At 41.7% G+C, this 61,328-nt stretch overlaps 3 protein-coding genes across 3 annotated transcripts in view; 2 read left to right on the top strand and 1 right to left on the bottom strand.

The window, feature by feature from the left end:
- Nucleotides 1–3,980: 3,980 nt before the first annotated feature.
- LOC124121125 lies at nucleotides 3,981–18,283 on the bottom strand. Its single transcript, XM_048389813.1, has 13 exons — nucleotides 18,260–18,283; nucleotides 17,661–17,750; nucleotides 17,205–17,340; nucleotides 16,863–16,986; nucleotides 15,314–15,407; nucleotides 13,216–13,281; nucleotides 12,633–12,781; nucleotides 11,816–11,862; nucleotides 10,054–10,168; nucleotides 9,009–9,146; nucleotides 8,221–8,359; nucleotides 6,839–6,955; nucleotides 3,981–4,004 (listed from the first exon to the last, which is right to left on the bottom strand). The coding sequence occupies exons 1-13, from the start codon at nucleotides 18,281–18,283 to the stop codon at nucleotides 3,981–3,983; spliced, it is 1,263 nt and encodes a 420-aa protein (XP_048245770.1).
- Nucleotides 18,284–28,302: 10,019 nt separating this feature from the next.
- Nucleotides 28,303–51,358, top strand: LOC124121124 (mucin-2-like). Its single transcript, XM_048389812.1, has 14 exons — nucleotides 28,303–28,379; nucleotides 31,581–31,703; nucleotides 33,664–33,786; nucleotides 37,098–37,226; nucleotides 38,577–38,699; nucleotides 41,083–41,208; nucleotides 41,791–42,982; nucleotides 43,807–43,971; nucleotides 46,147–46,163; nucleotides 46,843–46,965; nucleotides 48,533–48,655; nucleotides 50,261–50,383; nucleotides 50,576–50,918; nucleotides 51,168–51,358. Exons 1-14 carry the CDS (start codon nucleotides 28,316–28,318, stop codon nucleotides 51,349–51,351), a joined length of 2,958 nt encoding a protein of 985 aa, XP_048245769.1. The 5' UTR covers nucleotides 28,303–28,315; the 3' UTR covers nucleotides 51,352–51,358.
- An 8,749-nt stretch (nucleotides 51,359–60,107) lies between these two features.
- The window catches only part of LOC124138450 (integumentary mucin A.1-like), a 6,376-nt gene continuing 5,155 nt past the window's right edge, over nucleotides 60,108–61,328 (top strand). The window contains exons 1-2 of the mRNA XM_046505089.2: nucleotides 60,108–60,189; nucleotides 60,923–61,045. Of these exons, the coding sequence (XP_046361045.2) occupies nucleotides 60,126–60,189; nucleotides 60,923–61,045 (187 nt within the window). The 5' untranslated portion in view covers nucleotides 60,108–60,125. The remainder of the gene's footprint in view (nucleotides 60,190–60,922; nucleotides 61,046–61,328) is intronic.

The following is a 61,328-nucleotide window of genomic DNA, read 5'->3' as shown; positions in this document are numbered from 1 at the left end:
CATCCCCCCCTCCACCCCCACATCAATCTGACACGCCGTGATGTAACTGGAATATTGTTCAGAGCGACGTTAAAGGTAACTCGAACTCCACGCTGCCGAGTTGTGTTAAACAACAAATACACAAATTCCTTTCTGCCAACATGGCGAGCAATACTCACACGACATGTCCACCTGGGCCTGCCCACGCTCCCCTATATTGTCCACGGATAACACGTCAGCAGGTGAATCGTTCAGAAAACGTGTAGATGTCGATTTTGGAGGTTCGTTCGTTGTCACTGACGTTGCAGATGAAGCCGTGGTAGCTGCCGGAAGGAAAGGTGTTGACGACTCTTCAGCTGCGCTTTCTGTGATAGAAGTTTTTGATGGTTCGGTTGTCAAAGCGTGCTCCGATGTTTTTACTCTCGCTTCAATCAATGATTCATATGTTCGCTTGGTGACCATTGACGTTGTTTCAACAACATTCGACTTTGAAAGAATCGTTTTAATACCTGAAATATTGAACTTTGGTTCTGTAGACGAACCTTCTGCAGTTGTAGAATACACTGCAGACGAAGAAGCCGTTGCTGAAGCGTCGTACATGCCGGTGATAAATGATGACGTCTCTTGGGCCGAGCCTTCAGTGACATTCACTGGTGACGCAGGTCGTACCGATGGTGTATTCTCGTCGACTGTAGTCTTATTTGAAGAAGTCGATTGAGTTCCACCGGTACCCTTGACAAACGGAGTATATGTTGTCGATGATGATGTTTGTAGGTCCGGTGTTGCTGGAGCAGTTTGACACGTGTCACAACACAGTCGGGAGTACTGACTTCCGGGTTCGCCGCATCGTTCTGGACTACAAGATGAAATATTCCAGTAGTTGTTGCCGTATTCGCAACCTGAATTTAGAAAAGGGGGTAATATGTGGTATCGGAGTGACTGATTTTTTGTTATTACGTGCATCTTCAGATCAGATAAAAACTCGTAGTTTAGTCATAAAATACAACAGTCATATTCCTCGAGTGACAAAGCTGATTTTCTTAGACTAACACACCCATCCCACCCGGCTACGAACGTTGGTTGGTTTGTTTGTCGTTTAACGCCGCACTCAGCAATATTCCAGCTATATAACGGCGGTCTGTAAATAATCGAGTCTGGACCAGACAATCCAGTGATTAATATCATGAGCATCGATCCACGCAATTGGGACCGATAACATGTATAAAACAAGTCAGCGAGGGCTTCGAACGACCTGTAGGGGTACGGGTGGGCCAGTCGTCTAAGGCACCGCACATCGCTGTGCAGAGTTGCACGACACGCCGTTAAACTCACTCACTCACTCAAACGACCTGGGCCACAGTCGACCCTCGACTATCCGCGCCATTACTCTCCATTCTATTCTGATAAATACCCTCGACCCCTTGGTTACCGAGCTTCGTTTCGGAAGTGACGTCACTACCTCCATAGCCCCTATGTCTAACTTAGCAAAGAATTTCTCTTGCTCGTGAGAATAATTTGAAAAGTCGTTTTGCTAATCGAATCGGGCTCACAACGACGCTATGGTACTAAATGGATCCAGGGTCTGTATCATGATAGAATGGAGATATATTACCCCGGATCATCGAAGATGCGTCACGTTGGGCTTTTCCAGGTCGTGATATAACCGAAATATTGTTCAGACTGCGTTCAACCAAACTTGCTTATGCTCATTCTTTGACGTATGGATGGCCCAGTTGTGCAATGCCCCATAATTCACTCTGAAGATTTACCTTCCTTTGGTGAGCCAAAAACACGGGTTCGAATCTCAGATTCGCCTTTATCATGTTGTCAGCACCATACTCGTGCTCGTGGGTTTCAACAAAGTAGTACATCTGCAGGATCTGCATCACTTCGGGCTTTTCTCCTCAAGAAGTTGCCACGCCGTGTTATAACATAACTAAAATGTTGTTCGACCCAACTCACATATTCCTTCACACGCGACGCACGTGCACTCACCAGGTGGCCCTGTGGCCATCTTGAGACAGGTATCGCAGCACACCTGCCTGTTGCGCTGACTGTAGCACAGGTATCTCTTACTCCCTAACGTCTGGCCACAGTCTTGTCCCTGGTACACAGGCCCGGGGCGGTTCCCAAACACACAGTCGGCTGGCAAGGGGAGAAGAACTGAAGTCATTCAGGACTCGTGCATTGTGAGTCAATTGTTTAATGCCGTGGTTAACTAATACTTTATGGATATTTCTTATATGCGTTAGTTGTCTGGTAACGTACCTGCTGTTTACTACGCACAATTTGATCTTACGTACCTGGCGTTGCACTACGTGCCATTTGATCTTGCATATCTGACGTTGCACTACGCACCATTTGATCTTACGTATCTGACGTTGCACTACGGACCATTTGATCTTGCGAATCTGACGTTGCACTACGCATCATTTGATCTTGCGTATCTGACGTTGCACTACGGACCGTTTGATCTTACGTATCTGACGTTGCACTACGGACCATTTGATCTTACGTATCTGACGTTGCACTACGGACCATTTGATCTTGCGTATCTGACGTTGCACTACGCACCATTTGATCTTACGTATCTGACGTTGCACAACGCGCCATTTAATCTGGCGTACCTCATTTTGCACTACGCGCCATTTGATCTTACGTACCTGGCGTTGCACTACGCGCGATTTGATCTTGCGTATCTGACGATGCACTACGCGCCATTTGATCTTACGTATCTGTCGTTGCACTACGCACCATTTGATCTTGTGTATCTGACGTTGCACTACGCACGATGCTATCGTCTTATCTGCCCCTCAACTTATCAATTTAATTTATTACTATCTAACATATCTGCATTGGGGTGAAATGGGGTTTAATGTCGCGTTAAAGATTATTGCACTTATACAGCGACGTGCATGAACGTGTATGTGTGGCTGCTGGTATTAGTCCGGACAAATGCCGATTTTATAGTGCCAGCCTATATATTATTGTGACTCCGAGCCGACCAGTCCTAGGTTCATATCGAGCGCAAGGCAGGGTAACAACAAGTACCATCTTTCAACGTCTTTTGGTATGACGGCTCGAATCCCCGACCTTCCGCTCTCAGGGCAGATGCTCTACCACTAGACCACGGAGGCGCTCTCGTTGAACGTTTAATTGACAGTAGCACCGTACCGCTGCATCTAAAGTACCACTGCGTCTTAAGTACCACTGTGTCTAAAGTACCACTGTGTCTAACGTACCACTGTGTCTAACGTACCAACGTGTCTAACGCACCACCGTGTCTAACGTACCACTGCGTCTAACGTATCACTGTATCTAACGTACCACTGTGTCTAACGTACCACTGTATCTAACGTACCACTGTGTCTAACGCACCACTGTGTCTAACGTACCGCTGCATCTAACGTACCACTGCATCTAAAATACCACTGCATCTAACGAACCGCTGCATCTAACGTACCACTGCATCTAAAATACCACTGCGTCTAACGAACCGCTGCATCTAACGTACCACTGCATCTATCGTACCACTGCGTCTAACGTATCACTGTATCTAACGTACCACTGTGTCTAACGTACCACTGTATCTAACGTACCACTGTGTCTAACGCACCACTGTGTCTAACGTACCGCTGCATCTAACGTACCACTGCATCTAAAATACCACTGCATCTAACGAACCGCTGCATCTAACGTACCACTGCATCTAAAATACCACTGCGTCTAACGAACCGCTGCATCTAACGTACCACTGCATCTAAAATACCACTGCATCTATCGTACCACTGTCTCACGTACCACTGTGTCTAACGTACCACTCCATCTATCGTACCACTGCATCCTACGTATCGGCCGCTGAGTTACGTATTACTTTATCTATCTGCTGTTAAACTACGTACCTTGTTTTGCTGGGGCGTCGGTAGAAAGTACACACGACCCGGCGACGCACCACTGTAAACAACACCAAAACCATCAGGGGTAAATGTAAGCTCAGTTCTTCATCGGAACTGTATGTTTTGATCCTGTTGTGATAATTTTATGATGAGGCTCAAATGGACATACTTTAAATTTTTTTAAATGGCCATGGATAAAAATCCTCCCTGCCAAGTTTGAAAACAAAACCTTGAACAGTAGCTGAAGTAACCGTACTCCCTTTAAACAGTTTTGATACTGACTTGTAGCTAGACAGAGCTACGGATTGTTCCATGGCGTTTTCCGCTGTTTTCCAGTTATGTCACGACGTGTCAACTTAATGTGGGAGGAAAGCCCGAAGTGATGCAGATCTCAGACGCTTACCGCGTGAAAAACCCACGAGCACGGGCATGGAGCTGACAAACCTTTAAACATAATCGGGGAGATGTGGGTTTCAAACCCACGATCATGGCAAACCTAAGGGACATAACTCTGCAAAGCGACTTGCGGCGACGCAGACGACTGGACCACACGTGACCCCAACTCACGGCTTCTAGCTTATGGCGCATACTAAGGAGAACAACCAGTCTCGATCCGCCGAAAAAAGATTCCATGGGTCGTAAAGTTGCGATGAAACTTAATAAATGGATCATACATAGACACAAAAGTAAAGACAATGAAGTGATGGACCAGAAGCCAGCCAGTCTACCTTGAAACCAGACAATGAAGTGATGGACTGAAGCCAGCCCGCCTACCTTTAAACCAGACAATGAAATTATAGACCAGAAGCCAGTCAGCTTACCTTGAAACCAGACAATGAAGTATTAGACTAGAAGCCAGTCAGCCTACCTTGAAACTAGACACTGAAGTGATAGACCAGAAGCCAGCCCGCCTACCTTGAAGCTAGACAATGAAGTGATAGACTAGAAGCCAGCCCGCCTACCTTGAAACTAGACAATGAATTGATAGATCAGAAGCCAGCCCGCCTACCTTGAAACTAGACAATGAAGTGATAGACCAGAAGCCAGTCTGCCTACCTTGAAACCAGACAATGAAGTGATTGACCAGAAGCCAGCCCGCCTACCTTGAAACAAGACAATGAAGTGATAGACCAGAAGCCAGTCAGCTTACCTTGAAACCAGACAATGAAGTATTAGACTAGAAGCCAGTCAGCCTACCTTGAAACTAGACACTGAAGTGATAGACCAGAAGCCAGTCAGCCTACCTTGAAACTAGACAATGAAGTGATAGACCAGAAGCCAGCCCGCCTACCTTGAAACTAGACAATGAAGTGATAGACTAGAAGCCAGCCCGCCTACCTTGAAACTAGACAATGAATTGATAGATCAGAAGCCAGCCCGCCTACCTTGAAACTAGACAATGAAGTGATAGACCAGAAGCCAGTCTGCCTACCTTGAAACCAGACAATGAAGTGATTGACCAGAAGCCAGCCCGCCTACCTTGAAACAAGACAATGAAGTGATAGACCAGAAGCTAGCCAGCCTACCTTGAAACCAGACAATGAAGTGATGGACCAGAAGCCATCCCGCCTACCTTGAAACTAGACAATGAAGTGATAGACCAGAAGCTAGCCAGCCTACCTTGAAACCAGACAATGAAGTGATGGACCAGAAGCCAGCCCGCCTACCTTGAAACAAGACAATGAAGTGATAGACCGTAAGCCAGCCAGTCTACCTTGAAACAAGACAATGAAGTGATGGACCAGAGGCCCGCCTTCCTTGAAACCAGACAATGAAGTGATGGACCAGAAGCCAGCCCGCCTACCTTGAAACTAGACAATGAATTGATAGATCAGAAGCCAGCCCGCCTACCTTGAAACTAGACAACGAAGTGATAGACCAGAAGCCAGTCTGCCTACCTTGAAACCAGACAATGAAGTGATTGACCAGAAGCCAGCCCGCCTACCTTGAAACAAGACAATGAAGTGATAGACCAGAAGCCAGTCTGCCTACCTTGAAACTAGACAATGAAGTGATGGACCAGAAGCCAGCCCGCCTACCTTGAAACAAGACAATGAAGTGATGGACCAGAAGCTAGCCAGCCTACCTTGAAACCAGACAATGAAGTGATGGACCAGAAGCCAGCCCGCCTACCTTGAAACAAGACAATGAAGTGATAGACCGTAAGCCAGCCAGTCTACCTTGAAACCAGACAATGAAGTGATGGACCAGAGGCCCGCCTTCCTTGAAACCAGACAATGAAGTGATGGACCAGAAGCCAGCCCGCCTACCTTGAAACAAGACAATGAAGTGATAGACCGTAAGCCAGCCAGTCTACCTTGAAACCAGACAATGAAGTGATGGACCAGAGGACCGCCTTCCTTGAAACCAGACAATGAAGTGATGGACCAGAAGCCAGCCCGCCTACCTTGAAACTAGACAATGAAGTGATGGACCAGAAGCCAGCCCGCCTACCTTGAAACTAGACAATGAAGTGATGGACCAGAAGCCAGCCCGCCTACCTTGAAACCAGACACTGAAGTGATAGACCAGAAGCTAGCCCGCCTACCTTGAAACCAGACAATGAAGTGATAGACCAGAAGCCAGCCCACCTTGAAACCAGACAATGATGTGATGGACCAGAAGCCAGCCCGCCTACCTTGAAACCAGACAATGAAGTGATGGACCAGAAGCCAGCCCACCTTGAAACCAGACAATGAAGTGATGGACCAGAAGCCAGCCCGCCTACCTTGAAACCAGACAATGAAGTGATGGACCAGAAGCCAGCCCGCCTACCTTGAAACCAGACAATGAAGTGATGGACCAGAAGCCAGCCCGCCTACCTTGAAACTAGACAATGAAGTGATAGATCAGAAGCCAGCCCGCCTACCTTGAAACTAGACAATGAAGTGATGGACCAGAAGCCAGCCCGCCTACCTTGAAACCAGACAATGAAGTGATAGACTAGAAGCCAGCCCGCCTACCTTCCTGTTGCCGCACGGTGTCCCGTCCCTGGCTCGGTGGTGGGAGCAGCGTCTAGTCCGAGGGTTGTAGCACGGCATCCTCCTGCACACGTTTTCTGAGCCCCCTATGTCGATATGCTGGGGGAAGAGAAGAGGATCAGGAAAGCGACCATTTAATAGACGTCGGCAGGGGCTTGGATATACTACTCAAAACATTTTAAAAAACCATCCACAGTTGTAAGGCTTTGTGCTGTAATACCGCACAGTCATGATGGATTAACTATAATCATATGGGTGTTCTTCTTTTGTGGGTAGTATGTTTTTAAGCGACAAATTTGTTTTCTTTCCTGTCACTGGGGCGGTCGGGAACATGGGTACAATGTGGGAAGCTCATTTCTGGTGTCCCCTACTGTGATATTGCTGGATTATTGCTAAGAGCGGTGTAAAACCATACTCACTCCTGTCACTGCTTCAAAGAATATAAGATTTCTTCAATGAAAGGGGAATGGCAAGGGACGAATTATCATAAAGACTTAGTACGGCCTATTGGATAGTCAAGTTTGTGTGAGTGAGTGAGTGAGTGTGTGTTATGTATATCGCCGCTTTGAACAGTATTTTAGCTATAAAAGGGCGTGTCAGTTTGGTCTCGGATCAAATCCGGAAGTAATAGAGGCCTTGGCCGTTCACGGGGATGTTGCTGACAAACCATGAAACAAATTCAGGGCGAATTAATACGCCTGAGACAGTTTAGCCATCCATGGCCCTATTCGTGAGACAACTAATCACCATAGACCTGATGACTATCCTGTTTTCTTTCTTACACTTCGGACTTGAATTAAAAACGTTATTCCTTTTTTAAAATTAACTATGAGCAAGTCTGTGACCCAGGATGATATTTAAGCACATCTGTGTTGACGTTCCTTCAGCTTGGGTGAAGACTTGCTCCAGCTTGGGTGAAGACTTGCTCATGTTCAAATATTATAAACTTCCTTGTATACTGATCACGATAAATACATTCTAGTCTCATCTATGCTATAGTGTTGTTATATAACAAGGGAGGGACCATGAAGTATTTTTAATATATCATACACATTTAACGAATTTACCTCAATACAAAAACATATTCATAACCGCTACGCTTATGATTTCCTAAGGTTCTGCACAATTCGGAATTAATGCAGACGTCGTGGGCCAAAAATTTCCAAACACCCCCATCCAGTGTACAATAACATGTTTTAGTAAAGAAAATTAATATCCATTGTTTTATGGAACATTATAATCCTTTTCAACATAATCCAGTCCTTTCCCAGAATGGTGACTAATCTGCCCCCGGGGATACGCTACTCTGGAGTCATCATGGGTTGCAGGGGGCGTATCTTGACGTGGACTCGTTGTGTACTCACACAGAAGAAGGAGCTCGGGGAGTATATCATCTGACACTGTCTGTGGACATCGTGGGTCTGCCCAGGCGCGGCGGGGAGGAGGAAGGACGCTGGTCCAGGGTGGATGGTCTCGTACAAGCAGGACAGGGTCTTGCCGTCGCTTTAAAGAACAAGTATGACAGGGCACTGTAGCTCACCTGGGTGGGTACTCCTCGATTTAAAATGTTAACTGCCACTTAACAAAAGTTGCTGTAAGCATTGCTATTCAATATTTTCTGCTTAAATAATGTGGACAAAAGTATTAAGAAATATGAAACAGATTATTATATTTTCAAAATGTTTCTAAATCTGCGTGAATGAATGTACTGTTATGTCTTAGAATAGCATTTAGAAGGGACACACGTAAGGAAGAGAATTTATGGATGTCAACGAATTTTGGGGGCACGGGTGGCCCAGTCGTCTAAGGCAGAGATGCGTCCCTATGATTGTGGGTTCGAATCCCGGTTTGCCCCAATTATGTTTCTAGGTTTGTCAGCACCATACTCGTGCTCGTGGGTTTCACCGAAGTGGTAAACGTCTGAGACCTGCATCACTTGGGGATTCCCTCCCACATTAGGCTGACACGCCGTGATATAACTGGAATAATGTTAAAAGCGGCTTTAAACCCAACTCACTCACTCAAACGAATTTTGGTACTTGGGTCCTGAACCGGAATCCCACATGATATCTCAAGTGCTGAAGTATGAGCCAGTCCCACATCATGACCGGACCTTCAGAGGGAGAGGCCATAAGGATGTGGTGTCACTTACCCCCGGGCCTCCAGTAGGGCCACGTGTTTCTGGAAGGACCTGACTGAACATTCAGAGAAAATGTATTGGTTGTTCTGTGTCACATGAGCCTCTGCAGCGTGTGTCCCTGACATGATGTAGTTCTCTGATGCCGAGCAGCTGTTTGAAATGCCATCATGTTGTGCTCCAAGGCTAGACGGGTAATAAAACATAGCTTGTTCAATCCAGGGTAATAAAACATAGGTTGTTTATTCCAGGGTAATAAAACATAGGATGTATATTCCAGGGTAATAAAACAAAGAATGTTTATTCCAGGGTAATAAAACAAAGGATGTTTATTCCAGGGTAATAAAACATAGGATGTTTATTCCAGGGTAATAAAACATAGGTTGTTTATTCCAGGGTAATAAAGCATAGGATGTTTATTCCAGGGTAATATAACATAGGTTGTTTATTCCTGGGTAATAAAGCATAGGTTGTTTATTCCAGGGTAATAAAGCATAGGATGTTTATTCCAGGGTAATATAACATAGGTTGTTTATTCCAGGGTAATAAAGCATAGGTTGTTTATTCCAGGGTAATATAACATAGGTTGTTTATTCCAGGGTAATAAAGCAAAGGTTGTTTATTCCAGGGTAATATAACATAGGTTGTTTATTCCAGGGTAATAAAGCATAGGTTGTTTATTCCAGGGTAATATAACATAGGTTGTTTATTCCAGGGTAATAAAACATAGGATACAGATCAGTTAGCGTGACTCATTCTGCTTATGAAAACAAAACGCTCGTGCAAGAGATTTCAGATCTTAACCAACGAAATGCAACTAGTCACACATTAATTAATTAGTTCATGTAAATCAAGTTCCTTTGACAAGAGATTAATCATAAGCGAAGGGTGGATACCATGGATTTTAAGAAAAGAATTGAAGAAAAACGTAGGCACCATCAGCATGTCAAAACTACAATCAACGAAGTTGTTGATTTACGTAGTTCAAACGAGCTAGAGTGTCAATGGGTGAGGGCCTCGCCCCCCTTTCAGATGCCATACAAGTCTACTGGTATTTTACCTGTGTCCAAGTTCATGTGCAGCAGCAATGACGTCATCGACAAGACGGTCTTGGTACCTGGTCAGCGATATGCTGTAGCCATAGGGATGACACATCCTGCCGTTATAAGAGATGCCTAGGGGTGGTACAGAGTGATTGTTACATTACCATCCAAGAGCACGATGTCATAGTGAATGAGCTGGGTTGAGGCCGGTTTGAACAGTATTTCAATAATAACCAATCAGTTAGTTGCTAAAATGTTAAATGTTCATATATTTTTTTCAGTTTCAGCATTGTGGAATGCAGTGAAACCTCTTTGATCCGGACGCCACTGCCCCGTTCTGATTGGCCTGATGAAACATCATGTGTGCGCCAGGCAATAAATACATTTATGCAAATGGCGGGAGCCACCGGTAGGGCAGGATATGCTTATCCTCATCTTCTGTGGACAATGGAGTTAACTGATTTAAACGTCGACCTGAAGAAACTGGACTGGAAGGCCAGCCCTTTTCGCGAACACCTGGTGTCATCACTGATTTTCAGTCCATTCATATCATTGTCACAGTTGCTTTACCCTTCAAGCCAAATGGAGTATATTTCGGCGGATAATCAAGACTGGTTAATCTTTTGCATTGACATTTAATATTTACATAGCAATGTAACCTTTTTTGTTACACGGGGTATAGAAATTAACCACAAGAGGATCTGTACCTTCATGTTGGCTATAAACCTACAGACCATTTTCTTTCATTTTTTTACAGTAAATTCATTATGTCCCTTTATTTATGTGTAGACGTTCCTAATTATAATTGGTCGGAAGAGTAACAGGGTTCAAATTACCGGGTCAAAATATTCAAGGCCTCTGTAGACTTTCAAAAAGTATTCTGGAAGACATGCGAAGGGTATTTCAAATTGGTGACAAAAATTATGTCTGATGCAATTCCCTTTTTGAACCTGGACCATATATTCCCGTGTTTGTTTCCAGGTGAACAATGGACTTGCCTTTGCATGTGTTTGTGACGTGACGCCGGTGGGGCAGGATACGCCCACCGTACTGCGGACACCTGGTACAATCACTATCTGATAATAATTCATGCTTATGACATAGACGGAATCGCACAATGGACTCTTATGATCATGGAAATGGTTTTGACGCTTGTATTCACAAGTTGTACCCTTGTAAGGATTAGAACCCGGACCTTGGTCGTGACGAGCGAACACTCTCCCCATGGCACAGTGTGTTGTTTACAGATATTTTTGTGATTCTGGAAAGGGTTTTGTCGTTTTTATTCACACAGGAGACAAACATCATGTGTTTTCTGATTTTCGGGTTTTATTGTGTATTCATTGTCCGGCATTTGGATTCGTCGTCATAATAACACCTACCAATCTGTCAACATATACTGTTTAGCAACATTGTTAAATACAACAATTATCAGTAATTTCTCACGTCATATGCTTCCGTGACACCTGAACCCGCCTGGATAGCAGAATGTGGAGAAAGTTTTTTCTGATAAATATTTATCAAACGTAATATGTAATTAATGGAGCATCCATTAAACCAAGCCGAACGGTATTTGGGTGTCATATTTGGGATTGAGAAAAAATACTAGTATCACGAAAAACGTATCCATACGAAGTGAATTTAACGATTTTAACGCAGTGAATTTAACGATTTTAACGCAGTGAATTTAACGATTTTAACGCGGTGAATTTAACGACTGTAACCAATCAATCAGATTGTAGCTCACAGTCCCATAACAAAACTAGCGTCCTTGCTTACCCAGTACGTCCGTGTATATGCCCTCCTGGGTCGTAAACAGGGCACTTCTAGAAAGAAAAAAACAAAACATGTGGTAACTATACCATAATTATGTACAGAAAATAATATTAATTCGAAATAAAACTGTCGCAACCGTAAGTAGTCATGATAACGTTTTGGATGTGTTTATGTTAAAGGCTTGACAACAAGTTACACCACAAAGTTTGTTTGTTTCTTTGTTGTTTAACGCCGCACTCAGCAATATGACGGCGGTCTGTAGGTAATCGAGTCTAGACCAGACAATCCAGGGATTGACATCATGAGCATCGATCTACGCAATTGGGATACAATGAGACGCATCAACCAATGCAGCGAGCCTGACCTCCCATTAACGTTAGTCGCCGCTTACGACATGCATTGTGGTTTCTTACGACAAGCAAGGGTTGCTGAAGACCTATACTACCCCGGATGATCACAGGTGTACACCACAAAGAATAACTCAAAGCTTTCAACTCACGTTTCACGTATGACAAATCGTGTTAATTTGCAAAAGGTTACGATAACAGTAAGGGAAAAATCAAAATATTGAAAAACAGACTCCATGACCTTTATGGGCCACCGTAGTATACATATACTTCTCAAAAGAAACAAACGACAACCGATTCTTTCATATCACTATAGTTAATCAGTCATGACATGGTCCTTAGTCTCTTTTGATTAGTGTAATAAAAGTGTCAGTGTATAGTCATCTTCAAAGTGAATTATATCTCCCATAAACTGATTCCGCTGAACGATGTGACAATCTTTGTGGGATATGTTTGAAACACAATAAACTCACTCAGTAAACACAATGACGTGGTCATTAGGGGGGAACCCGGGTGTTCTGCTGACCAATGTCCACGCGCTGTCCAGCAGCCATCTGCCCTCGACCTCTGTCCGTGTCTGTGGGTCCGGCACCTCCCGCGACCTGTCCCCTGGGCCCGCCGTCTATCAAGAAAAGTGAGTGAATGAGGAGGATTTAACGCCGATTTTAACAACATCGCGGCGGGGGACTTCACACATAGTTCACATCGAGCCCGGCCCGCTTAGTAAGTTCGCTTGTCCATGGATGAAACGTGTCGATGGTGTAATAGTGTTGGTTGTTGGTTGGTTGGTTGTTTAACGCCGCACTCAGCAATATTCCAGCTATATGACGGCGGTCTGTAAATAATCGAGTCTGGACCAGACAATCCAGTGATTAACATCAACCAAGTAAGCGAGCCTGACCACCCGATCCCGTTAGTCGCCTTTTACGACAAGCATAGTCGCCTCTTGCGGCAAGCATGGGTTGCTGAAGACCTATTCTACCCCGGATCTTCACGGGTCGGTGTAATAGTGAGATGTACTAATTACTGACAATGGCTGACGCCTCCACGTGTTACCTCGATGACGAAACCAGCAAGGTGGGCGTGGAATCGGGGAGACGCCATCTTGAAACGGAGGTCAACCTGTGACAATACGAAGGAAAGTCAAGCAAACACTAACTGATCGGTCAAATTATTTATGCATTCAAACATTGCTGCTCCACTTCTGCCATATTATAGTTGTCTGATAAATTCTAATAAATTCTAAATATTCAAGATCTAAATACAGTAATAATATTTCTGAATAGCTTCAATATTTGTGTGTGTTCATGGAGGTATAAACACGGCCTAGTGTGGACACCGGTTTATTCCTTTATAACTTCATAAAGTCTATTCTCATAAACCGGTGACATCGTTCAGCTCAACGCAACACAAGCCCCGCCTTTTCTAATTTCAGCGATTCAGGAAACAAATGTCCGTTATTTCGCAACATTTGTGTTAAAATAAAATGGCCTAGTTAGCAAATTAAATCCCACGGAATCACTTGCAATTTATTTATTGAGTTGGAGTAGTAGTAGTAGTAGTAGTAGTAGTAGCAATAGTAGCAGCAGCAGTAGTAGTAGAAGTAGTAGTAGTAGTAGTAGTACCAGTAGTTGCAGTAGTAGTAGTAGTAGTTGCAGTAGTAGTAGTAGCAGCAGTTGCTGTAGTAGTAGCAGCTGCAGTAGTAGCAGTTACAGTAGCAGTATTAGTAGTTATGGTAGTAGTAGTTGCAGTAGTTGTAGCAGTTGCAGAAGTAGTAGTTGCAGTAGAAGTAGTAGTTGTTGCAGTAGTAGTAGTAACAGTTGCAGTAGTAGTAGTTTTAGTAGTTTTAGTAGTAGTAGTAGTAGTAGTAGCAATAGTAGCAGTAGTAGTAGTAGTAGTACCAGTAGTTGCAGTTGCAGTAGCAGTATTAGTAGTTATGGTAGAAGTAGTTGCAGTTATAGTAGTAGTAGTTGCAGTAGTAGTAGTAGCAGCAGTTGATGTAGTAGTAGCAGCTGCAGTAGTAGCAGTTACAGTAGCAGTATTAGTAGTTATGGTAGTAGTAGTTGCAGTAGTTGTAGCAGTTGCAGAAGTAGTAGTTGCAGTAGGAGTAGTAGTTGTTGCAGTAATAGTAGTAACAGTTGCAGTAGTAGAAGTTTTAGTAGTTGCAGTAGTAGTAGTAGTAGTAGTAATAGTAGCAGTAGTAGTAGTAGAACCAGTAGTTGCAGTAGTAGTAGTAGTTGCAGTAGTAGTAGTAGCAGCAGTTGCTGTAGTAGTAGCAGCTGCAGTAGTAGCAGTTACAGTAGCAGTATTAGTAGTTATGGTAGTAGTAGTTGCAGTAGTTGTAGCAGTTGCAGAAGTAGTAGTTGCAGTAGAAGTAGTAGTTGTTGCAGTAGTAGTAGTAACAGTTGCAGTAGTAGTAGTTTTAGTAGTTTTAGTAGTAGTAGTAGTAGTAATAGTAGCAGTAGTAGTAGTAGTACCAGTAGCTGCAGTAGTAGTAGTAGTTGCAGTAGTAGTAGTAGCAGCAGTTGCTGTAGTAGTAGCAGCTGCAGTAGTAGCAGTTACAGTAGCAGTATTAGTAGTTATGGTAGTAGTAGTTGCAGTAGTTGTAGCAGTTGCAGAAGTAGTAGTTGCAGTAGAAGTAATAGTTGTTGCAGTAGTAGTAGTAACAGTTGCAGTAGTAGTAGTTTTAGTAGTTTTAGTAGTAGTAGTAGTAGTAGCAATAGTAGCAGTAGTAGTAGTAGTAGTACCAGTAGTTGCAGTTGCAGTAGCAGTATTAGTAGTTATGGTAGAAGTAGTTGCAGTTATAGTAGTAGTAGTTGCAGTAGTAGTAGTAGCAGCAGTTGATGTAGTAGTAGCAGCTGCAGTAGTAGCAGTTACAGTAGCAGTATTAGTAGTTATGGTAGTAGTAGTTGCAGTAGTTGTAGCAGTTGCAGAAGTAGTAGTTGCAGTAGGAGTAGTAGTTGTTGCAGTAATAGTAGTAACAGTTGCAGTAGTAGAAGTTTTAGTAGTTGCAGTAGTAGTAGTAGTAGTAGTAATAGTAGCAGTAGTAGTAGTAGTAGTACCAGGAGTTGCAGTTGCAGTAGCAGTATTAGTAGTTATGGTAGAAGTAGTTGCAGTTATAGTAGTAGTAGTAGTAGTAGTAGATCTTGCTTACAGCGTTCATCAGATGACCGAAATGACGTCGGATGTTCTCAATGGTATCCAATCTTTTCTTCTCAGGCGTTGAACGTGTAGACTTGTTGTACCATCTACAAAACAAATAACAGGTTCCCGACGTACATTTTTGTGACGATATCAGAGGTTTATTTATCCAAATTGATTGTGTATTTTGTTATGAAATACAGTATTTATCAAAAAATATATAATGGATATCTAAATTTCACTTTATGTCGGAACTACTTTCAAATTATCTCACTTTAGTTTTCAAAAGAAGATCGTGATCATTAGGAACATACAAAGTAATTAGAACATTGAACCGTTTCTTGTCAAATAACATGTGAGGTCTTTGAAAGGCATTTAGAAGTGATACACACAAGGAAGAGAATATATGGATGTCAACTTCTTTGTTAGGAGGAACACAACGTTTCGGAGTATATACACTTACTCCTTCATCAGGTGAATGAATGCCATGAGGCAGAGAGCATATATATGTACATGTAAGGACAACAAAATTAATAAGATCACAAAAGGTGGAAAATAACAAAGGGTAGAAACCTATCATCTGTTGGCTTCCCTTGTTAGTTTCTACCCTATGTTTTTTCCCACCTTTTATTATCCTTACATGTATATATATATGATCTCTGCCTCATGGCATTCATTCACCTCATGAAGGAGTAAGTATATACTCCGAAACATTGTGTTCGCGTAATAAAAACGTTGACATCCATATATTCTCTTCCTTAAATAACATGTGAATCTCATCTCATGGACTGCTGTGCCACTCACGAATATATATATAGTCAGGTTACTCGATAACATAAACATATCCTTTAAACTTGCTATCACTAGGGTTTAAGATCAGCTTCGTTACACTCGCTCTTTCGTTATATCAGACGTCGTTATATTGATATTAGATTGTCCAAGAAACCGTGATAAGAGTAAGGTTCGGGTATATTAAACGCTTTTCGGTATCTTTCTCCAAAGGCGGCGTAACAGCGTCCTAATGGCTACGGCGTTAATTCAAATCTTACTCAGCATTAAAACCTCACTATGACGACGGCGCAAAAATCTCATCATGATAGCGGCGTGAAAATAACTATGCAAACAGTGTAATAACTTCACCATGAAAACTCACTATGACAACAGAGTAAAGAAATAACTTTGACAAGGGCATAAAATCCTCACTGTGGCAACGACTCGAGTGGTGAGTGAGTGAGTTGGGTTTAACGCCGCTTTTAACAGTATTCCAGATATATAACGGCGTGTCAGCCTAATGTGGGGGGAAAGCCTGAAGTGATGCAGGTCTCAGCCGTTTACCACTTCAGTGAAACCCACGAGCGCGGGTATGGTGCTGACAAACCTAGAAACATAATCGGGGCGAACCGGTATTCGAACCCACAATCATAGGTTTCTGGCGTGCCCAAGGGACGCAACTCTGCACAGCGGATCGCGGTGCCTTAGACGACTGGTAATATTCGTCATAGTTGATCCTCAATACAACACCCAGTTAAACAATTTGCAACACAAAAATCATAACCCCTTACCGCTGATACACGGTGTGGTCAACAAAGACCACGATGTCAAGGTGGACGTCCGGCGCGGCCCCGGGGGTGGCAGCATCAGGTTGGGGGCACGGGGGGTTTGCTGGAGGGATGTCTGTAACATGATCTGAAACAAGTGGGCGACTGGACGAGTCACATAGCTGAAATGATACTGAGTGCGGCGACCATAAACAAACAGCTTGTAAAAAATCTTTGGTTGGTTAGTTGGTTGGTTGTTTAACGCCGCACTCAGCAATATTCCATCCATATGACGGCGGTCTGAAAATAATCGTGTCTGGGCCAGACAAACCAGTGGTTGATATTATGAACAACGTCCAAACTTACCTAGAACAGCATAGTCGAGCCAGAAACGGTCGATGACATTGTGCAAATCTTCAGTCGTTCTCGTTTCGTCACGCGTGAATCTCGTGCTTGGTTCCAATGTGTACATACGTCCGTCCGGCATTGAAATGAGGCCTCTCTGTGATAAGATAAACAATGAATATGTAACTAGTGCACTGTCGGAAATAGAAATAAATTCATAACATACACTGAGCTATTTAACTGTTACAGTGATACAATATTTCCGTGAGCAGTCAATCTCACAGTGTAGACTGTCTACTGAATGGGGGCGTAGATTGTACTCACTCACTCACTCACTCACTCACTCACTCACTGGCTCTTCAAGAATAAGGAATATAATACATCCTGATCGAAAGTGAACAATCATTGAATAGCACATGATATAATGAGCTGCTCGCAGTGAGCTGATATGAGTTGTACAACGAAGAATAACGTTACCAGCGACAGCGTTGAGTTGCCATCTTCATTGTTCGTGCACGTCACTTCCACCGTCGCCATGTGCTCCCTGTCCTGGTATTCGGCGCGATTCTGCACGTGAAGATGAGCTGATATAAGCAACTCAAGTGGAATTTGGAACATAATCATGTTTGGTTCACGCTTTTTTCAAATACATAGATTACATGATAATCATAGATAAGATGTGTTATTATATTTTGTTAATTGGTGAAGTTTAACGACGCACTATCTTCCGGCTGGTCTGCCTATAAATAATCTGGTCCCAACAAACAATAGATTGACATTGACATTGACGCCCACGCCGTCTATACTCGATCATTATATCTCCATTCATTATCATGATTATGCGGAAGTGACGTCACGATTTCACATCCCGTAAGGCTAGCCTAGCTCAGGAAAGCTGTACCTGTTCCGCTTGAACTCAACAACCAATCAAAATTCGTCATAAATCTATATTCATGAGAGCAGCCTCAAGCGAACCCTCCATACATTTCAAATAAAGGATTTACTAGGAATCAGAATGAACTTCTAGCTCAAAATGTCGTGTTCTTAACACCACCGATGGAGCATGATACGCTTACCTTTCCACGAACACCTTGTGTCATCATTATTTGATAGTAATTCATAAACACATGTCGGAATCGTACAATGGATGATTATGATTATGGTGATGGTTTTGTCGCTTGTATTCGCAAATTGCAGCCTTGTAAGGATTATGGTAAGGTGAGTGAGTGAGTGAGTTGGGTTTAACGCCGCTTTTAACAGTATTCCAGTTATATCACGGCGTGTCAGCTTAATGTGGGAGGAAAGCCCGAAGTGATGCAGGTCTCAGACGTTTACCACTTCGGTGAAACCCACGAGCACGGGTATGGTGCTGACAAACCTAGAAACATAATCGGGGCGAACTGGGATTCGAACCCACAATCATAGGTTTCTGGCGTGCCCTAGGGATGCAACTCTGCACAGCGAATCGCGGCGCCTTAGACAACTGGGCCACCCATGCCCCCCGATTATGGTAAGGATTTTCTCGCATTTAATTAAGTTTATGTATTAAGACAGGGCGACGGAAGTCTTTATGCTACCGCCTCCGTGGTCTTGTGGTAGAGCGTCCGCCCGGAGAGTGGAAGGTCTGGGGTTCGATCCCGGCCGCGTCATACAAAAAGACGTTAAAATATTGTACTTGTTGTTACCCTGTCTGGCGCTCGGCATTAAGGGGCTAAAACAAGGACTGGTCGGCTCGGAGTCAGTATACTGTGTCTGAGTGGGGTATTCATGTTAAAACTGCGGCATGGTATCTCAGTGAGCTAGCACTATAAATCGGCATCAGTCCGGACTAGTACAAGCAGCCACACACACACATACACGTGCATGCACGTCGCTATATAAGTGCAATAATCTTGGACACGACGTTAAACCCCATTTCACCTCACCTTTATGCTACCATGAGTTCCAGTTGTATTTGAGGTGGTACATAATAACACGAGTGGGTACTTGTGACATCGCTTCTTCCATACAAAAGTCCTCTAACCAATACCGTGCTATGTGGTTGGACGGCTATGTGTAGTGTCGTGACATCTGAACTGGACTCAAAACGAACCGTTGGTATTGAATGGGCCCAGGGTATTTATCAAACTGGAATGAACATATTCCCTGGCTAATCGAGGATGAAAGCCATCGGGTGCCTTATTCAACATCGTTCACTGTGGAACTATTCTGAGGGGCCGACCGACAGATTTTACCCGATAAAATACATCGTTAACTAAACACGATGGATGTATTTGAAAAATAATGTGTTGTGGGGCGAAAACCAACCTTGTTTGACACCTGCTTACTGAGAAACATTGTATGTCCAGATTTCCAGATGTCCTGTATGCCCAAAACGCAATCCGTCTCGAAACTCCAAGCCCTTCATATTTCCCACCCCTTACCCTCACCAACAACACCCCCAGAATAGTTAATGTCGGTCTCTAACATGGTTTCGACACGGCATCCACCCGGGTCTTAATGTTAAGGAGGTATAGGGGTTGCTCAGTGGTAAAAGCGTTCGCTCGTCACGCCGATGACCCAGGTTCGATTCCACACATGGGTACAAAGTGTGAAGCCCATTTCTGGTGTCCCCCAGCCGTGATGTTGCTGGAATATTGCTAAAATGGGTGTAAAACCATACTCATTCGCTGACTCACTCACTCACTCAATGCTAAAAGAAGCCCACCATTGGGCATTTCATGGAAGAATTAACACTAAGTAAGTTGTACGAGGCGTCTAAACCGTGAATCGGTTGGACACAATGTCTGCCGAGGATTCGTAGTGATTGGATAAGGGAGGACCAGTGACTACGAACCCTCAGATCGGGTCTGATGCATTGTATCGCATCGTTGCCCGACGTCATTGTTTAAATAGCTTGTACAATAATGCCGAGTGCGGCGTAAAACAACATACATTTTAGCGTCAGGCGCATGTGGTATACGTACGTGGCTATACTGGAGTCTATGCTTCAGTAACACCGCTTCTCTGTTTAGCAGAAATATGGCCGCGTTGGGGTCCACGTCTGGGTTCTTCTCAAGGTGGAGAACCAGGGACTGATTTGATGACGTCACTTCCACGTAGAGGGTGTTTGGGAGGTAGCAGTTTACTTTATCGGGGGCAAGGTCTTGACTGAAGTCTGTGTGTTCGATAAAAGAACACGATGTGAATAAATCATTTATCAGAATTTCTAAGCACAATATTTTTGCTTTAAAGGGGAGTAAGCTCCAGTTTCCAGACTCTTCACATATCGTCATGTATAAAACATTGTCTTAGTTTAAACCTACAGTAAACTACGGTTATAACGAACTCAATGGGGCCACTTATTTTAGTTCGTTATAACCGTAGTTCGTTATAAGCATATATACAACATAACTACAGCAAATAGTCGGACAAAAAAGTAAGTTCGTTATATCCGTCAGTTCGTTATAAGCGTGTTCGTTATAAAAGTAGTTTACTGTATTGTATTCATATGTATTGGACTGGGCACAATGTATCACTTGTTAACTCCGCTTTTCCAATAGATGAACAAAATATTCTTATTTACAATAAAAACATTAATTAACAACAAAGAAAGAAGAGAAAAACTATTTTTTTCACACGCAGACCTTTTTCATTTCTCAAAGATGTTTTCATTGACATATCATGTGCTGTATCGAGTTATGCTCTTGCGTTGACATTTTATATCATTGACATTAAATGAGCACGAAGTCAATATTAACATAACATGTATCTTTCGCAATTAGCAATGTTTGTGCATCAATTAGTTTCTGGCTAATTTTCAAAAGTAACGTTGGCAGTCTGAGTACAAGTAGAATTGTAGGATCTGGGTAGTAATTATCCGCCAGATTGACTAAATAGGACAAATAGTACTTTGCACATAAACAATGTCATGTTTTAAACGACTGGAATCAAATATCATTTGATTCGATCCAGCCCTAGACAAACCAAGCGATGCTCCAAATATATGCAAGAAACGTATAAGTATGACGTACCTGGAAACGCGTGCGATAGTAAAATAACAGTTAATACAACAATACAATTCACTGTCGCTGTCATCATGGCTTATCACTCAGCACAGCAGCGAGGGGGGTCCAAATACAGATTGCCAATGCTCTCTGAGCTCGGCGCGGTTACCGTTATAAATGTACCGTTATCATTTTAATGTTCTCCTTGTGCTTGTGGTAATAATGCACCTACCCCTATTTCTGTAATAAATGATATAACCGCATCCTTTCATATCTTTAAGTACGTGTTGCCCCTTTCGACGAGAGGACAGATTAAGTGTTGTCATAACATTTATATAGCATCTATCCCGTGTGAATATGGAAGCGTGAGAGAATCAGAAATATTCCAGCTATGAAATCGTAGCTTTGTGCTGCTCCGCAATTACCATGAGGCACCTACAGCTTGCACTCAACGTTGTACCCCAACAGCGCTTGTGCAAAATCAGCGTTACGAAGGAGTGAATAGTAGCTATGTATTAGTGACCACTAGATGTCGGAGGTGACGTGAGGTGAAATGGGGTTCAACATTGCGTTCAAGATTATTGCACTTATATAGCGACGTGCAGGCACGTGTGTGTATGTGCGGCTGCTTGTACTGGTCCGGGCTAATGCCGATTTTATAGTGCTAACCTCTGGAATACAGTTTATATGAATTCCGCAGTTTATACATGTATGCATGCATTCCCTGACGGTATAGGTGAAGTTGAGGTGAAATGGGTTTTACCGTCGCGCCCAAGATCATTGCACTTATAAAGCGACGTGCTTGTACGTGTGTGTGTGTCTGCTTGTACTAGTCCGGACTGATGCTGATTTTATAGTGCTAGCCCCCTGAGATACAGTTTATATGAATTCCGCAGTTTCTACATGCGGGTCGACTCCGAGCCGACCAGTCCTTGTTTTAGCCCTTTATTGCCGAGCGACAGGCAGGGTAACAACAAGTACCGTCTTTTAACGTCTTTTGGTATGACGCGACCGGGGATCGAACCTTGGATCTTCCCCTCTCCGGGCGGACGCTCTACCACTAGACCACGGAGGCGGTCCTCTAGTTGTCTGATAGGAAACAAGGAACAGTACACACATCTAAGATTGCAGATAGCACTGCTCTTGCGACGTGGATTGGCTGTATCCTTCTCTTCATAGGGGTCTATGTTAAACCAGTGTAGCAAGTACAACATAAAGCTTATTCCGAACGAAATTTCACTACTCTTTGCCATACGATGTTAAAGGAGGACTCGGCTATTGTAAGTTGGCAGCCTCGTCCAATGACGTTCAAACACTCCGTGCCTTGCCTGTTCCTCGCCTGTTTATGCCTGTTCCTCGCCTGTTTATGCCTGTTTATGCCTGTTCCTCGCCTGTTTATGCCTGTTCCTCGCCTGTTTATGCCTGTTCCTCGCCTGTTAACTTTATAGTAAATATCACTCAAACAATTAATTATTCCATAATTACACAGAGGCAATATCTTAGCTTCACACACAACACTAGTCACAATGTCACACTGTAACAGTACGTCTTTCACTTGTGTTTATTATCACGGTCGTCGCTTCATTGGCATCTTCATAGAGGCCAGTTGTTGTATCCTAAATGGGAGAAACGATATGTCAAAAGACTTTTTTTATATAAGAGAGGTAGTTTTTTGTAGTCTAGAGGATAGAGCGTCTGCCCGGAGAGAGGAAAGTTGGTGGTTCGATCCTCAGGCTGCGTTAAACCAAAGGACGTTATTAGATGGTACCTTGTCTGGACTTCGGCATTAAGGGGATGAAAGCAAACACACACTGGTTGCCTCTGAGTCAATATACTGTGTAGGATGGGGTATCCAGGGGTTAAACGTGATATCTCATGACATGTAGCATGATATCTCAGTGGCCTAGCACCATAAAACCGGCACTTTTCCGGACAAGATCTCCTCGCGAACAACTGGTATCATCACTATTAGATAAACACAAACTTATAACAGTCGCAATTTTATGAATATGGAAAATATTATGTCGCTAAAAAATTCTATATGTTATGATTATGAAAATGTTTTGTTGCTTTTATCTGAACATACTACTGCACTTTTTAATTAAGAAGTGACCTTCACTTTGGGTGAGTTCATTGGAGTATGAACCTTCGTAGCTTGCGACGACGTTCATACAATGTTTGGCCCTCACTCTTTTTAACTTTTTATCACAACTTGTTACCTCACAGTATGTATGCCTAGATCCCAACGTTATTTAGTACGTGTGACTTCATGCTTATACTGACTGCCATACAACAACCAGCTATATCGCGGAATAAAATAGTTCTTCAAAAAGAGAGTTGACATGAGCGTATGTGTGCACAACTTGCTCTTCAGAAACATCTGTCACAACAAATGTATTCTAATAATATCACCATTAGATGAGAAAGGTCTATTAAGAACTACCTCAGTAAGTCAGTCACTATGACAACGCGTCGTAATACATTTACATCAAGTACAAGACGTCAAAATGGCCGACACGATAAATTTGACGGGAGAGCTTTCGGAAGTTGTTAATGAACCTGTGGCGGTTACATGTTTTAGTCATCATTGATCAACTGACCGATTATTGAAAGGTGATTAAAGGTGTGTCAAACAGACACTAAGGTAAATTCATAGATAGCTGTCACTGTAAGCCTAGACACGGATCGAATCGATACCACGATATTTTGGAAGTGCATTTCTTTGTTTTGTTCATTAGGATGGGTCGTAGCGAGGATATTCGTGAACGATCATGCTGTCAAACTCTCTGACGTTTATCAATGTATGCTGAAACGCTGAGTCCAGGATTAAAGGGTCTAAATGTTCAGAATGAACGGTTATGTATGTTTTCGTGCTAGGGAATTCCCAGGGGTTTCCTCAGGAATATGGAAGTAGTCCGTCAGTGTTTACGTCATTTCAAGAACACGGTCTCGTGAAAAACGTATGAATGTCAAATTGTGTCGTTCTTTCATTTATGAACGTCAATTTCGCGACCATGTGACCGACCTAACGTCCAATTGAAAAGCCGTATATCGTGTAAACTTCAAATTCAAAAATTATATAACTTTGTTAAGAAGTGATTTCTAAATTGAAACTGAAAGGTTAAGCCAGAAATAGGTACGCACAGAACCAAAATCATGAAATCAGTGATTGACCACACAAAATCAATGAATAATCACAAAATTATATTCAATCACACAGTTTTAGGTTTATCAAAAAAGTGGCAGCACCAATGGGTAATTGTCCTTTAATGGTAGTGCACGCGCGAATGTTCAGAATATTGTCACTGTTGATCCACATGAAACAGGTCTATCTCAGTTCTCGAATCCAGAATATTGTTGTAAGCTGGCAGGATTTCCATGCTTCCAAACAGGAATCGAATCGCCCTCTTGTCCCTCTTACATAGGTCCAGTCAGACTTTTAGAACCCGCCCAAACAGAAACGTCGAGAACGATAAAACCTGCCCTGTTGATGTACACACCAAGGGCAGACAACTCTCGTTCGCGCACATGACAATTCTTGAAAGTTCCACTCCGTGCTGAATGCTGTTCACATCTGGCCACGATTGCACTTGGTATTTTTTACTCATAGTTCATTCATTTGCTGCCTTGGACAATAAATACAAACAAATTTACAGATTCTACCGCCGCTAAAATTACTTACGCACAACAACCGGTGTGAAACTAACGATAGTGTTATTAATGTTGATAGGTCATATAATAATGGGAGTAGTAGGCCATATATTTCTACGGCAATGTCACGTACAGATTACCAGAGATCACCAACTCTGTAAACACACAAAGGAATCTAATCTTTCTGCTTGACTTTCGTTATAGTATTTTTGTAACTTTCAGGCTAAAGGTTGCTTGTTTCTCGCTAATACTCCTTATCCCCACACAATTTATAGTCACAGCCTAAATTTGAAAGCATTTCTTCCGAGAAGGTTCTCAGTATCCCATGTTTATCCAGTAAGCGACTTAGGGTGGTCGGATGGTTACAGTTTGTGACTTGGTTGATTGTGTTATATCAAAGTAAGCGACTTAGAGTGGTTGGATGGTTACAGTGTGTGGCTAGATTGATTGTGTTATATCAAAGTAAGCGACTTAGTGTGGTCGGATGGTTACAGTGTGTGACTTGGTTGATTGTGTTGTATCGAAGTAAGCGATTTTGAGTGGTCGGATGGTTACAGTTTGTGACTTGGTTGATTGTTGTTTATCGCAGTTAGTGACTTAGTGTGGTCGAATGGTTACAGTGTGTGACTTGGTTGATTGTGTTATATCGAAGTTAGTGACTTAGTGTGGTCGGATGGTTACACTTTGTGACTTGGTTGATTGTGTTATATCGAAGTTAGTGACTTAGTGTGGTCGAATGGTTACAGTGTGTGACTTGGTTGATTGTGTTATATCGAAGTAAGCGACTTAGTGTGGTCGGATGGTAACAGTGTGTAACTTGGTTGTTTGTGTTGTATCGAAGTAAGCGACTTCGGGTGGTCGGATGGTTACAGTTTGTAACTTGGTTGTTTGTGTTGTATCGAAGTAAGCGACTTAGGGTGGTTGGATGGTTACAGTGTGTAACTTGGTTGATTGTGTTATATCGAAGAAAGCGACTTAGGGTGGACGGATGGTTACAGTGTGTGACTTGGTTGATTGTGTTATATCGAAGTAAGCGACTTAGGGTGGTTGGATGGTTACAGTGTGTGACTTGGTTGATTGTGTTATATCGAAGTAAGCGACTTAGGGTGGTCGGATGGTAACAGTGTGTAACTTGGTTGTTTGTGTTGTATCGAAGTAAGCGACTTAGGGTGGTCGGATGGTAACAGTGTGTGACTTGGTTGATTGTGTTATATCGAAGAAAGCGACTTAGGGTGGACGGATGGTTACAGTGTGTGACTTGGTTGATTGTGTTATATCGAAGTAAGCGACTTAGGGTGGTTGGATGGTTACAGTGTGTGACTTGGTTGATTGTGTTATATCGAAGTAAGCGACTTAGGGTGGTCGGATGGTAACAGTGTGTAACTTGGTTGTTTGTGTTGTATCGAAGTAAGCGACTTAGGGTGGTCGGATGGTAACAGTGTGTGACTTGGTTGATTGTGTTATATCGAAGTAAGCGACTTAGTGTGGTTGGATGGTAACAGTGTGTAACTTGGTTGATTGTGTTGTATCGAAGTAAGCGACTTTGGGTGGTCGGATGGTAACAGTGTGTGACTTGGTTGATTGTGTTATATCGAAGTAAGCGACTTAGTTTGGTTGGATGGTTACAGTGTGTAACGTGGTTGTTTGTGTTGTATCGAAGTAAGCAACTTAGGGTGGTTGGATGGTTACAGTGTGTGACTTGGTTCATTGTGTTATATCGAAGTAAGCGACTTAGTGTGGTCGGATGGTAACAGTGTGTAACTTGGTTGTTTGTGTTGTATCGAAGTAAGCGACTTCGGGTGGTTGGATGGTTACAGTGTGTAACTTGGTTGATTGTGTTATATCGAAGTAAGCGACTTAGTGTGGTCGGATGGTAACAGTGTGTAACTTGGTTGTTTGTGTTGTATCGAAGTAAGCGACGTCAGGTGGTTGGATGGTTACAGTGTGTAACTTGGTTGATTGTGTTATAGCTAAGTAAGCGACTTAGTGTGGTTGGATGGTAACAGTGTGTAACTTGGTAATATGTGTTGTATCGAAGTAAGCGACTTAGGGTGATTGGATGGTAACAGTGTGTAACTTGGTTGTTTGTGTTATAGCTAAGTAAGCGACTTAGTGTGGTCGGATGGTTACAGTTTGTGACTTGGTTGATTGTGTTATAGCTAAGTAAGCGACTTAGTGTGGTCGAATGGTTACAGTGTGTGACTTGGTTGATTGTGTTATATCGAAGTAAGCGACTTAGTGTGGTCGGATGGTTACAGTTTGTGACTTGGTTGATTGTGTTATTTCGAAGTAAGCGACTTAGGGTGGTCGGATGGTTACAGTTTGTGACTTGGTTGATTGTGTTATAGCTAAGTAAGCGACTTAGTGTGGTCGGATGGTTACAGTGTGTGACTTGGTTGATTGTGTTATATCGAAGTAAGCGACTTAGTGTGGTCGGATGGTTACAGTGTGTGACTTGGTTGATTGTGTTATTTCGAAGTAAGCGACTTAGGGTGGTCGGATTGTTACAGTTTGTGACTTGGTTGATTGTGTTATATCGAAGTAAGCGACTTAGTGTGGTCGGATGGTTACAGTGTGTAACTTGGTTGATTGTGTTATAGCTAAGTAAGCGACTTAGTGTGGTTGGATGGTAACAGTGTGTAACTTGGTTATTTGTGTTGTATCGAAGTAAGCGACTTAGGGTGATTGGATGGTAACAGTGTGTAACTTGGTTGTTTGTGTTATAGCTAAGTAAGCGACTTAGTGTGGTCGGATGGTTACAGTTTGTGACTTGGTTGATTGTGTTATAGCTAAGTAAGCGACTTAGTGTGGTCGAATGGTTACAGTGTGTGACTTGGTTGATTGTGTTATATCGAAGTAAGCGACTTAGTGTGGTCGGATGGTTACAGTTTGTGACTTGGTTGATTGTGTTATTTCGAAGTAAGCGACTTAGGGTGGTCGGATGGTTACAGTTTGTGACTTGGTTGATTGTGTTATAGCTAAGTAAGCGACTTAGTGTGGTCGGATGGTAACAGTGTGTGACTTGGTTGATTGTGTTATATCGAAGTAAGCGACTTAGTGTGGTCGGATGGTTACAGTGTGTGACTTGGTTGATTGTGTTATTTCGAAGTAAGCGACTTAGGGTGGTCGGATTGTTACAGTGTGTGACTTGGTTGATTGTGTTATATCGAAGTAAGCGACTTAGTGTGGTCGGATGGTTACAGTGTGTGACTTGGTTGATTGTGTTCAATCCTCAATATGCCAGAATATGTCTATATATCAAATGAATTTTAGCAGGTGGTACAGGATAATTAGTTCTCATGTCAAAATCAAAGCAACGAATGATTTCTGAACTTTTTGAATGTACATAACTTGAACTGAACTAACTTGGAACATGCTCCTAATGTCCACATGGCATGCATGTCCGTTCTTTCATATTTATATGAGACCAGGACACAGCCTATTATCTTGAGAAAGAAATCCATGACACTGAATGACCTACATACACTTGAAGACATGTCCGTGTTATGTGGAGGCATGAAGGTGGTGCTTGTTTTGCTGGGTTTGGGACTTTCAACAGGTATGTGTTCTCGATATCATCTATATCTATTTATTTTCATTCCTTTCAATTGTTGACAGGCATTGGGAGAAGTCTGATAGCACCACACCAGGACGAGTACCATGACAGTTAATCAAATTTCTAGGGGTGTCGCGATTCACATTTGTCTCGCTGCATCACGAACTTACACCTGACCACACGATACAAAACACCCACCCACTTATCAATTCATACATTAGATTTCGAAAAGAATGTTTAATTCTAAAAATAAGCACCATGCAACAGGGAACATAAGAAAAAGTCCGTGATAAAAATTGCGGTTATTTAGGAGATAAACCTACTGTGTTTTGAAATTTGATGCAGACCAACTGTAGAGTAGATACCTATTATTGAGACCCTGTGTGTAATAGAGGAAATATAGAATCTATATCGCCCTATGGATTCTGTTGCGGTAGATAATCGAGACTGGTTATTCTCTGGCTTTGACGTTTTCTATTTTCTATTTCTTAATGTACAGAGTAAAGCCATTCGTAGTGGACCTTGTAGGGGTGTCCCGATACACCCGCCTCATGGAACATACATGTATTGAGGTACACTACGACTTCAAATTGCGATACTGAAACTGCGCCATTTTTTCGCTATATTCTTCATGTTCCACACGGACCGACTGCCAAGAGGTCGCTGATATTGTTGTAGATATTTTCTCACTGCTAGCAGTGCTTATCAGACTTGACCTAATTACCAATGTGTGTCACATCGCTATTTACATCCGTGGATAATCTACCCCTCTGTTGATATTAGATTATATTTTTATAACTGTACAGGATGATGCATTTCATGTTACAAATTCTTATATTTGTTCACTGTTAGGATAGGCGTAGTAAGTATTCTACCATGACATTGACGAATGCTTGATTCTCAATGGTTAAAAAGAGGTTTCCTATTTGCTACGGAAACCCCTTTCAAATATATTAAGCCTTTTTTTTAAAAAAAACGTGTGTTTAATCAACCATTTCAACGATTAGACACTGGGGTCCGAGTGGTCTAACATACTTAAACCATGTCCAACATTTATGGCACCTAAAATGATTTTAAAAAACATTGTTTTGTTAAAGGCATTTTGAAAGATATTCAGGAACTCCATGCTCAACTGTAAGAACACTGTGTGAGTCGGTCCTGCATGAAGCACGTGAAACGTGTTCCCCGAGACTTTCGCACGTGCACCTCGCACTTTGCCGATTTGGGTTATGAAATGCATGTCCCGGGGCAAGTATACCATTCATTTTGGACCAACTCGAGCACATTTATCAAACAACTAAATATTACTTGCCCATGTTGATGAGCAAATATAGCCCTGATTAAGATAATAGTAATTTCTTTTCTATCTGTTCGTTTCGTTGAACGAAAAGCTACAAAATTACAAGTACTGTACAAATACTAGAATGCATAGAGTAACATACTGTATAAAAATTGCATGAAACACATTTCGCAGTTCATAAAGGGATGAGCAATTGGTACTGATGTGAGTAAATATTTAGTTGTTAATTTCATACCCTTTCTCCCGTGTCGCCGTGGCAGAAGACTACATTCGTTAGTCTTCAGTGCGGACCTCGCGAGTTCGAATCCCGCTGGCGACAAACGTTTTTAGTAAAATTGTTCTATCATCAAGACAAATGATAGGGAAAAAAAGAAGTTCCGGCATTGCCAAGTGGTGTTTAGCTAACAATTCAGTTAGTTTGACCACGGTCATAGACAACGGAACCATGATTTAAAAGGGGGGTTATGGTCGACTTGCTTGGTGGGGATTCTCGATTAGTTTTTAGCCGCTGTTGGGCTTCACACATTGCACCATGTGGGGAATCGAGAGCTCTAATGATGTAACTGAGGTGGACAATCGCCTTATGTAAAGAAGCAATGGCTTTCCGAAGACTACATGACGTGCCGCCAGACCCATGAATATTCCGGGGTAGAATTGGTCTTCAGCAACCCATGCTTGCTGTAAAAGGTGACTATGCTTGTCGTAAAAGGCGACTAACGGGATAGGATGGTCAGGATCGCTGACTTGGTTGATGCATGTCATCGATCCCAATTGCATGGATCGATGCTCATGATATTAATCACTGGATTGTCTGGTCCAGACTCGATTATTTACGGACCGCCGTCATATAGCTGGAATATTGCTGAGTTCGGCGTTAAACAACAAACCAACCAACCAACCAACCAACGTGACAGCACGAGTAGCCTGTGTAAGGTTGTATGTCCGGGATGTAATGTGTCAGCGCCATGAAACCAGGAATCATAGCAAATTTGTAAATAACTTGACGGATTAGTTGTACTTATCTGGTATTTGGATGTTAACTTGTGTTCACAAAATAGTGTCTAATATATTCCCCAGATCTGCCTTACGGAATACAGATCTTGCTTCAAATGAATGAATTTTAGTACCAAAAGCTTATACATTCAGTAAAGCATTACATGGAATTGTTTTGAAGCCAATTTTGATTGAAATGATTGCAGTGAACAAATGATACTGATATTATGGACAAACATTTGACATTTTTTGAAGATTTGTCATTTTGGCGGCCATCTTGGATTATTTTCGCCACCAGTGGGCGCTGCATATCAGATTTGAATTATATGCAACATTATTATTTAAATTAATTTTGCATGAAGTACTAAAATTGACAAAATAATTATGATAAAATGAATATAGATTGACATCATAAGAGATTTTAACCATTTTGGCGTCCATCTTGGGTTTTCTACCACAAGGTGGCGTCGCCCAACTAAAATGCTCCCGTCCAATTCTAAAATACTGTCCTGGCTTCTAAAATATGGTGCAACATTGTAATATTGTGGTAAGACATAATTTGAAGTATATAATTACACGGCCCTCTAATATTCTGTGAAATCGGCTTGCGCCGGAGGCATAAAAGGTGTTATCCGTAAATCAATAGAGTAAAGATTGTCCACACAGCGTCAGCACTATTGCAATGCTGACACCAAGACTGGGCTCTACACATATTACCTATATAGGGGAAATTCAACCTTCAACCATCAGTGATGTCGTATTTCACTGGTCTGTGGCAGATACATTGGTTGATACATCATGAATGATTCAAACTGCTTTCATTTGTGCATTCTATAATCTGTGAACAATGTTTACAGTTTAATGGCATTGACCATGACGGACCTTATATGACCTATAAGTGTGTCTGTCAGGCACTACCGAGGATAGGGACGCCTGTCAAGACCACGACCCTATCTGCAGCGTCACGGTGGGCATCTGCAGCAACCCAATCGGACCCACTTTGTGTGCAAAGACATGTCATGCCTGCCCAACAGGTTGGTGCATCGCTTTTAACATTAATTCTTACGAAACAGGTTCGTATGTTTCCTGTCCCTCAACAGCCTATACCGCCATTGTGTGTGTATATGAAACGTCAGCGCCACAGAAACCCGTCTCAGCTATCCAGGAAAGCAGATTGTTATTGGCGTAAAGGGCAAAAGAGCGGTGAGAATTATATGAATGGATCACTTAAAATCAGTGATGACACCAGGTGTTCGCAAAAAGGATGTCCTGCCTACCACCACTCACACAATTTGACATTCTACCTTTGTATGTATGAGATACGACGTCTCTATGTATGAAGCATTACCTTTGTATGTATGAGGTACGACGTCTCTATGTATGAAGCATTACCTTTGTGTGTATCAGATGCGACGTCTCTATGCATGAAGCATTACCTTTGTGTGTATGAGATACGACGTCTCTATGTATAAAGCATTACCTTTGTATGTATAAAACACGAGGTCTCTATGTATGAAGCATTACCATTGTATGTATAACACACGACGTCTCCATGTATGAAGCATTACCTTTGTATGTATAACACACGACGTCTATATGTATGAAGCATTACCTTTTTATGTATGATATACGACGTCTCTATGTATGAAGCATTACCTTTGTATGTATAACACACGACGTCTCAATGTGTAAAGCATTACCTTTGTGTGTATAACACACGACGTCTCCATGTATGAAGCATTACCTTTGTATGTATAACACACGACGTCTATATGTATGAAGCATTACCTTTGTATGTATAACACATGACGTCTATATGTATGAAGCATTACCTTTGTATGTATAACACACGACGTCTCTATGTATGAACATTACCTTTGAATGTATAACACACGACGTCTCCATGTATGAAGCATTACCTTTGTATGTATAAAACACGACGTCTATATGTATGAATCATTACCTTTGTATGTATAACACACGACGTCTCCATGTATGAAGCATTACCTCTGTATGTATAACAAACGACGTCTCTATGTATGAAGCACTACCTTTGTATGTATAAAACACGACGTCTCTATGTATGAAGCATTACCTTTGTATGTATAAAACACGACGTCTATATGTATGAAGCATTACCTTTGTATGTATAACACACGACGTCTCCATGTATGAAGCATTACCTTTGTATTTATAACACACGACGTCTATATGTATGAAGCATTACCTTTGTATGTATAACACACGACGTCTATATGTATGAAGCATTACCTTTGTATTTATAACACACGACGTCTATATGTATGAAGCATTACCTTTGTATGTATAAACCACGACGTCTCTATGTATGAAGCATTACCTTTGTATGTATAACACACGACGTCTATATGTATGAAGCATTACCTTTGTATGTATAAAACACGACGTCTATATGTATGATGTATGACCTTTGTATTTATAACACACGACGTCTCCATGTATGAAGCATTACCTTTGTATGTATAACACACGACGTCTCTATGTATAAAGCATTACCTTTGTATGTATAACACACGACGTCTCTATGTATGAAGCATTACCTTTGTATGTATAAAACACGACGTCTATATGTATGAAGCATTACCTTTGTATGTGTAACACACGACGTCTCCATGTATGAAGCATTACCTTTGTATGTATAAAACACGACGTCTATATGTATGAAGCATTACCTTTGTATGTATAACACACGACGTCTCTATGTATGAAGCATTACCTTTGTATGTATAAAACACGACGTCTATATGTATGAAGCATTACCTTTGTATGTATAACACACGACGTCTATATGTATGAAGCATTACCTTTGTATTTATAACACACGACGTCTATATGTATGAAGCATTACCTTTGTATGTATAACACACGACGTCTATATGTATGAAGCATTACCTTTGTATGTATAACACACGACGTCTATATGTATGATGTATGACCTATACCTATGTCTGTCAGGTACTATTAAGCCAGTTGACCCCTGTCAAGACCACGACCCCGTCTGCAGCACCATGGTGGGCATCTGCAGCAACCCAATCGGAACCACGTTGTGTGCAAAGACATGTCATGCCTGCCCAACAGGTTGGTGCATTGCTTGGAACATTAATTCTAGTAAACAGTTTCGTATGTTTATTGTCACGTTAGTCTATATGACCTCTGTAAATGAAGGACATATGAAGTCTATATGTAAAACATATTACTTCTACATGCTGGACATTTTACCTATATATGAAGGACACCTCTAAATGTAGGACATATAACCTATCTATGAAGGACATATTACCTCTAAATGTAGGACATATAGCCTATTTATGAAGGACATATTACCTCTAAATGTAGGACATATAACCTATATATGAAGGACATATTACCTCTAAATGTAGGACATATTATCTCTTTATGAAGGACATATTACCTCTAAATGTAGGACATATAATCTATATATTAAGGACATATTACCTCTAAATGTAGGACATATAACCTATTCATGAAGGACATATTACCTCTAAATGGAGGACATATAGCCTATTTATAAAGGACATATTACCTCTTAATGTAGGACATATAACCTATGTATGAAAGACATATTACCTCTAAATGTAGGACACATTACATATTAATGTAGGACATATTACATCTAAATGTAGGACATATAATCTATTTATAAAGGACATATTACCTCTAAATGTAGGACATATATAACCTATTTAGGAAGGACATATTACCTCTAAATGTAGGACATATTACATATTAATGTAGGACATATTACATCTAAATGTAGGACATATAATCTATTTATAAAGGACATATTATCTGTAAATGTAGGACATATAACCTATTTATGAAAGACATATTACCTCTAAATGTAGGACACATTACATATTAATGTAGGACATATTACATCTAAATGTAGGACATATAATCTATTTATAAAGGACATATTACCTCTAAATGTAGGACATATATAACCTATTTAGGAAGGACATATTACCTCTAAATGTAGGACATATTACATATTAATGTAGGACATATTACATCTAAATGTAGGACATATAATCTATTTATAAAGGACATATTACCTCTAAATGTAGGACATATAACCTATGTATGAAAGACATATTACCTCTAAATGTAGGACACATTACATATTAATGTAGGACATATTACATCTAAATGTAGGACATATAATCTATTTATAAAGGACATATTACCTCTAAATGTAGGACATATATAACCTATTTAGGAAGGACATATTACCTCTAAATGTAGGACATATTACATATTAATGTAGGACATATTACATCTAAATGTAGGACATATAATCTATTTATAAAGGACATATTATCTGTAAATGTAGGACATATAACCTATCTATGAAGGATATATTACCTCTAAATGGAGGACATATAGCCTATTTATGAAGGACATATTACATCTAAATGTAGGACATATAACCTATTTATGAAGGACATATTACCTCTAAATGTAGGACATATTATCTCTTTATGAAGGACATATTACCTCTAAATGTAGGACATATAACCTATTTATGAAAGACATATTACCTCTAAATGTAGGACACATTACATATTAATGTAGGACATATTACATCTAAATGTAGGACATATAATCTATTTATAAAGGACATATTACCTCTAAATGTAGGACATATATAACCTATTTAGGAAGGACATATTACCTCTAAATGTAGGACACATTACATATTAATGTAGGACATATTACATCTAAATGTAGGACATATAATCTATTTATAAAGGACATATTATCTGTAAATGTAGGACATATAACCTATCTATGAAGGATATATTACCTCTAAATGGAGGACATATAGCCTATTTATGAAGGACATATTACATCTAAATGTAGGACATATAACCTATTTATGAAGGACATATTACCTCTAAATGTAGGACATATTATCTCTTTATGAAGGACATATTACCTCTAAATGTAGGACATATAACCTATTTATGAAAGACATATTACCTCTAAATGTAGGACACATTACATATTAATGTAGGACATATTACATCTAAATGTAGGACATATAATCTATTTATAAAGGACATATTACCTCTAAATGTAGGACATATATAACCTATTTAGGAAGGACATATTACCTCTAAATGTAGGACATATTACATATTAATGTAGGACATATTACATCTAAATGTAGGACATATAATCTATTTATAAAGGACATATTATCTGTAAATGTAGGACATATAACCTATCTATGAAGGATATATTACCTCTAAATGGAGGACATATAGCCTATTTATGAAGGACATATTACATCTAAATGTAGGACATATAACCTATTTATGAAGGACATATTACCTCTACATGTAGGACATATTATCTCTATATAAAGGACACTTTACCTCTAAATGAAGGACAGATTACCTCTAAATGTAGGACATATAACCTATTTATAAAGGACATATTACCTCTAAATGTAGGACACATTATTTCTTTATGAAGGACATATTACCTCTAAATGTAAGACATATAACCTATTTATGAAGGACATATTACCTCTAAATATAGGACATATTACCTCTTAATGTAGGGGGGGGGGGGGGGGTCACGGGTGGCCCAGTCGTCTAAGGCGCCGCGATTCGCTGTGCAGAGTTGCGTCCCTTTGGCAACGCCAGAAACCTATGATTGTTGCTTCGAATCCCGGTTCGCCCCGATTATGTTTCTAGGTTTGTCAGCACCATACCCGTGCTCGTGGGTAAACGTCGTGAGACCTGCATCACTTCGGGCTTTCCTCCCACATTAAGCTGACACGCCGTGATATAACTGCAATACTGTTAAAAGCGGCGTTAAACCCAACTCACTCACTCACTCACTCTAAAAGTAGGACATATTATTTCTTTATGAAGGACATATTACCTCTAAATGTAGGACATATAACCTATTTATGAAGGACATATTACCTCTAAATGTATGGCATATTATTTCTTTATGAAGGACATATTACCTCTAAATGTAGGGCATATTAATTCTTTATGAAGGACATATTACCTCTAAATGTAAGACATATAATCTATTTATGAAGGACATATTACCTCTAAATGTAGGACACATTACCTCCAGATGTTGGATACTTAACCTCTATATGAAGGACATTTTACCTCTCAATGTAGGACATATTACCTCTATATGATGCACCTATTACATCTCTATGTTGGATATATTACCTCTCTCTCTCTCTCTCACACACACACACACACACACACACACACACACACACACACACACACACACACACACACACACACACACACACACACACACACACACACACACACACACACACACACACACACACACACTACCTCTGTTTGCATGTTATGTTCAAACAGTGTCAGCAATTACCAAGCCGGTTGTCACCTGCAAAGACCACGATCCAGTTTGTAGCACCATGGCGGATATCTGCAGCAACCCAATTGGACCGGCACTATGTGCAAAGACGTGTCGTTCCTGTCAACCAGGTTGGTGCATCTTTCGTAACAGACAACGGTGCAGTCAGTTTGGTTTTTATCCGCTTTTAGCAATATTTCAGCTATAACACGAAGGTGGACACCAAGAATTGTCTTGTTTTGGATTACAAAGGTTACTAAAGACCCGTACAAAGAGGGGAGGTGAAATGGGGTTGAACGTTGCGTTCAAGATAATTGCAGTTATATAGTGACGTGCATGTGTGTGTGTGTGTGCGTGCGACTTTATAGTGCTAGCCCACTGAGGTATCATATCGCGGTTTATCATGAATATCCCACACAGTATACTGACATCGAGCCGACCAGTCTTTGTTTTAGCCCCTTAATTCTGAGCGCCAGGCAGGGTAACAACAAGTACAATCTTTGAACGTCTTTTTGGTATGACGCTGCCTGGATCAAACGCTCCGCCCTCCGGGCAGACGCTCTACCACTTTAACACGGAGACGGTCCCCGTACAACGAGAGATACATTTCAGTCTCGAGGAAATTCCGGCTCAAAGATTATCCATAATCCTTAATACAATGAAGGAAGGGTTTTTTCGATATTCAAGAAAAGTATTAGGATCAAATGGAAGTAATGCCATGTGGATTCTTAAAATAATAAAAGACTTGCTTGATTTTTGCAAACTCAGAAAAGAACCAAGTTGAATTATGTCAAACCTTAAGGAAGAATTTCATTCCTTGATCATTGAGTATTTGTCAGAAAACTTGATGACCATACGAACAGTCAACTTCCCTTCAGGTCAAACAATCTTCCAGCAGCTCCAGCTTTTGGTGCCACAATTTCACAACTTTTAAGTTGCAATGGAGCAATGTACCATGATCTCAAAGAGCGTCTAGAACGCTTGCTCAGAAGTTGTTTGACCAAAAACCCTCCACAAGATCGTATGACAAGGGGGATGACATTAACTTTCGAAGTTTGTGGTCGACATGTGGAGGACATTTCCAAATATCAGTGACGAAAACAATGTCTGATGCAATTCCCTATATTGACAAGAACCATATGTCCCCGTGTTTGTTTCAGGTGAACAATGGACTTGTCTCTGCTATTGTTTGTGACGGTGCCACTGGTGAGACAGGATACGCTCACCTTGTTGTGAACACCTGGTATCATCACTATTCGATAGTGATTCATAAACACGTGTTTATGATGGTCGGAATCCTACAATGAACTCTGCGTTGAGTGGAAATACGATTGCGGGAATGTTTTCTTTCGCTTTTATTTGCTTATACAGACATAAAGAACCACATACTCAAACTGTTTATATCTGTTCATTCTATATGATACAAACCTTATGGCATTTACCATGACATACCTTACATGACCTATAATTGTGTCTGTCAGCTACTACCGTGGCGGTGGACACCTGTCAAGACCACGACCCTGTCTGCAGCACCATGGTGGGCATCTGCAGCAACCCAATCGGACCCACGTTGTGTGCAAAGACATGTCATGCCTGCCCAACAGGTTGGTGCATTGCTTGAAACATTAATTCTTGCGTATATTCCCTGTCATGTTACAGCCCACATGACCTTTGTATGTATATGTAAAAACTTCAACGCCAGAGAATAACCAGAAAAGGCAAAATCGTGGCAAAACATCTATGAGTGGATCACTGAAAATCAGTGTCAGCAAGAAGAGTGAGTATGACCTGCTCAACCTGTAGCACCCACATCTCAGACAATTTGACATTCGACCTGTTTATGTGTGACATACGACGTCCATATGTATGACGTGTTCTCTATGTGTACGAATGTCTATTATGTCTTAACCTGTGCATGTATTACATTATGTCATATAAGACACACAAACTAATGTACGACATACGATTCTACGCAGAGGTCACGTTCATATGTACGACGTTTTACTCTATATGCATCCACCAGCGTTTAGAAATAACTGATAAACAATAAAAACCGACAAAACCAATTTCCATAATCACAAGAAATCATACAATTCTGACTATATCATAAGAATATGTATATGAATCACTATCAGTTAGCGCCAGTCATAAACACATGCAAAGGCAAGTTAATTGTTTACCTGAACAAGTTATTTGTTCACGGGAACATTTGGCACAAGTTAATATATAAAAAAATGAATCGGACATCATTTATTGTAACTGATGCATCAAATAGGAATGTCCTCTACATGTCTACCATAAAACTCTTTGAAAGTGTTATTGGGGGCTTGAATGTCATCATCCTGATGAAACAACGTTTGAGCAAGAGTCGTATGACGTTCTTTGTCGGTTCTTTTCTGTTATTACGAAATATTCAAGCAAATTCTTTGAGATTTTGAGAATCCACGAGGTATTAATTCCATTTGTGTCAAATACTTCTGTGAATATTTGATTTGGATGATGATTAGTCTCTGAGACACTTTGTGGACCTGGAAATATATTTCTTTGTATGACATTTGTATGGAGCTCTAGATCCAGTACAAAAGAGTTATGTACATGCCTTCAGATTTTGAGTCAAGTCTAAAGTTGATAGTGCTGATGCATGGTTTGGGCATATTTCTTCCTCAACATATAAGGCGGCAATATTTGATTTGTCACTTAAAACTAGTTCTTTGATCAAACAATATTCACAGTAATGCTTACATATAATGGTTTTATTCGTTATGAAGGGCAACTAGAGTTTGGATGACAGCTGACTGGCACAAGATGGGTTTATCCAATTCAGTGTCCTCTTTTCCAGTTTGTGCATTCTACACATACATCACTAACGGACCTAGCCCACTCTGAAAGATATTCATCGGGGTTTTCTTCTCTTTGGGGCCATTTTTGGCATGTGCTGAGACAGCATTCATAATGATCTTAAAGTTGTGATCCCAATTAGTAGTTGGCTGCTCATGATATGTTGGTCCATATTGGAATAACTGACAAAGGTTGTTATTTTCAACAATAGTCAGGTCACCTATGATTATATAACAAACAGGTTGGTAACAGTATGATGATCCACGTTCTGTGAATATAAATTGTTAATGCAAGAGAATAGCCCGTTCATGTAATTGAAAAACTTAGATTTAATTGTGTTCATATAAGAAACTGAAACTGTTGGTGGTTCCTGGAATTGACATTTAGGAAAATGGTGTTTTTTGTGTGAGAATGTTACTAAATTAAAGGCATCATATCCCCTGTTTGCAAATTTCCATTTCAACATGTAGCATTTTTCTGATTTAGTTTAGTCTGTTTCCGGTTTGGCCAAACGTTTCAAAGCAATACCAGGAACTGTATGCACGAGTCGATACTGTGGGTCCATACCGTTCGTAGACACTTGCATCAGCAAACGTCGTTTGATTTCTTTCAACGATACAGATTCTAGTCTTGTTCTTGCCTTGTGCAATCACAATGGTTCCTGAAGGAGAGGCAGAAAATCTTCCAAATGAATGTTATCATATTGCCTCCTTCCTTTCTTGTGACGTGACTGTGTCTTTAGGAAGCTGGAAACAGATACATTGGCAGTTGGTTAGTTAGAGAGACTGCCAGTTTCAAATATTTTGTCATTACTTGGATACTTATGATATTGTGGAAATGAATATGGTATTGTGGAAATGCTTATGGTATTGTGGAAATGCTTATGATATTGTGGAAATGCTTATGATATTTTCTGAATCGTACATCAGACTCTGCTCTTCTTATGATTAGGGAAAAGGCTTTGTTACTTTTTTTCACACACTCTACCCTCGGGCCCTGAGTGTGACAAACCGACTCCTTCAACACCGGACCACTCCACCGACCCACAAAGAATAGTGAGTTAATCCTGACTGATCGTCAACTTACCAAATGTCAATCTGTTCAGATAACTGATATTTAGATGACCTACTGAGACAATTCTTTACACAGCCCATGTATCGCTTCCCCCCTGCACTGATTTCCTAAAAGAAGATGCATGTGACACCCTCCCAGACATCTGCAGTGACATTCTCGCCAGCGCCACGTGTCCTAGCTATTGTGGCCTTTGTCAGAAAGGTCAGTCTAAAGGAACTTCAATATAAAGTTGAACCTCATTAATACAGACATCTTGCTATCGTGGCAGTATTCTTGTAGAAACTGACAGATCTTTGCAGGTCTGCTTGAAACCTATTCTGTACAGTCGGGGCTCGTGTCAACTATACATAATTATGAATTGAATATTGATGTTATCGTGATTATTACTATTACTTCTTACCATTAGTGGGGCCGTCGGGTAGCCTAGTGGTAAAAGCGTTCGCTCATCACGCCAAAGACCCGGGTTCGATTCCCGACATGGGTACAATGTGTGAAGCCCATTTCTGGTGTCCCCCGCCGTGATATTGCTGGAATATTGCTAAAAAGCGGCGTAAAACCATACTCACTCACTCACTCTTACCATTAGTATCATGTATTTTCAGTTGATCTGCCATATGTTCAAACGGCCATTTTGTATGATAGGTTAAATAATGCATGATATAGCAGTTGGTTTATTTATATAGTATCTACAAGACCATTAACCTTATGTGTTTTTGACATCAATAACTTCTACAGCCGTTGTAAATGTCTATGAGACTGTCCATGCTTCTACTTTATATTCAGCACCTGGATCGCCACAATCTACTACTGTTACCACCAAAACTCCCATCAGACCATCTTCCACGACCACCACAACCCCTACAACACAATCAACAACTACCACCACAACATCCACAGCAGCACCTACCACTACCACAACCACTACAACACCATCAACCACTACCACCACAGCGCCATTTACCACCACCATCACAGTCCCCACAGCACCACCTTCCACTACCACTACAACCCCTACAACACAATCTACCACTACAACCCCTACACCATCTGCCACTACCATCACAACTCCTACGACGCCATCTGCCGCTACCACAACCCCCACAGCGCCATCTATCACTACCATCACAACCCCTCAAGCGCCATCTACCACTTCCATGACAACCCCTCCAGCGCCATCTGCCACTACCATCACAACCCCTCCAGCGCCATCTGCCACTACCATCACAACCCATCCAGCGCCATCTGCCACTACCATCACAACCCCTCAAGCGCCATCTACCACTACCATCACAACCCCTCCAGCGCCATCTGCCACTACCATCACAACCCCTCCAGCGCCATCTGCCACTACCATCACAACCCCTCCAGCGCCATCTGCCACTACCATCTCAACCCCCCCAGCGCCATCTGCCACTACCATCACAACCCCTCCAGCGCCATCTGCCACTACAATCACAACCCCTCCAGCGCCATCTACCACTACAATCACAGCCCCCACAGCGCCATCTACAACCGCCTTTGCTTCCCCCACTCCCGCAACGATTGATACTGCATCTGGAAGTACAAGGACCACGAAACCTGAAACATCAGCAACTATTCTATCTACTCCACCTTCACATGTAGCCGTCAGCACAACATCTACAACTACCTCAACTGCCACTACAACTACATACCAAGCTCCATCTACTGACACCGGCACAACTACCACCCATCCAAGGGGTTCCTCAAAAGGTCTCAGGACTTCACATGCAGTTCACTCCTCTGCAAGTGTTCCTACTGGAATCCCCACTAGCAAGTCCACCACAGGGAAAGCGATAGAGCGATTATGTTTTCAGTGTGGGAATGCAGACACGGCAACCTACTGCACAATTTCGGAAACTATCATGCCAAACTCCTACCCTTGTACACAAGATAAGGGTTTCTGTATGACCGACGTTTATCAACACACTGATACTACCACGAAGTTCATCAGAAGGTGAGAAAATAATTTTTATATCCTGATGTGATTTAGGATGGAACTAAACAATATGCAGCAATTTGTATAACGAAACTGACACAGTATATATTTTTTTCCATTTTTAAAGGAACCGTGTGTGTTGTGTCAACTGACGATGCCATTAGTTTGGGTATTACTTATGTTAAGCCCTATTTACCGTGAAACCATAAATCCACATGGTGTATTTGTATTGGCATTAAGGGAAGGTATTTGTATTAAGGTATCAGTATTGATATAAATACCTTTGTATATACACTGATCGAAATATACAAGTAAACATCTACCACGTCAGATCAAGATTCTCATATATTAACAACCGCCCGCATGAAACTCTAATATTGGAAACTGAGTGGTTGAACAATTTTAAAGGTGCGGTGAAATTGGGTTTAACGTCGCGTCCAAGATTATTGCACTTGTATAGCGACGTGCATGCACGTGTGTGCGTGTGTGAGTGTGGCTGCTTGTACTAGTCCGGACTCATGCCAATTTATAGTGCTAGCTCACTGAGATACCATGCCGCAGTTTAACATGACAATACCCCACTCAGACAGTATACTGACTCCGAGCCGACCAGTCCTTGTTTAAGCCCCTTAATGCCGAGCGCCAGACAGGGTTACAACAAGTACCATCTTTTAACGTCTTTTGGTATGACGCGGCCGGGGATCGAACCCCGGACCTTCCGCTCTCCGGGCGGACGCTCTACCATAAAACCACGGAAGCGGCGAACAATTTTAAAGACAACAACAACAACAACCAAAAAACATTTGCAAATACGCTTGTGTGACTCAGTTTGTTCTATGTAGGTGTGTCAACGAAACTACGTGCAATAGACAATGGTACGAACAGACCTCTGGCAACAGCGAGTGTGTGGACGGTGACCCCACTACAGTGTCCTCCGACATCACCTGCAGTTACTGCTGCACCACCGACAACTGCAACAGCCTCGTTGTACCAGACAGACACACCCTGTACAAACCAAAACCTTGATGTTTATGTATGAGAAATTATCTCTTGCCATTAAAAATGTGCCCCGGGTAACCTACATTCCTTGTCTTCAAACAACAGTATCCCTGACAGACAAACCCTATACAACCCAAAACGTTCAAGTCGATGCACCAGGGAAGTTATCCTTTGCCAATAAAGATGTGTCAGGATTTATTGTTATTATGATTATTTTTTACAGATTAAGATAAATGAAAAATGCAGCAAAGAGGGTTTGGGTGATCCTGACACAGTCAGGCTGGTTAGGCTCATCATCAGCTCAGAGCCTTTGCCCCCTCCACACGCAACCCAGACAGCGAATGGGACTTCTCCCAGGAAGCGCTGCCCAGTCGAACCCACAGAACTTTTCGGAGAATGTGAAGACTCCCCAACACTGCAGCCTTCTGCATTACCCAGATTGTCAAAAGGGTTGTATTCCTGGTAGCAAACCCGGGTATTCTCCGTATGTCAGTCAACAGATTGGCATGTACCAAACCTAAGGCACCGAGAACAATGGGGAGTCGGACAACTTGGTACTTGGGATGGGTCCGCCTATTTGCCATGTTTTTCCTCAATCTAGTCAATCACATTAGTGTCAAAGGGGACAGAAAATTCAATGATATAAATGATTTCATTGGATTTATCAAAAAGGACACGATCAGGTTTGTTGGCCTGGATGTGTCTGAGGCTGTAAATGGGCCTATTCCAAAAATAATGTATTTATCATTTCCCATGACGCCCTCTACATATTCCGGGTCGTACCATGGGTGGACCTCTGTGTCAAAACCACAAGCATGGCGAAGACGGCAATAAAATGATCGAGCTACACCATCATGTCGTTTAAGATACGGTGTTTGTGCCAAAGCTGGGCATCCACTGACAATATGTTGGACAGTCTAATTAAATTCATTACCTAATCTACATTTCATATTTACATTTTGATGCAAAATCACACATTGACGGTTTCGAGTGAGAAGTGATTGGTCCTGAGCAGCAAACAGAAAGCCTTCTGTTTCACTTTTCAGGCCAGCCGACTTCATCCAAGCGAAGGCTGCTTCTCTTCTCAACATACTGCACATAAACTCGATGCAGTGGTCGTTCAGAGAGCCTTCCCTTGAGAAACTGAGTCAGGGCCGATTTGTGCACTTCGCTTGGTTCACATAGCCATCAACAAAATCAACACTTACATTGAGTTTACATCCTACATCTTTGGCTCGTTTTAGAAAAACTGTGGAATGCCTTGTTTTCAGCATGAGTCTTGGCATGCTTCACAAGAGGATGATCAGACAAATAAATGTGTGCCAAAGTGCACAATACAATTCAATCATGAAGAACCTATAATCAAAAGATTACAGTGTAAGAGTGATCTGTCTTTTGAAGAGGATAGTCTTAAGGGTTGACTGGAAACTGCTGGCATACTTGGATTTCCTGACATCCACTGGAAGCTCGTTCCATACGACCCGTGAAGATCCGGGGTAGAATAGGTCTTCAGTACCCATGCTTGCCGTAACCGGCGACTATGCTTGTCGTAAAAGTCATAACTGGACGGGAGTACTCACTGGGGCGGAGTCATCGCTGGGCTGGAGTACTCACTGGGCTGGAGTACTCACTGGGTCGGAGCCATCACTGGGCTGGAGTACTCACTGGGTCGGAGCCATCACTGGGCTGGAGTACTAACTGGGTCGGAGTCATCACTGGGCCGGAGTACTCACTGGGTCGGAGCCATCACTGGGCTGGAGTACTCACTGGGTCGGAGCCATCACTGGGCTGGAGTACTAACTGGGTCGGAGCCATCACTGGGCCGGAGTACTCACTGGGTCGGAGCCATCACTGGGCTGGAGTACTCACTGGGTCGGAGTCATCACAGAGCTGGAGTACTCTCTGGTCCGGAGTACTCACTGGTCAGACTTATCACTTGGCCGGAGTCATCGCTGGGCCAGAGTACTTACTGGGTGAGGGGTGTCTGGGCCGTCAAGACGTGTGTTGGTCTTTTCGTTGTGACTGTTTTTATAGCCAAGATAGCATTATGTTGTCCTACTTATATATCCTAGGTAGGGCAAACCTGTTATCTTGAATATAAAAACATAGTGAAATGGCCACCACACACTTCTAGACATGTCAGTGTTACGTGAATACATGGGGGTTGCGCTTGTTGTGTTGAGCCTGGGACTTTCAACAGGTATGTGTTGTAGCACAATCTGCATTTAATTGTTTGTTTATCTTTGAATTGATGACAGGTATGTAGAATTCACCGGTGTATCGAAGCATTGCGAATTTAGACCTCACGGTATCTCACAAGATACAGCAATACAAGTATCAAATCATGTTTGGCTTCTGTGTCGATTTTATTTATTGTTTGTTTATTTATTTGTTTAACGCCGCAATCAGCAATATTCCAGTATATAACGGCAGTCTCTGAACCACCGAGTCCTGTGGAGTCAATCCACTGAGTGACATCATGAGCATCTATCCACGCAATTTGAATACGATGACATGCATCAACCAAGTCAGCGAGCCTCACCACCTGATCGCGTTAGTCGCCTCTTTAGACAAGCATGGGAAGCTGAGATCAATTCTAATCCGGATGTTGCGAGTTACGTAGCATTTAAGATGTATTCAAATCAAACCGCCAATTAGGAACTCGGTCTAACATCACCTTACCCGTCACATTTGACAAGGATGAAAATAAGAGAATTGAAATATTGCCGACGCTATCGTTTTACCAAAACAATCGATAAATGAAGGATTTAATTTTTACACTTGTTTCGACAACCGACACAAGGTTTTGAGAGAAAAAAAACTTAAAACAACTGATATAAAAAAATAAGGCATCTGATCTACTGAGACATCTTTCACAGGGGTCTTACTTCCTCCCTGCATGGATTTGGTGAAAGAAGGCGGATGTCACAGTCTCCAAAACATATGTAGTGACATTCTCGCCAGCACTCTATGTCCTAACTATTGTGGTCTTTGTCATAAAGGTGAGTCTGTCTTTTGTCTGTTGTTTTACCCCGCACACAGCAATATTCCAGCTATATGTCGGCGGCGTTTAAATAAGTCTGAAACAGACAAACCAGTTATTGATATAATGAGCCTGACATCGATCTGTTCAGTGGCCAAGAGGCCCAGATGGCTGGTGGCCTATTCTATCCCCGACCTACAGGGATAAAAGGTCAGTCCAAAGGAATATCAATATATTCTCAAACATTGTTAATACTGATGTCATTCTTTCATGACATTATTCATGCGTGAACACACAATGCCATTTAGAAAGTGATCAAATGTAACAAAAGTTATATTTCACTTTCTTAATAAAATACAGATTCTAGTCCCATCCGGGATTCGAACCCACGATGTCAGAGTGAGGCACCTTGATGCCAGCACAGAAAGTCAGCGACCTCTTTTGTACATTTGGGGATTGATAATACATTTAGTTTCACTATCATTACTAGTATTATTTTAAATAGTGATTTCGTTATTTTAATTAATCTTGTTAGTATTATGTATCAATCATTTTCAATTAATCTGCTTTATTTTATTTTACAGCGATGTTGTATATTTATATATGCAATGTCTACAAATTCAATAAAATTATATTTATTCTGGAATAAAGAGACTGCATCTTTCAATGCATATTCATGAAGACATCTCAAACATTAAAGGAGTCACCAGATACTAGTACTGTGTTTGCTGAATTTGTTATGATAAAACATTGATCCCACAAATGACCAAATATTATGCTGTAAGTTTCCATTACATAATATTTTTTAAAAATCTAAGAAGCACAGTTACTATTTTTCTGTTAGTTCACAACCCCTTCCACTAAATGCATGTCAGTGGGATCAGTATCTTCTGCACCTGGAGGTACAAACACCTGCACCATCGTTAACTACTCCAGCTACAACTGCCGCTACCGCCCACAAAACAAGTACATACAAAATTCATTGTCTTCAAATGCAGTCTACTGCTTAAGAAAAGTTCACACGGACGTGACGACTACAAGCAAGTCCACCAAAGAATTGTTAAAGTGATATTGTTACGGGTATCCTCCGAGATAAACAATGTCACGAGTCGATAAAAGTCGTCAAATATTTGAGCTTAGATGACAAAAGAGTGAGATTCTATTTATCATCAAAAATCATTCTTTCTACACTATGTAAACAGTAATAACCAGTGTTCTGAGTGGAAACAATACAGCTTCTGAGTTAACCAGCTTCAGTAGCAGAGAGATAAGTGATGGCATTTGATTGTGCAGCCATAGTAACGGATTACGTCACGATGGTCTGCAAAGCATTGTGATGCAATTTCATTGCAGCATATCTCATGTAGAAGCCACTTTGGGATGATAAATTGTCATACCAATACCCTCCGAGGACCTTTGCGTGTGTATGTATGCGTGCGCGCGTGTATGTATGACTTATGACATATTTTTGTATTGACACATTAGCTCTGTATTTAAAACATATTACCTTTCTTTGTTCGACATATTACCTCTCCATATATGACACATGACCTCTGCCTGTATGATATATGACGTTTATATGACAGCGGCTACGAAGCCGGTTGACACCTGCATAGACCACGACAAGATCTGTAGTACCATGTCGGATGTCTGCAGTAACCCACTCGGACCGGCTCTATGTGGGAAGACATGTCATACTTGTGTAACGGGTTGGTATCCTTCAGTTAACTTGCCATATTTATGAATGATAGTTACACGATGAAACTTTTGATTCAGTTATGCAAAGTCCCTGAAACCATAAGCCATATCTACACTGCTTCCATTAAATATATGCCTATAAGATCCGTAACCTCTGCAGCTGGAGTCTCTGAAGACCATGTAACAGGTACCTTAAAAATCATTGCTTTCAAATGCAGTTTAATGTTTTAGAAAGGATCGTACTGACTTAGACCCTACAAGCAAGTCCGCCAAAAGGAAAGTGTTCGAGCGATATTGTTACGGGTGCGGTAATGACATTGTGAATACGAGAACAATTTGCACTGTGGCGGATAAAGAGAATCTGTATCAAGACGAGTATTCTATTCATATCAACGAATATTGATATATTTCAGTTTCGAAGACACAAGGGTGACATTATATATATCTTCTGTTACGCGTCGATTACCAAATTGAAACAATATGTTAATCCAAAAATCGGTACGCAAAAGAAGCTAGTGTGAAACCAACAAACAAACAACAAGTGGTATACAATCAACAAACAAATGTATTCCCAAAATCCACAATCAATGCAAATTACTGCACAGCATTTACAATGGCAGTAAACAATAGAGTGGTAGTACAATATTCAATGACAATAAATAATATGATGGCACTGGACAGTATCAAATACAAAGATACAGTGGTGATAGCAAACGTCAGTGATAATAGTAAATATTCACCAAGTGATCAAGCTTCTCCGATTAGTTAGGCAGGGAATCAGGGATGATGAGTGATCCTCACATGAAAGCTAGTTCTAAAGCTATGGAATTCGCGAGAGCTTTGTAAACACTCTATTGTCCTCTTATATACAATCTACCGAGGCCTCACCAGTCCATCGGTACCAGAACATTAAAGAGATTTCCATAACATACTATCACCGTCCGCCGTATATCGAACCGTAAGTTAACACACCACACTGGCATCTAAATATAGTAACTTCCTGACGACTAATCACTGTCCAAACACAATGCAATGAACGTCTACCGTACCTCACCAGAAACAATGTAACACAGTTACAATCTCTGTCAAACAATAAAGTACACTGTCATATAACAGTTTCAAAAATCATTCTTCCAACTTTTTCAGTTTGGAAACAGTAATAACCAGAACGTTGAGTGTGAATAGTAATTTGAGCTACCCAGCTTCACTGGCAGAGAGATGAGGGATGTCATTTGATTGTGACCTCTGTATGTATGACATATTTTCACTGTATGTATGTTACCTGTCTTTGTTTGACATATAACCCTTCTACATATGACACATGACCTCTGTATGTATGACATATTGTCACTGTATGTATGTTACCTGTCTTTGTTTGACATATTACCCCTCTACATATGAAACATAACCTCTGTATGTATGACATATTGTCACTGTATGTATGTTACCTGTCTTTGTTTGACATATTACCCCTCTACATATGAAACATAACCTCTGTATGTGTGTCATATTGTCACGGTGCGTATGTTACCTGTCTTTGTTTGACATATTACCCCTCTACATACTCGTATGACACATGACCTCTGTCTGTATGATGTATGACGTTTATATGACAGCGGTTACCAAGCCGGTTGACACCTGCATAGACCACGACCCGATCTGTAGCACCATGTCGGATGTCTGCAGCAACCCACTCGGACCGGCTCTGTGTGGGAAGACATGTCATTCTTGTGTAACTGGTTGGTATCCTTCAGTTGGTTTGCCTTTTGTATAATTGCCAGTTACATGAAAAAACTGTTCATTCTTTTATGTAGTGTCCACGAGACCGTTATCTACAAGCACTTCCATTAAATATCTGACTGTGAGATCACTTACTGCAACAACCGCTTCCATAAAATAAATACGTATGTGATCAGTTAACAATTCTACAGCTGGAAGTACCATGACCACGGCACCTGCAACATCGTCAACTACATCTACTCCATCTACAACCGCCGCTGTCACCAAAGTGTCTGCAACAACCTCAACTGCCACAACAACTACATCTGCTCCATCTACAACTGCCGCTGTCACCACAGCGCCTACAACAACATCTCCATCCACAGCGAAAGCAATACAGCGATCGTGTTACAAGTGCGGGGATGCCAACACGGGAACAGATTGCACCATTATGGAAACTATCGTGCCCAAAGCCTCCCCTTGTCCATCAGACGCGGGTTTCTGTATGACCGACCTCTTTCAACACACAGATGGTTCAACGAAGTACATCAGAAGGTGAGAATTTAAGATTGTATTCTGAACAGGTTTTGCACAGGAATTGGTGTTCAGAAATTGATACCGAATGTTGTTTAAGGTTGGAAAAAAAGGGTGTTGTGAAATTGCACTAATTTCCGTTTAAGCACAATCAATCCACATTATACTGTTAAGTTTCCCAGTATGTAATGCGGACTTATACAAACAACAAAGACATCCAATATTTACCTTGTCTTTCTCAACAATGTGATTGCGTTTTGTTATGTGTAGGTGTGTCGACGAAGGAGCATGTAAAAAGCAATGGTACGAACAGACCTCTGACAACAGCGAGTGTGTCGACGTCGACCCCACTACACTGACATCAGACATCACCTGCAGGTACTGCTGCACCGCCGACAACTGCAACAGCGGCAATATGCCGGTCAGAAACACCCTGTACAAACCCAAACATTGATCTTTGTTTTCTAGAAATTATATCTCTTTCCAAATAAACATATCTGTACAAATATAAGTTATTAATGTCTCCAAACAGCATTCCTCCCTGACAGACAGACACCCCCTGTGCAACCCAAAACGATGATGTTATGAACGAGAGAAGTTATTTCTTGCTGATATAAATATTATCTAGATAAACCCTTATCAATGTCTCCAAACAGCATTACTCCCTGACAGACAGACACCCCCTGTGCAACTCAAAACGATGATGTTATGAACGAGAATATTTCCTGCCGATATAAATATTATCTGGATAAACCCTTATCATTGTCTTCAAACAACAGTACCCCTGACAGACTCTCGCCGTGTCATAAGTCTATCCTTGTGACGGTCTAGTGACCGCAATGCTCCCTCGCTTTATTTCCGACACGCTCGGCGGTCGTCGTTGTTCTTAGTTAGAGAATTAGTGAATTCGTGACCCGACTATTTCATTCTCTTGTGATTTACTGGCACACTCGGGGGCACGCGTGGCCCAGTCGTCTAAGGCGCCGCGATTCGCTGTGCAGGGTTGCGTCCCTTGGAAACGCCAGAAACCTATGTTTGTGGGTTCGAATCCCGGTTCGCGCCGATTATGTTTCTAGGTTTGTCAGCACCATACCCGTGCTCGTCGATGTGGTAAACGTCTGAGACCTGCATCACTTCGGGCTTTCCTCCCACATTAAGCTGACACGCCGCGATATAACTGGAATACTGTTAAAAGCGGCGTTCAACCAAACTCACTCACTCACTCAACCTGTTAAAGGCTCTAGAATCGTTTATGATAAATTAATATCAAGGAAATGCTAAAATTCCAGGGAGCTAGACAATCACGGAAAGGTTGGTTATCCACGGATCACTTGAAACCTGAGTATTGGAAACCCAAGTTACTAAACAAATGCGGTGAACTTTGTGTGTCAAAACAAATTCTTCACAATTACCCCTCGGACAGTCACAGGGTTACGATCACAATACACAGTCACCTTGAAACTTCTGTTTTAGGTTGTTTACTGGATGGCAAGATGTGAGAAGCCATATGCAGAATTCCCCAAAATTCTGGAGCTATTGTCAGTGTTGGGAATTGACACAGGTCACAGTTGTGCGAGAGATAAGAAAGCCCGGGAGTTTAGTGTAAACATTAAAGAAGCACTGATGACTGACATTATCAAAGAGTTGAAATCAGCTGAGTTTTTCTCCCTACTATGTGATGGCACAACAGACTGCAGTACAACTGAACGCGAGATAATGTACATAAGTTGCGTGCATAATGGATCACCAAAACAGTTTTTATTTGTGTGTCAAGTGTAACTAAAGCTGATGCCGTGCATATTCAGGAGGCTATTGTTGAGATGTTTCACTCCCCTCTGGGGTACAGGGATCATGTCAAGTCAAGATGAGTTGGAGCATGATTTGATGGTGCATCAGTCATGATGGGTTGCAGGTCAGGAGTTGCGACAAGAATAAAGACTTTGCGCCACATCTTGTAACCATATACTGCTGTCCTCACATACTCAAACTTGCTGTAAAAGACAATTTCATACATGTCTCCCAATGATGGAGTACTTTATGATATTTACAGTTTTTACAAGTATTCTACAAATAGGTGGAGCGGACTACAAGTAGCAGCAGAGGCAGTGTTACGTCCAGAGAACGTTTCAGGCTGCCGATGGCGACCTCATCATGAAAGGGCAGTGAAAACTGTCAATCAGTCATTTGATGCATTATCAACACTCTTGGGAAATGAGGAACGGTCGGGTAGCCTAGTGTTTAAAGCGTTCGCTCGTCACGCCGAAGTCCCGGGTTCGATTCCCGACATGGGTACAATGTGTGAAGCCCATTTCTGATATTGCTGGAATATTGCTAAAAGCGGCGTGAAACCATACTCACTCACTCACACACTGACTTGGAAAATGAAGTTAGACCTGGTAGTTGGGACAACTAGGGCAAGTCAAGGACAATATTGAAAATTATGCAGCCAGTAAAGTTTGTTATGTTTATTAACTTTTACCTGGTATTCCTTAATATGCTGCTAATTGAGCAAAGTGTTCCAGTCTAATGATGCATGGCTTCACACTGTGCATGATGCAGTTGATGTCACAGGAGTTGGACCTGACACAATGTCTGCCAGAGACAAATTGAGAATTATCATGATGGAAGGTGTCACTGTGGAGAAAGAGCCCCCAAGGGATGAATACAGGTTCAGAAGACATCAACTGAGCATTCCTGAAAGGGCAGCCAGTCGTTCAAGAAACAAGGGAAATCCTGAGTATGAAGTAGAAAGTGCTACAAGTGATGCACAAAAGGTGGTTACATTGATGAAAGAAAACCTGACCAAAATGTTTGATGTTGAAAGTGAAGTGTGTGGGGTTTCCTATGTTCTTAATCCTGACAACTGGCCGGAAACTCCAGATGCTGTGAACACATTTGGTGACGATGAAATAAAGATTTTGAGTCATCACTTAGAAAGGCCACTCACCTCCAACAGATATACAAATATTTTGTTACAGTGGACAGCAGTGAAAAAACAGATACTTTGAGGAATCTCTTGACTTCATATCAGTATGGGAAAGAATTGCAAGATCCGATGACAAACAGTGATTCCTAAAGGATATCTTAGCTCTAATCAGAGTAGTCCTATCTCTTCCAGTAAAGTCCTCTGTGTGTGAAAGGGGATTGCGTTTGTTAAAAAGAGTAAAATCTGACTGGAGAGCCAGACTTCAAAGTGACAGTTTGTCTCATCTGACGTCACTTCAAATGAATGGGCCCTGTGTTATAGATTTTGTTCCTGATGAAGGTGTAGCACTGTTGATGACCACAACAAGGCGGCACCAAAGACACCCTTGCGGCAAGTTGGAATCTTTAAAATCTCAGATTCCAAGAAATGAATCAATAGAGATGGCATGGTCCAGTGATGAGACTGATAGAGATGAGAATGAGCTGTGAATCGGTTATAAAGGAACTTTTTGTTTCCAGAGTAATTAAAATAAAAAGAATATGTCCTGAAAATTAAATCCTGAAGCACATTCTCAATTAATTTTCTCTTTTAATTTATTTAATGTTAAAAATAACTGAAAATATACTTTTTTAATTCATGATAACATGGTGCATCCACTATTTTCAACCTGATTAATTCACTTGGTTGCACCTGGTGCGGGTGGTAAAACAATATGAAATCGTACCCTGATCAAATAATTGCCATTTTCATCTATTTTCGTGCTATTTATATAATGTTTTACATTATTATTAAACATTCTAGCAACACCTCTAGCATTGGAATTATATGGTGCAATTATGCTTTATAGACCCCATTCATTTCTCCTTCTAAATGCGAATGTCTTGCAAACAAATAATAGAGACCTTGCTTTTTCTCCAAATATTCAGTACTTCCTTATTCTTATTTTCATCTGCGAAGCCTCTGCAATTAGCCGAAGTTACTTTTATTTGTTTAATTGTTTAACATTAGCCATAATCTATTCATGTCATCCATCCCAATTGCGTGGATCGATGTTCATGTTATTAATCACTGGATTGTCTGGTCCAGGCTCGATTATTGTAGACCGCCGTCATATAGCTGAAATATTACTGAGTGCGGCGTTAAACAACAAACCAAACCAAACCAAACCAAACCAAATCATAATCTACTGTTGCAAGTTGCAATGTACTATAATGAGTTGCTACGGGTATTCGATTTCCATAAGCTACAGGGAACGTTTTATTTTTTGAAAATAAAAAAAAGAGATGAACATAGAAATATAAAAACAGAAATAAAGGTGTTCAATAGTGGACCAAGGATTCACCTTCCGTTCCCAGTAAAAATTTAAAATTTTGCCCAAAAGTGAAAATCCAAAGCAATACCAATACTAGTAGCTTTTAAAGTGGTCTGAAAAAAATACCCGTATCAGGTGAGGTGAGGTGAAATTGGGTTTAACGTCGCGTCAAAGATTATTGCACTTATATAGCGACGTGCATGCACGTACGTGTGTGTGTGTGTGTGTGTGTGTGTGTGTGTGTGTGTGTGTGTGTGTGTGTGTGTGGCTGCTACTAGTCCGGACTGATGCCGATTTATAGTGCTAGCTCACTGAGATACCATGCCGCAGTTTAACACGAATACCCAACTCAGACACAGTATACTGACTGCGAGACGACAAGTTCTTTAATGCCAAGCGCCAGGCAGGGTAACAACAAGTACCATCTCTTAACGTCTTTTGGTATGACGCGGCCGGGAATCGAACCCCCGACAGCAGCAGCCGCACCTACATGCACGCACGCGCGCGCGCGTAGCTATCTTAGTGCAATAATGTTGAACACGACGTTAACCCCATTGGTTTCAGAAATCCTCCCAGATTCTCCTCGAGTAATAGCAATAGAAATATGTGTTAGCTCAGCTTATTCCCTTCCACTGATTTACCCACCTGAATTAGGAACAACGACACCAGTGAAACTTCATCATCTGTTTCATATAGATTCATACTGACAGAATATTCTCCACAAGACTGTATGACAAGAGGGGTGACTTCAACTTTCCAATCGTCAACTTTTCCTTATGCCGAGCAGTATTTGCCTTAGAAGAATGGTTCACCCGTGCCCTCGTAACTAAAATAGGGATTAGTCCAGTTAAACTCATTTCAATACCGCGAACATGTCATGGCACCTGACAATCTAGATAGTGTTTGGTTTTGCTACCACAGCTGCTCCAACAGGTGACCCACCACCACGACACTCCCTGAGGGTACGCGGCGAATGGCTAACTTACGGCTGGTGCATATACACGCAAGTTGACTTGTCGAGCCGCCCACGCCGTTTGGTAATATCTTGATGGCTAAAGGTTATTAAGCTATTATGGTTATGTCTTATAATTATATTTATTATGATTACCTAAGGACAGAGCAGGATACGCTCACCTTTTCGCGAACACCTGGTATCATTACTTTTGACAGTGATTTCAGAACACATGCTCATGATATAGTCGGAATAGTAAATCGACTCTGCTTTATGCAGAGATTTCTATTGGATATGGAAAGGGTTATGTCGCAAGCGACGTATAACGAACTGAAGATACATATACTTTCTGTATATATGTGGCATATATGCTTCTAACGAACTACGGTAATAACGAACTAGAATTACTGGTCCCTTAGACTTCGTCATAACCGTAGTATACTGTACTTTGTAAAATATTCTTAGATATCATTAATAGAAGATTAGTATTTTGGGCTGAATCCTTTAAGAAGGATGAGGCACAAGCTTGTTTTAGAGAGGGTTACTCAACTGTAGACTATATTTTTGTGTTACAATCCTTAATTGTAGGCTGAGGTTTGGGGCGTACATGAGCTAGATTTGGTTGAAAGGGTGCATGTATATGTATATGCATGTAAAGATATTTGGGAGTAAAGATAAACACTCCCAATGTAGTTGTATATGGTGAATGTGGTACGTTTCCAATATATATACTGGTATATGCACAAATTAAAGTCATAAAGAATTGGTTAAGGTTACCCTCAAAAACGGTTACAGAGACTGCCAAGTAAAGTAAACTACGTTTATAACGAACACGCTTATAACGAACTGACGGATATAGCGAACTTACTTTTTTGTCCCGACTATTTTCTGTAGTTATGCTGTATATATGCTTATAACGAACTACGGTTATAACGAACTAAAATTAGTGGTCCCTTTGAGTTCGTTATATCCGTAGTTTACTGTACTCGAAAATAGACATACAAGGGTAAATCCTTGTAATAAATTTGGGAAGAGCCTGAAGTGGCGCAGGGCACAAACGCAATGTATTTGAAGTGCTGTCGTCAGCATACGCCATTCCCCAGAAACCACTAAATGTAAAAGTAAGCAGAAACCGAAATGCTGGTCACATCTTGGAAGTTACACACCGTGCGATTACAGCGTGAAAATATAGGGCAATATTCGCTTATCTCAAGATGGCCCAGTATAGACAGCGGGCAGTGGCACTAATGTAGCTCACATCTGACATACACATTTAATATATTTACTGAGACATAATGCCATGAGACAATAATCTGCATAATATCTAGATCAGTGCAACCTGACGTTGGCCACGACAGAATGATATGACAATATCTATGTCAGTGCAGATTGATCTCAAGACATCTCGATCTAGTGCACAGGGATCTTACGATACTGAGATCACTGCAGATGACCTCAATATGTAGGTCAGTACAGAATGATCTGACAATATGTAGGTCAGTGCAGAATGATCTGACAATATTTAGTTCAGTGCAGAATGATCCGGCGATATTATTGCCAGTGCTGAGTGTTCTAACGATATCTAAATCTGTGCAGATGGTATGACAATATGTAGGTCAGTGCAGAATGATCTGACGATATCTAGGTCAGTGCTCAATGATATGACATTATCTAGGTCAGTTCAACCTACCTTTGTAGCCTCGACAGAATGGACTGTTTCTACCGAGGTCTAGTCATATCGAATTATGTCATTTCTAACCAGTCTATACCAATGTTATTTTTCGATATTTCTGAAATACCCGATGCCTGGTTGTATTGGTATGTCGTGCTATATAAGTGAGTGAGTAAGTACGGTTTTACGCCGCTTTTAGCAATATTCCAGTAATATCACGGCGGGGGACACTAGAAATTGGCTTCACACATTGTACCTATGTCGGGAATTGAACCCGGGTCTTCGGCGTGACGAGCGAACGCTTTAACCACTAGGCTACCCGACCGCCACCGTGCTACATAAACATCAATCGCATGATTAGAATTGATTAAGTAATAAAAGGTAAATTGACAATAGGAAGTGTAAAATGGCCGTCTTAAACGCTTAAAAAGATGCGGAGGCCCTTACTTGTGTGACAGGACGGTCTTACTCTAACAGCTAATGGGTGGTACAATAGATCGTGGTTTCGAATCTCAAATTCGTCCTGATCATGTTTCTAGGTTTGCCAGCACGAAACCCGTGCTCGTGGGCTTCACGAAAGTTGTAAACGTCTAAGACAACATTTCTGGCTTCAGTCCCACCTCAAGCTGACACACGGTGATATAACTGGAACACTGTCAAAATCGGCGTAAAACTAAACTCACTCACTCATACGGGTCAGCCGTGAGGCGGGATGGTCTAGTTCTGCCGACAATACGATAAGCATGATAAAGTAATTATCTTTGTTACAATTTGTTTTACAAAACTGTAGCTATTTACGTTTTACAAGTGCATAGTTGAATTCATATGTGTACATCTAAGGGGCTGCTTTCAAGAATTAATCATCCCAAAGGAATATACATTATGATTAACCTAACGGGGTGTTCTTTATAAATCCCACCGTGTGACATTCTGCCATAGTGGAAACGGGTCATGGTCAACTCATTCACAAATTCATTTGGCTGACCTGTTACGTTCATGATTTGGCTGACTCTATCACAGAAATTGGTTCGTACAAAAGTATAATCATGAAGTTTATGATGGGCCGGAGTACTCACTGGGCCGGAGTCATGACTGGGCTGGAGTACTCACTGGGCGGAGTCATCATTGGGCCCGGAGTCATCACTGGGCTGGAGTACTCACTGGGCCAGTGGCATCACTAAGCAGAGTACTCACTGGGCCGGAGTCATCATTGTGCCCGGAGATCTCAATGGGCCGGCGACAACAATGGACTGGAGTACTCACATTTACGTTCATGAATTAGCTAACCCTATCACAGAAATTGGTTCGTACAAAAGTATAATCATGGCGGGCCGGAGTCAACACTGGGGCGGAGTCCTCACTTGGCCAGAGTACTCACTGAGCCGGAGATCTCACTGGGCCTGCGTCAGCACTGGACTGGAGTACTCACTGGACTGGTGTCATCACTGGGCCGGAGTCATCACTGGGCCGGAGTCATCACTGGACTGGTGTCATCACTGGACTGGTGTCATCACTGGGCCGGACTCATCACTGGGCTGGTGTCATCACTGGGCTGGTGTCATCACTGGACTGGTGTCATCACTGGGCTGGTGTCATCACTGGGCCGGGGTCATCACTGGGCTGGTGTCATCACCTGGCCGGAGTCATCACTGGGCCGGAGTCATCACTGGGCTGGTGTCATCACTGGGCCGGAGTCATCACTTGGCTGGTGACATCACTGGGCCGGAGTCATCACTGGACTGGTGTCATCACTGGGCCGGAGTCATCACTGGGCTGGTGTCATCACTTGGCCGGAGTCATCACTGGGCCGGAGTCATCACTGGGCTGGAGTACTCACTGGGCTGGAGTCATCACTAGGCCGGAGTCACCACTGGACTGGTGTCATCACTGGGCAGGTGTCATCACGGGGCCGTAGTCATCTCTGGGCCGGAGTCATCACTGGACTGGTGTCATCACTAGACCAGAGTCATCCCTGGGCTGGAGTACTCACTGAGCCGGAGTCATCACTGGGCTGGAGTACTCACTGGGCTGGAGTCATCACTGGGCCGGAGTCATCACTGAGCCGGAGTCATCACTAGAGCGGAGTCATCACTGGTCTGGAGTACACACTGGGCTGGAGTACTCACTGGGCCAGAGTCATCACTGGGCCAGAGTCCTCACTGGACTGGAGTACTCACTGGGCCGGAGTCATCACTTGGATGGGTGAGGTGTGTCTGAGCTGTCTAGACGTGTGCTGTTCATTTCACTGTGACTGTTTTTTTATGTCCAAGATAGTATTACGTTGTCTACTTGCATATCCTAAGTAGGGCAAAAATATTATCTTGAATATAAAAACACAGTGAAATGACCAACACGCACTTCTAGACATGTCAGTGTTACGTGAATACATGGGGGTTGCGCTTGTTGTGTTGAGCCTGGGACTTTCAACAGGTAGGTGGTGTAGCATAATCTGTATTTAAGTTTTTTCTAATCTTTGAATTGTTGATAGGTATCTGGAGAAATATGATGGCACCATACGTAGGGCGATCACCTTGAAGGTTCATCAATATTCTGGGTGTGTCGCGATTCACCGATGTATCGAATTTAGATCTGACGATATCAGACAGGAAAGAACAAAACAAGTATGAAATCATGTTTGGATTCTGTGTCGATTTTCAAAACGTAATATGTATGTATTGTTTGTTTAACGCCGCACTCAGCAATATTCAAGTTATATGACGGCGGTCTCTAAATAGTCCTGTGGAGACAATCCGATGATTGACATCATAAAAATCGATCTACGCAATTTCGATTACATGCATCAAACAAGTCAGCGAGCCTGACCACCCGATCCCGTTAGTCGCTCCTAATTAAGCGAGCATGGGTTCCTGAAGATCAATTCTAACCCGGATCTTCACAGGTCATGTTGATGTATTCCAATACATCCGCTCATTAAGAACTCGGTCTAACATTACCTTATCTGTCATATATGACAAGAAAGAAAAATAGACAACTGAAATCTTTCCGACCGTATTGTTTTACCAAAACAATAAATAATAAACGATTAATGAAGGATGTTTCGACAACCAACACAAGGTTTTGAGAGAACAAAACGTAAAACAACAAATATAAAAACGAAGGCCTAACATATCGACCACATCTACTGAGACAACTTCTTTTACAGGGGTCTTACTCCCTCCCTGCACGGATTTGATGAAAGAAGACGGATGTCACAGTCTCCAAAACATATGTAGTGACATTCTCGCCAGCGCCATATGCCCTAGCTATTGTGGTCTTTGTCATAAAGGTGAGTGTGTCTTTTGTTGGTTGTTTTACCCCGCACACAACAATATTCCATCCATATGACGGCGGCTTTGTAATGTGAACAGCACACAATGATTGTTAAGCTGCCAGGTGCTCATAAAAACACTTCTCTTTAACCGTAAATAACGATTACGCAATGACACGGCATGATGAAATTCACGCGCCGTTAGTATGCTGCAAACAGGAATGGCTCAAAACGAAGTTGCCAGACATTTTAATGTTCATCGAAGCAAAACATCATCTCTTTGGAGACGATATCTGAAGCA

This window comes from Haliotis rufescens, unplaced genomic scaffold (assembly GCF_023055435.1).
Source record: "Haliotis rufescens isolate VD_foot unplaced genomic scaffold, xgHalRufe1.0.p SCAF_8, whole genome shotgun sequence".
NCBI lineage: Eukaryota > Metazoa > Mollusca > Gastropoda > Lepetellida > Haliotidae > Haliotis > Haliotis rufescens.
Note: the sequence above shows the minus strand (reverse complement) of the source record. Positions and strands in the feature narration are given on the sequence as shown.

What these genes read in the sequence shown, in the direction of transcription:
- LOC124121124 (XM_048389812.1), top strand. Translation starts at nt 28,316, where the DNA reads ATGTCCGTGTTATGTGGAGGCATGAAGGTGGTGCTTGTTTTGCTGGGT. An exon ending in ATGTCATGCCTGCCCAACAG is followed by an intron (nt 31,704 to 33,663) that starts GTTGGTGCATCG and finishes TATGTCTGTCAG; the next exon opens with GTACTATTAAGCCAGTTGAC. An exon ending in ATGTCATACTTGTGTAACGG is followed by an intron (nt 48,656 to 50,260) that starts GTTGGTATCCTT and finishes TTTATATGACAG; the next exon opens with CGGTTACCAAGCCGGTTGAC.
- LOC124121125 (XM_048389813.1), bottom strand. Translation starts at nt 18,283, where the DNA reads ATGACACAAGGTGTTCGTGGAAAG. An exon ending in TCGGTCATCTGATGAACGCT is followed by an intron (nt 13,282 to 15,313) that starts GTAAGCAAGATC and finishes GTATTGTCACAG; the next exon opens with GTTGACCTCCGTTTCAAGAT. An exon ending in GCACATGAACTTGGACACAG is followed by an intron (nt 9,147 to 10,053) that starts GTAAAATACCAG and finishes CATTTCAAACAG; the next exon opens with CTGCTCGGCATCAGAGAACT.